Source organism: Chiloscyllium plagiosum, unplaced genomic scaffold (assembly GCF_037043375.1).
Source record: "Chiloscyllium plagiosum isolate Xiang-an unplaced genomic scaffold, Cpla_swu_hap1 HiC_scaffold_11, whole genome shotgun sequence".
NCBI lineage: Eukaryota > Metazoa > Chordata > Chondrichthyes > Orectolobiformes > Hemiscylliidae > Chiloscyllium > Chiloscyllium plagiosum.
The window spans coordinates 51,860,497-51,925,409 of NW_028270149.1; the positions used below are offsets into that span (position 1 = coordinate 51,860,497).

General features: G+C 42.2%; 1 long non-coding RNA gene across 1 annotated transcript; it reads right to left on the reverse strand.

Moving 5' to 3' along the window:
* Window positions 1-50,605: 50,605 nt before the first annotated feature.
* On the reverse strand, window positions 50,606-53,132 carry LOC148148797 (uncharacterized). Its single transcript, XR_015758580.1, has 3 exons — window positions 53,029-53,132; window positions 51,359-51,452; window positions 50,606-50,949 (listed from the first exon to the last, which is right to left on the reverse strand). It is a non-coding gene; the product is annotated as an uncharacterized LOC148148797 (long non-coding RNA).
* Between the last annotated feature and the right edge of the window lie 11,781 nt (window positions 53,133-64,913).

The window sequence follows — 64,913 nt, forward strand, 5'->3', positions numbered from 1 at the left end:
ACAGATGAATAATCAAGAATGTAATTAGACTGGAATAGGTTGAAACTTTACGAAAAGATAACAAGAAATTTTACAAATCCCGTATGAAGAATGAGTGAGGGTGAATAAATATAACTTCTGTGTTGTATTGTATACACACCATGTGTATCGGGTTGTGAAACATATAAATTGTATTTTACTCCTCAAGACAGGTGGCATGTAAGGACTACAGGAAATTTCAACTGCAATGGTGCAGAAAATGAATCACTTCTATTAAAAATTTAAGGAAAGTGTAACTTTGTGATGTTAATTTGCTGGAAATGGATTTGACCTTTTTTTTTAGGAGAAAGTGAGGACTGCAGATGCTGGAGGTCAGAGCTGAAAAATGTGTTGTTGGAAAAGCGCAGCAGGTCAGGCAGCATCCAAGGAGCAGGAGAATCGATGTTTCGGGCATGAGCCCTTCTTCAGGAAGGGCTTCCTGAAGAAGGGCTCATGCCCGAAACATTGATTCTCCTGCTCCTTGGATGCTGCCTGACCTACTGCGCTTGACCTTTTCTTTTAACCAAACCAGTCTTTGGAAATATAAAGTAAAAGGCAGGAACTTGACGCTGTACTCAGAGGAGAGAAAGCAGTTGGGTCACTGACCTCCAGAAAAATCTGTAGGCAAGCAGGATCCTTCTCTCATTCTCTTTCCCACTTTTTAACAAGAAAATAAACAACACTCAAAGACTTTGCCAGCAGACAGAGGCTCTCTAAATAAAGCCAAGATCTAGTTGCAACCAATCAGATTGAGATCACCACAGTCAACAACATTACATCATTGCCAAAAGTCAAAAGAAAAAACAGTTTTAAACTTCAGCTCAAATTCATAGAAAGGTTGCCTTTTTGCCTATATTTTTCACCCATGATATCACTAAAAATACCATCTCATCTGACTGTGCTATGTGCAAATGAGTGTGTTTCTTTACATTTAATGACAGTACAGTTTAAGTAAATGTACCCTGACTAACCTTGACCAGTACATTAGCATTTCATAACCTATTTTTGCCACATGTTTAGAGAATAAATTTGTTCTAATAAATACATTCACGATTTCCCGTTCTTTGATGAAACCTGGTGGGTATTCATTTTTTTATCAAGGTCATGACCACTCTCTTAAAATATGAAACATCCCAGTGTTTAAATCTGTCATATTTCACATTTATGGAAAATTATGGAATAGTCAGGCTTAACTTCCACCTGGGTCACAACATTAACTATTTTTCAGGATTGATTGATTGGCAAGACTTTGTTCAGCCACACTGGACTCAGTAATCAGAGAGCCGAAAATGATCTCAACAGCCACAGTTTCCTGGAAGTATTAGTATCAGAGAATGGGCCTTAAATCATGAACAGTGATCTCTGGAAGTTCAGTTTGAAGGCAGGCATCAACCATGTGTCAAGTCTTTCACTTCATCCTCAGTCAAACAAGATGGTGGAATGAGCAGTCAAGACTGTGAAGTCACTGATGCATAAGAATCCAGTCTGGGAATTAGTTCTGCTCAGTTACAGAGCAATACCATTGAATATGGGTACTTGCTAGTGATATTCACCACCAAAGATCAAAATGCAAAACAATTTGAATAAATCTTAATGTGAACTTGTATGCTCATGTACTCATTATTGATATCAGACAGTGAGATTTCAACTCTTTGATTTTGTTAACAGATTTTTTTTTACAAATGCATAAACTGAAGATAACATTTCAACATGATGTTAGCAACATAGTTGTGCACAGAAAAGGGTGCTCAGAGAAAAGAGAGGCAGTGAATCCTGTAGATTCTCAGGTCACTGTCTTCACCTATGGCAAATGGCTGCCTTGCCAGAATATTAAACACTAAGCAATTGATGGCTACAGCACAAACCATTAATCCACATGAATGAAGGTTGCAAAAGAAGTAGCCAAGACGGGGCCTTAAGATGAAATAAAAACATAAAATGCTGGGAATCTGTCTGGAAACATCAGTGGAAAAATAAACAGAGTTAAAATGTTTTGGTTTAATGACTTATTAGAAAGTGAAATATAAACAAGTTGAAGATTTCAAGCCAGCACAGGGACGGAATCACAGAATTGTTAAGGTGCAAAGGAGGGTATTCAGCCCATTGTAACTACATCACATGAGTGGGATTAGGGTAAAGGACAAAAGGGAACTTCGTCTTAGGGTAGAACATGGGAATGTTAAAGTAACAAAAGGGATGGTACTGCACAGTAAAAGAGGATGATACTGAAACATGTTGTAAAGTAAAAGTTAATGTACCTTGACTAACCTTGACCAGTTTGTAGTCAGCTTTTTCAACTCAGGTGCATTATACGGTGAGATAGGCAAAGCAGACAAGAGTCTGGGAAAGGTCCAATACAACTTTATTAAACACTTTATCAAAAAAGAACGAAATGCTTCAGATTCTACTATTGTACTTTAATTAAACTCTATCAAACTCTATCAATCTCTTCATAGGCCTCTTCAGTAAGCAGTCTTAAATCTTTCAGTAAACAACCTTAAATCCACACTAGCTATCTACTTCTGTCACACACTTCTGAGGATTTGCTATCCCCTATCTACACTTCCGTACCGCTATATTTGAATTGATTGTCTGAAAAGACTGAAAACAATAGTCATTCAATTCGGCAGGGGCAGGCTGTTCCTTAGTGTTTGAGGTTGGCTGATGTTTCAGCATCTGCAGGCATTGATTTGGGCTTCCCTTCTCATCCAGGGCTGGTTCTGGTCTTCGGGTCATCTCAGTGAGGTGGTCTCTCTGGGTCCGGTTAGTCTGATGATGCTCACCACGAGGTACAAGGAGCTGGAAATGCTGGCAGCTCGGCTGCCAGTTGAAAGTGCCCTCTGGAGACACCATTGAAGAATGTGCGCAAAGCAGAGCGGATTGGGACTCCAGATTACCCCTTTTATCCCCCTCTTTTCACCCTTCTCAAAGATTCTGTGATCTCAGTCTAATACTAGCATTGGGCGGGTCCAGGAAGATCCAACCACTTTCCATGCCATGCCTCTGGCCTCCTATGGAGCTGGCTGCCACCAAGTCTGTATAGCATGCTTCTTACAAAGCAAGTTCACTGGAGGTGGAAACAACGGCTCGTTCTGAAACAATGCGGCTGTTAGTACCTGGCCAGGCAGATCCAGGCCTGTCCGGTTTCAATGGCAAGTTGATTGTCAAAGGTCTGGCTGCGTGAATACAGTCTGTTCCAGCTCAGCAGTTTGCAAATTGCAGAGTCTGGCTTGGTTTAAACTTGGCATCCACATTTCCAGTTTTTATTCTTGCTTATGAAATATGTCAATATTTCTGTAACAATCCTAGTGGTCTTGGGTCAGCTGACCATAAATAAACATGCAAAATAAGGATTTCCAGATGTTCAAATGGAGAGGCAGAATTATCAACAACATCTGCCATCTGAAAAAATGGGGGCAAAGGTTATGTTCTGACATTGTTGCAGTCAAAGTTCAGTACAGAATGCGAGAAAATATATATTTGCAAAGTGTGATGCTATTTCTTGAGCCTATATTAAACTTCATTGGAATATTGGAGTAGGCCAGGAACAGGAAAGCCGAAGTGGGAATAGGTAGAGAATATAAAAGAAATGTATTCATCATATTTGTGGGTGTGGGCAACGCTGGATGGCCAACATTGCCCGTCCCTCATTGCCCTTGAGAAGTTGCCTTCTTGAACTGCTGCAGTCCACATGCTGTGGATTGACCCACAATGCCATTGAATTGAAAATATCAGGTGACTCAAGCTTGCAGAAGCAGATTTCCCCCTACATACTGCCAGCGTATGTCTGCAGTACACATCAGGGAATTTGTATACTCATTCCACCATTGTCTAACCATCCATTTTAATGAACAAAACATTTCAAAATGGAGATGTGCAATATCTTTATGTGTGGAGCAATGAAGTTGAAAATTGCTTCTCTGGAGTTTATTACAATCACAAGCTTGGTGCTGTTACTTCATACTTGCTATAAGAGGTTAAAAAAAATGCTCAAAATTTCTAAACTCCAAACACTTTCCAAATACAAACAGGAGATTTGACAGGAATAAGCTGCAAAGCACTACATTCAGCTAGTGACAGAAGCCTGTTAGAATAAGGCAGTGGGCTGAGTTGACTTCCAACTTAGGCAACCAGCCACTTTTGAGGGTGCAATGTCTGGCTAGGATGACTTTGCTTGAAAACAGTTTGCAGCTCCTAAAGACAAAGTTCACATTTCAAAATTGGTTAATGGCAATCAACTTTCTGAAGCTATTGACTAACTTGCTTAGTCCATGGGCCTTCAGTAGCCTGATAGTAGAGAGGAAATGCTCATCAAGCAGCTGAAAGAAAGTCTTTTTCTCATTTATTGGTTGACAGCCTAACAATCATGAAGAAACGTGACAAATCTCATTCATGCATTAAACAAATATTCAGGGCAGCAACGTGTTTAATGACCAGACCAGGATTGTCAATGTAAGGTTCCTTACTTTCCTCAGCTATGTACTACCCTTCTCATGTCCGAGAATCAGAAATATGTTCCTCCAATTTCAACCACCTGATGAAGGTGCAGCGCTCTGAAAGCTAGTGCTGCCAAATAAACCTGTTGGACTATAATACCTGGTTTTGTCTGATTTTTAACTTTGTACACCCCGTCCATTACCAGCACCTCCAACTCACGACTTCTCTTCTAATGACCACATTACATTTAGTTACATTTCCTCTATTTGGACATGCACACTTTTAACTTGCTACTCTCTGCAATTGTTTTGCTCTTTTGCCCGCATCTTATTTTTTTCAATCATCCATGTTATATTACATTTTATCAAGCAGCATCAGACTAGTTCACCAGAAGAGATGCATGTGTCCTAGCACAGCTGCAGAGGACAAAGGTACAAATTTCACTGGCTCAGCTATCAGATGTAATGTGTTTTTATAATTCTGCAAGTTGCTCAAAACATTCGACTTCCTGCCAGACATCTTTTGTAGTAGAGGAAACTCATTCACCATAAGTGGTAACTCCTGTTGGTTCAGAATGCTGTACAAGTTAGTTGAACTGCAATGCTTTATTTGTCAGAAATTTTGCAACTGGCCAACTATTGGCATCTTAAAATTTATATCATCTGCAGACCATTAGATTTGGATTTTATTGTCACATCTACCCGAGTACAGGAATATAAGAGTGCAGTGAAAAGATTACAAAGTTGCCATTCTCCAGCACCATCTTAGTAAACAAAAAGCAGGATTAAAAACAGAGGCACAGTGGCACAGTGGTTAGCACTGCTGCCCCAGAGACCTGGGTTCAATTCCCGCCTCAGGCAACTGTGTGGAGTTTGCACATTCTCCCCGTGTCTGTATGGCTTTCCTCCGGGTGCTCCGGTTTCCTCCCACAGTCCAAAGATGTGCAGGTTGGGTGAATTGGCCATGCTAAATTGCCCGTAGTGTTAGATGAAGGGGTAAATGCAGGGGAATGGGTCTAGGTGGGTTGCGCTTCGGCGGGTCGGTGTGGACTTGTTGGGCCGAAGGGCCTGTTTCCACACTGTAAGTAATCTAACCTAAAAAAAAGAAACAGCCAAAAGGAAAGGAAATATCCAGATCACTATCCCTCCTCTGCCAAGAGTCCCCACTGCCAGAAAAACAAAACCATCCCTCAGTCTGTGGACACTCAGATGTCATATATCCCTACACACTGCTGCAGTCAGAGTATCACCACCTCCGTTGTTATTAATCAGAAATATGTTATTCCAATTCTGTTTTGTATTTAGCGTTCCTTTGTTTTTTTTTAAGATTCATTCTGACATAGGGTTCAACCTGAACAAGTTTCCAGCCAATTCATTCACCCAACAGCAATATATATGTAGGTCAGGTATCATTGACCACTGAAGTTAAATATAGAGGAACAGTTGGCTCAGAGTTTGTACCAAGTCATTAGCACAATCTCAGGCTTCTGAAAAGTTTATGCAATCATTAGAGCCAGGAGATTGTGTTACAGCCATCATACACTCCTCACCATCTGTTCTTTTATACTACACCATTCTGGGCAGGTGGACTGTTCCCTGATCTCCAATAATGTTCCTCTTGAGCCAACCACAATGGTCCAAATTGCCTCTCACCATCTGTAACACAGCATAGAGGCGTACAACACCAGTTACCATCTCACCACTGATAATTCCAAAGCAAACTACTATGAGTTCAAAAAACATGAAATATAAACAGAAAGTCTCCGACATAATTGATGGGTGAAGCAGAATCTATAGAGAGAGAAAAACAAAGTCAATGTTTCAGACTGTGACCTTCCACCAGAATAGAACAAACTTAGCTGTGGAACAGGTGTTAAATAAGTATGGAGTGGGGGGTGGGGAGCGAGGCTTAAACAAAAGGGAAGGTCTCTGGTAGGGTGAAAGGCAGCAGAGATTAAATAACAAAAAGGATATGGCTGCAAGAAAGGAGGGAATGCACTGATGCCTCTTTCCCCTAGTCTTGTCCATTTCTGATAAAAAGGCGACCAACCTGAAACATTGGACTTGATTTTGCAATCGGGCTGCAGGTGCTGGTAGTCGTACCAGAAGCAGCTTCTCATGGTCACTGAGCAGTTGACTGAGGAGAGTCACTGTGAATATCCAATTGAACTGCAGAGACAGGAAGCAAAGCAGCGTTGGAGAATCTGTTGATTCTGCAGCAGAAGCTGGTGTCATATTTGAAGGACTGCCAGCCCTGCATTCACTGCTGACTGATCTGAACAACCCTTTACATGAGGGTTGCCTCAGAACCTAAAGCCTTCTGCCTTTCAACCAAGAGGCTTACTGAAAACATGAATAGCAGATGGGATATCCCAGACAGTTCCAGGGTTCATTAATGCCTCCTTGAAGATTTGCCTCCAGGCTGCAAGCACAATGTGGGAAGTCTTATTCCCAAAGGACATGAGGAGGGGATCGGCCTGGCTGACTAAGCAAGCTTGGATCAAGTTTGCAGGAAATTTGGCAGCTATGGGATCAGCCCCGGAACCTGGATCCAGTGCCGCAAAGCAATCAAAGATCCCGCCAAGATGAATACTCTGTACACCTTCTCCTTTTGGGACTTGGATATGACAATGCTCAGGGTCAGTTTAGTGAGGAAGGACCAGCCACCCAGTCAGTAACAATGGTGTCAGACTATATCATATTGAGTCAGAGTAATGGCTGCATTTCAGTGTCTGTTTTGGTCATCCTCACAAAGTTTGTCAAGAGTAGTCTTGTTCAGGAGGCATTCATGGGCCCATATGCTGGGTTGCTGAGCTCTCACCAGCATTGTGTTTGGCTCGGAAGGAAAATTGACAGTTTAGTATTTTTTTACTTGCAAGAGAAGATGGCACACAACAGGACTGGTTGTGTGCAGACCAGTAAAGTGGCACCATGCATACCCAATGGACGAGGAGGTTTTGGAAATGGCAGGAAACTGGGCAGCTAATGATCATAAAGCAAGACATGAGGGCAAGTGTACTAGTGCATTGCCACAAAGGTGAATCTGGCACACTCAAGCCATAGTGTACATGCATTCACAACTGGATTAAGAAAGTCCATAGCAAGCACAATTGGGATGAGGACATAGAAAGTCTTCAACCTTTCAATGTTTCAGCCCTCTCATGCAGGTCAGAGTAGTGTCAAAGGTTACAGGATTCGGAGACCGGAGGAGTGCAGCTGGACACTTCAGAGGAAGAGGGCAGACCTTCAGAGGGTGCGGAATCAATTTATTCCTTCATGATCACAGATGTTTTTATGACGGGGCTATCACAATAGGATTTGATGTCACAGATACTCCCAATTGGTTGACCCAAAGTGACAGACAAAGTTGCTGACAGTCAGAGGACTCTGGGATGACAGGCCTATGCCAAACTCCAAGCTGATGAAGTGCCTATGGAGTCATCAACAACACAATTGCTGCAGTTTCAGCAAGAAGTGAGGGAACCTCTGAAAGGACAGCAGAGATACCCACTCCAATATGAATGACTTGTTCTGTGGAATACAGAAGAGTTCCACTTGATCAATCTTGGCACAGGACTGGCATGTCCAGCGATCCAACAACCTGTTTAATGGTCACATGATTTACCCGTGACAATGTTCTACATCATATATAGGTTCCTCACAGCTGTAAGCAATCGTATTTTTATTGGGTAAACCCTGTCTTTGACTTTTCATCTCTGATGATGCACCTGAAGATAAACAATCTATGGCAGCTCAGACTGCCAAGGTATTTACGCACCATGCACACAACTGTACGGTCCATGTTTGATGGTGCCAGACTAGTTGCGCAATCTGTTGTACAATATAAAGTAAGTTCTGAAAGGGTTAATGTTCATATTACATTGGATCCACCCATTAAACTGATGTCACACACAGTCTGCCAGTAGATACAATGACTTCTACTTCAGCTTTCAGATGGAACAGGTGCATTTCCACTAACTCCCTAAGGTCTAAGTAATTAAGTCAAATCAAATGTGGTTATATTTATTGCTATCATACAATAAACCTCCTTGTTATCTAAGGACTATGCTCCTTCTGTAGAGACTCTCTAATGACATATTATCTACCACTGGTCACTAGAACAGCCCAAGATAAACCAAAGGCAAAGGAAGATTGGTGACAGCAAAACTATTTCAAGCAGCCGTGCTCCAGTCCCACAAACAGATAGAGGTGGCAATTGTGACAAGATAATAGGATATACAAGGTATCAGGGTGGACATTAGATGAGATTAGATTAGATTACTTACAGTGTGGAAACAGGCCCTTCGGCCCAACAAGTCCACACCGACCCGCCGAAGCGTAACCCACCCAGACCCATTCTCCTACATTTACCCCTTCACCTAACACTACGGGCAATTTAGCATGGCCAATTCACCTAACCCCTGCACATTTTTGGATTGTGGGAGGAAACCGGAGCACCCGGAGGAAACCCACGCAGACACGGGGAGAATGTGCAAACTCCACACAGAGAGTCGCCTGAGGCGGGAATTGAACCCGGGTCTCTGGCGCTGTGAAGCAGCAGTGCTAACCACTGTGCTACCGTGCCGCCCAGGACATCTGGGAGAATGCCATACATTGGTGACAATATTCCCCTTCTAAGCAGCCATTCCAGGGGTCCACATATAAAGATCGATTCCCGGTATCAACCTTTCCGGTTTCATTAGTTGCTGTTGTGCACGGACCTCAGAGGTCCGGTCCATGAAGAAGTAACCAAAATTCGAGGGAATGTAGATCAGTGGAATGGTAGCTATTCTTGTTGATGAGCTTGTTACTGTTAATCAGTGATAAACAAGCTGCTCATTCAAGGCATGATTGATTGGATGACGAGATGGAACTGGTTATTGTTCAGAAGGGACTGTCTTGCTGTAGAAGTATAGGAGGTTTTTGCTCACACAGGGTGGCCAACTTTATGAGTACAACTTCAACAAAGTTTTTTTAAACTCGGGGCACAGAGGTAAAATACTGCAGATGCTTGAAGTTTGAAATAAGATCAAAAAGAGAGAAAAAACAGGCCAACAGCATCTTTAAAAAGTTAAGGTTGCAGATTAATGATCTTTCAGCAGAACTGAGAGAAATAGAAATGTAAGAGGTTTTAATCCACTGAAGGGAAAGAGACTGAAAGAGTGAAGGATCTGTGATGGGGGGGGCACCAGGTGAGATTAAATAATCAAAGATTTCTTCATTTCCCAGTGAAAACAGAATGGCAATGGACATCTAAAAGAATCAAAGGTATAAAATGCTACATTAAAAAGCAGCTACGTACAACATGAATGGAAAAAAGAAAGAAAAATAAAACAAACCCAATAAAGCAATAAAAAAGTAAAAACATATAAAATAAGATAGAAGCGGATAAAAGCAAAGCACAGTTGTGTAGATGCTTGTGGTCTGAAAGAAAAACAAAACGTGCTGGAGAAGCCAACCATCCTGGTAGTATATGTGGAGAGAGAAACAGAGTTAATGTTTTAAATCCAATATGATTCTCATTCAGAATTGAAGGGGGATAGAAGATGTTAGTTGTTATACTGTAAACATAAGGGGGTGGGATGGGGTGGGGGTGCCAGAAGGGAAGGAACGGGAATGATGTAGGGAACCAATGATATTGGTGCCCAAAACAAAAGGCATCAAAAGGGAGTAGTAAATAATGCTAAAGTACTGTGGATGCTCGAGATCTGAAAGGGAGTAGTAAATAATGCTAAAGTACTGTGGATGCTCGAGATCTGAAAGGGAGTAGTAAATAGTGCTAAAGTACTGTGGATGCTCGAGATCTGAAAGGGAGTAGTAAATAGTGCTAAAGTACTGTGGATGCTCGAGATCTGAAAGGGAGTAGTAAATAATGCTAAAGTACTGTGGATGCTCGAGATCTGAAAGGGAGTAGTAAATAGTGCTAAAGTACTGTGGATGCTCGAGATCTGAAAGGGAGTAGTAAATAATGCTAAAGTACTGTGGATGCTCGAGATCTGAAAGGGAGTAGTAAATAGTGCTAAAGTACTGTGGATGCTCGAGATCTGAAAGGGAGTAGTAAATAGTGCTAAAGTACTGTGGATGCTCGAGATCTGAAAGGGAGTAGTAAATAATGCTAAAGTACTGTGGATGCTCGAGATCTGAAAGGGAGTAATAAATAGTGCTAAAGTACTGTGGATGCTCGAGATCTGAAATGATAACAAGAAAGTGCTGGAGAAAATTCAGCATGTCTGACTGCATAGAAAACAAATAGTGTTAAAAGTTTCAAGGCCAATATGACTGCTCTTTGGGAAAGAGAACTTAAAATGTTACTTTTGTTTCTCTCTTCTCAGGTGCTGCCGAACCTTTTTGAATTCCCCTATCCTTTTTTAATGGCAGTAAAGGAGGGGGAAAGAGACAAAAGAGGTGTTAATGGTAGATGCGAGTCATAAAAGAATGGGTCAACTTTGCTGAAAACAAATCTATACAAACAAGACACTAGGGAGTTGTAATCAAAATAGAGAACAGTGTTTATTCTCGAAAGTTGAATTCTGACAGCTGTAAGGTGTCTAAGCAGAAAATGACATGCTATTTTTCCAATTTGCATTGGGCATTGCTGGAGCACTACAGGAGGAGAAAAACATTAGGATAGTACTATATGATAGTAAGATATGATTTAAGGTTGTTGAACTTAATGTTAAAATCAACTAGGAGAAAGTGAGGACTGCAGATGCTGGAGATCAGAGTCGATAGTGTGGTGCTGGAAAAGCACAGCAGGTCAGGCAGCATCCGAGGAGCAGGAGAATCAACACTTCAGGCAAAAGCCCTTAATCAGGAATCAAACTCATTCCTGATGAAGGACTTTCACCTGAAACATCAATTCTCCTGCTCTCCAGATGCTGCCTGACCTGCTGAGATTTTCCAGCTTCCTTTTCTTACTTCGCTCAGAAATTTAATAGAATATAGAAATCTTTTACAAATAATGAATGGGCTGAAAAAGGAAAAGTGAAAGTGAGCAGGTAGGTGAGTGATTGATGAGTTTTGTATTTTATTCTCTCCAAACTAAGGTAGTAGTTTAAATTATATCTAAGAAAATGTAAGTATTGTGTTGAATTTATAGCTTGTGACACTGGCGAAGCATGTTGAAGTGATTAATGCTACAAATAATTGTTGAGTTTCAAATTTCAGAATTTGTAACATTTACTAATAAATGAAGTACAGGTATTGTAGGGCAGGTCATGTGTTGCAGCAGTAACGTGTATGAGGCAGTGGACATCTGTGTAATCTGCAACAGCCACATCTACAGTACTTCCTGAGAAGATACGTCCAAGTCAAGGGAGAAAGCACCGATGTGGTCGATCCTTTCAGGATGTGGACCAGCAAACGACAAGTCAGGGTAACCCTGAGGGTCGATGCCAGTGGGAACATCCTCCACCCACCCTCCAACTTTGCCATTGGAGGAAGCAGAGGTTACCTGACGTACGCAGGGCAGTCGAAAGTGTGCCAAACCTGCGGGAGGTCAGGCCATATAGCGGCGGATTGTGAGGCGACCGCCTGTCGAAACTGCAAGCAAGAAGGCCACCCAATCAAGGAGTGTAAAGAGGCCAAGAACTGTAATTTGTGCGGAGAGGCAGGCCACATGTACAAGGCCTGCCCAGGATGAGGGGCCGCCACCTACACACAGATGGCCGGAGGTGGCAACACGAGCCGTGGACCGCATAAGACCAGCAAGGTACCACAAAACAGCACGGGAACGGTGTCTGGAGGCACCCAGAAGGAAGGGCGGGCTGTAGCGGAGCAGACGGCAGACAGGGGGGAGATGCAGCAGCCGATCCAAGCTCCTTCAAGACAGGTGGAGGAAATGGAAGAGGAGGGATCAAAGGAGGCAGAGGATTGGATTACTGTCAAAAGCGGGAAGAGGAAACCTCACCAGGCCCCCAAAGCCACCCAGCGAAGGGGGAAGCGACACCTACACGACGAGGATACAGGCAGCTCTTCCGACGGTGAGGACGGGCGCAAGGAGGGTCGTCACCAGAGGAAGAGACAGAGCGCCGCGGGGAGAAAGGAGGGCAGCACCGCCCAAGCAGGAAAAGACGATCCCTCTGAAGGGATGGGTAAAGCCCTCCCCCCACCCGGTGAGAACCAAGAGGTACCCACCGGCCCACAGCTCCAGGTAACTGGGAGCAGCGGTCCTGTGACAGCCCCGCTGTCAGATGGAGAACTGGACTGTGCGGACCCTGGGTCCGACCCGAAGACACCAGAGCAGGGAAAATTGCCTCAGCGTGGAGCCGGACAGCTACCTCAGCCCTGGGAGGGTCCAGCAGTTTGCCGTCACCACGGGGATGCACACAGCTACCCCAGAGGGGCAAGACCAGCAGCAAATGGACACTGTTAACCTTGTAAACTGTTAAAATGGGGATAAGAGTTGCCAGCATCAATGTGCGTAGCATCAAATCGGCTACGCGATGTGTTTCTACGATGGCCTTCCTGGCTAACGTTAAAGCCGGCGTCCTGTTCCTGCAGGAGTGTGGGATACCGCACCTCAGCAGCTACAGGAGATGGTCGTGCCCATGGGCCATCAGTTTGGTCGGGGGGCAACGATAGCCACGCCTCCGGCCTGGGGTATCCTGTTGCGAGGAGGCAACTTCACCATCTCCGAGGTTAAGGAGATGGAGGGCGGGCGCCTTCTCGTCACCAACGTCATGTACAGGAATGCTCCCCTGAGACTGATTAATGTGTACGCCCCAGTGGGTCAGAGTGAACGGTTGGCCGTCCTGCAGCAGTTTCCACTTTGCTGGCTACGCCCTGGCTGGTCATTCTGGCCGGAGACTTCAACTGTATCATTGATGCAGATGGACGATCCGGCGGAGGGGACAGTAAACTGGACGCCTCGTCCAGAGCCCTGGTGGACACGGTAAAAGATGCCAAGCTGCGTGATGTCTTCAGCACCCTGCAGACGGAGCGCAGCGTAGATACACCTGGTCACGGGCAGACGGGTCTATCCGCTCAAGGATAGATTACTTGTTTGTGTCCCGAACGCTCTCGGTCAGATCCACCGACGTCAAGCCACTGCCTCCTGCTGGCCGACTGTCACCTACAGGACGAGCAGCGGGCTGGTAAGGGAACGTGGAAGCTGAACACAAAGCTGTTGACCCCGGGAAACATTGAGGAGCTCAAGAGGGACTACACAGGTTGGAGAACCGTGAAGCCCCTCTTTGTGTCCCCAGCGGACTGGTGGGAAACAGTAAAAGGGAACATCAAGAGGTTCTTCATCCTCAAAGGTGTTCAGGAGGTGAGAGAGAGGCGAGGAAAACTGTCCCAGCTCCAGGAAAGTATGCAGAACCTGCTCCTGCTGTAGACGATGGGGGTCGATGTCACGGAGGACCTCAAGGAAGTGAAGGGCCAGCAAGCCTCGCTCTTTGCCCTGGAGGCCTCCAAGATAATCTTCCGGTCCAGGGTCCGCTCGGTGGAGCAGGACGAGACGTGCTCACGTTTCTTATTCCAGAAGGTGCACAAAGAGAGCTCTGTGCTCAGCAGCCTGAAGGAAGGAGATGGCTCGATAACGTCATCTCAGGCAGACGTTATGAGGATCAGCAAATCCTTCTACACCAGTCTATATGACGCGAAGCCGACCGACAGCGCGGCCTCCCAGTCATTCCTGTCCTCTATCACGGAGGTCTTAGATGACATAACACGCGAGAGGCTGGACCAGCCGCTATCTCTGGACGATCTGACCAAGGCCCTCGTGTCCTTCGAAAAGAATAAAACTCCCGGAAGCGACGACTTACCGGTCGAGCTCTATTCCGCTCTGTGGGACTTGATTGGCCAGGACCTGCTGGAGGTGTATGTCAGTATGCTTCGGGCAGGTACCATGAGTGAAACCATGAGGAAAGGCATCATCACCCTCATCTACAAGTGGAAGGGGGAGAGGGAGGAACTCAAAAATTGGAGACCAATCTCTCTGTTGAATACGGATTACAAAATTCTGTCAAAGGTAATCGCCAACCGGGTCAGGTCTGCTCTGGGGTTGGTGATCTACCCTGACCAAACCTGTGCTGTGCCGGGCAGGAAGATCGCTGAGAGTCTCGCACCATCCTCAGGGATACAATCGCCTACGTGCAGGACAGAGGGTTGGACACCTGCCTGATCAGCCTGGACCAGGAGAAAGCCATTGACAGGATATCACACAGGTATATGAGAGATGTTCTCTCCAAAATGGGTTTTGGGGAGGGAATCTGCTATTGGATCAGCCTGCTCTACACCAACATTGTCAGTGCAGTTTCAATCAATGGGTGGGAATCAGATAGCTTCCCAGTCAGATCTGGAGTCAGGCAGGGCTGCCCTCTCTCTCCTGTCTTTTTTATGTGCTGCATAGAGCCATTTGCCGAGTCCATCAGGAAGAATGCGAGCCTGAGAGGGGTGACTATTCCTGGCAGCGGGGGTCTGCAGGTTAAGGCCTCCCTGTACATGGATGATGTCGCCGTTTTCTGCTCGGATCCGCTGTCCGTGCACAGACTCATGTGCATATGTGACCAGTTCGAACAGGCCTCGGGGGCCAAGGTAAACCGAGGCAAGAGCGAGGCCATGCTCTTCGGGAACTGAGCCGACCAATCCTTAATCCCCTTCACCGTCAGGACCGACCACCTGAAGATGTTGGGTATTGGTTCGCTGGGGGGGGGGGGCTGGGGCGTGCGCCAAGTCTTGGGAGGAGCGTATCAGCAAAGTGAGGCAGAAACTGGGCAGATGGAAGCTACGGTCACTCTCCATCGTGGGTAAAAACCTGGTCATCAGGTGTGAGGCACTCATTGCTGTTATACGTGGCACAGGTCTGGCCCATTCCCAGAACCTGTGCCGCTGCAGTCACCAGGGCCATCTTCCAGTTTATATGGAGATCAAAGATGGACCGGGTCCGAAGGGACTCACTGTATAAAGATCTGGGCAACGGGGGACAAATACACCCAATGCCACCCTCACCCTGATGGCCACCTTTGTGTGTGGCTGCATCAAGCTGTGCGTGGATCCCCGGTATGCAAACACCAAGTGTCACTACGTACTGAGGTTCTACCTGTTCCTGGTGTTGCGAAGGATGGGCCTGGCCTCGCTGCCGCGGAACGCTCCGAGTAGTTGGACCGTTCCATATCACCTGTCCTTCATGGAGAAGTTTATGAAGAAAAACACCTTTGACCACAAGTCCATCAGGAAGTGGTCAGCACATGGTGTCCTTGAGAACTTCGGGAAAAGGAGAGGGCAGATCTTATCGAGCGGTTCCCTGAGCAGACTGTCAAAGCCATTTGGCAGAATGCTCATCGCCAGAACCTTCCAACAAGCACCAAGACATGGCTTGGCTGGTGGTGAGAAGGGCTCTGCCTGTGAGATCCTTTATGCACGCCCGGACTCTCAGCCGCACCACACGCTGCCCTCGAAGCGGCTGCGGGGGGGACGAGACTGTCACACACCTCCTTCTGGAATGTGCCTATGCAGAGGAAGTCTGGAGAGGAATGCAGTGGTGTTTGTCGAGGTTCGTCCCGAGCAGCGCCGTGACGCGGGACTCCGTGCTCTACGGTCTGTTTCCCGGGACGCACACCGAGACGAACATCAACTGTGCCTGGAGGATCATCAACTCAGTGAAGGATACTCTCTGGGCGGTCCGAAACCTATTGATGTTCCAGCTGAAGGAGTTGACCCCGACTGAGTGTTATGGACAGACACATTCCAAGGTCCAGGACAATGTTTTGAGGGACGCGCTGAGGCTTGGGGCAGCTGCCGCCAAGGCGCGGTGGGGAAAGACCACCGTGTAACGTCTGCCTGCTTAAGCCCAGGGGGCCCATGCAGTAAGGGTGCTCCGCTGACCCCCAAGCTAAATATGTGGATAATAATCATACTGACCTGTATATATGAATGATTACTCTGTCTCTGTATGCAAAGAAATGGAATGTTTACGGATGTACGGCATGACCAATTGTACAGATCATTAAAATATTTTACGAATAAAGTATATTTTTGAAATAAAAAAAAGCAGCCACACCTGCAGTATGTGTCTGCAGCTCGAGGAACTTAGACTTAGAGTTCAGGGGCTGAAGTCCAAGCTTTGGACACGGTGATGCATCAGGGACGGCAGAAGTTATCTGCACATTTTATCTCAGGAAGCAGTCACACCCTTAGGTTAGACACACCAGCAATGGTGAGGGACAGAAGTTTGGGATGAAGGTGGTGTGGAATTTGAGAAGGGGCAATTAGACAGGATCACAGCATTATCCTCTGTGGTTTCTGCTGCTGGTCCTTACCACAGTGACAGGTATTCCAGTAAACAGGATCAGCATTTCCTCCACAAATTTATTGCTGCCTCTTTCTATTGTAGGCCATCTTGTCATTGAGTTTTTGCAAAGTGTTTGCATGATGTCATAGTTGAATAGTTGCTCGCATGTGGAAACTATGAGATCTGAGTATGCAGCTTCCAACAGCATTAATTCTGTGAGCGTGAAGTGAAGCATGTGAATATAAGGCTTGAGTCATGACTCATTTAGATCGTTAGTGGGCAAGGGAGGGGTTAGTGGTGACTGGAATAATGGGTGAGGCTGGTCCTGCTATTGGCATAATTTGGCATATCTGAAAACATTTCCTGTCCTTTGTCACTCGTGTGAGGTAATTAAGCTTCTTGCAACAGGGATCCATATCCTCAGCACCAGACTGGTGTCTGTTATTACTATCTGCAGGCTCCCAATTTCTTTGCAATTGCTGAAGGGTGTGCATTCTGACCCGCCAATGCGAGCAACTCCAGGGGAAACCGTGCTATTTGAGTTCATTGTAATGTCTTTCCAATGTTTCTGAGGCAGTTCTAGCATCCAGTAACAAGAATACTCTTCACCTTTAATTTATGTAGGTTTGCTTTAAGCAGTGCTAGCCTTGCACAAACTTGGGCCCTGACTGAAACATGCAGACACTCGACAGCACGTTCAGTACTTGGCTGCGTGCCATAATCATGGAAATGAGCAGGCAGCACTAAGTTTGCACAACTGCCTACATTACTTCAATCAGGCACTGGATTACTGTGGCATCAAATGACCTCGCAGTGCAACTTCGTGAATGAATAAAGGTAAAGAAGGATAGCTAGGAGTCTTGAAAACATAATCCAGAATATGTCAGTGTTTTTCAGACAGTTAAGGAGAAAACTGGCTGCAGAAAATGGAAAAAAGCAATAATGTTCAAGAAAATAAATGTCACATGGCTTGTTAACACTTTGGATAATTAAAACATCCATCATGTTGTTCACTTACAGCGATGACGTAGAGTTTCATGAGCGCTACACTTCTGCGTTTCTGGAATTTGATTGGTTTTGACTAACATCTATGCCATGTGAAAAACTAGCCCAAAAGCCAATAAGAACATTGCATTTATTTATAGTCAAAAAGACTTCATTAATAAAATTCTGACACATTCACAAGCTGACATTAAGTGTATTGCTTTAAGTAATGTTGGAATGAAACCTAATCCAAACTTGGATTTTTTGAACAATCATGTCCTACATGAATTCTGAGGTAAATATTGAATTAACCCACCTTCAAATAATTAGCTAGATTGAAGGATTTTGCTGATTACCATAATCACTTCCAGTTGTGTCAAAACTGTCATCAGAAAACGTGGAATAGTTCTAGACCCCAGAAATTATCTCCAAAAGCCATGCTGTAATATTCTGTTTGACAGTCGGTGGGCAGAAAAACATTGCAGCCTCTGTAAAATAATTTCACACTTCAAGGCGGTTTTATCTGGAGCAAGTCCAATGATCTGAAATTAAGAATGATTCCCCTTCTTCACGTGGAACAGCTCAATTTTGTGCCAGAAACAGCAGATGTTTTTGCAGTGGAAAGTACAGAGGCATCTTGCCAAGAACAGCAGTCATTAGCAATCCACAGACCGTAAAAAGATACATGTTATCTAGGGACCGAGGGAGATTATATATGTCAGCCTCCTGCCTGACCTTGATCACCTACCAACCACACTGCTCCCTCAGGTCCATTTGGTAATAATATTTTAATAGTCAAATGAGGGCAATGCTCAGACTGAGCCATGACCCATATCAGCATAAACAAGAGCAGATCCTTATCATCCAAACTAGTAGCAATGCACAGTCTTGCTAACATACAAAATAAAATACAGGGAGATTTCAAGTATGCAGGGAGTTGTGGTTGCATGCTTTGTTTTTCTCTCTGATGGTCTTTAACTCGTGATTTCTTTGTTCCAATGCCTAATAGTTCATTGTAAATATTTTGGCAAGCAAACTTTAATGATTATCATCTAGGTCTATTATGTAAAGGTAATCAAATTTAATGAAACTAAATGGAATTTATTGATTTTAAAAAAGACTGAATTTGAATTTGTGCAGTGCATTCTTTCATTAAAAACATGTATGCGACCATTTTTTGGACTGAATCTTACAGATTTTAGCAGTGTAGGAAGTGCCCCACAAATCAGTGGAAGTCGTGAGCCCCAGTGACAAATCAATGTGTTGTCATCTTTCAGGAAGTGTGTACATTGCTCCTTTTATACCTCCTCAAAAAAAAATCCGCAATGATGCCTGGCCAGACTGACTTGACAGAAGCGAAGTGCAGCAGTTTGAAGCTGGTCTCCTCACAGGTTTGAGCATCCAGAAGTCATTGACCACAAGCAACTCACAAGTAACAGCAGCCATCCAACAGCTTTGTTGATGCCACTGTGGGAACAGCTATAGGAGTAGCATTGTTAGAAAACATTCTTATGAAAATCTCCATGGGTTGAGCAGCTGAGTGTGAAATGAATAAAACACAACAAGTATATTTCTCATTAAATCAATCACCTTTATATCTCATTTGACATTTTGATCAACAATGTGGTTTGATTGCAGTTTCAGAATCTGCATTGATAGAACGTCACTGACGTGGAAGATGCTCAAACTACAGGAAGTAGGGAGTTGTGAAGGATGTGACAAGGGTGGTTGATATAGAAAGAATGTTGTGGAATTCATGATTATAAGGGTGTGATTAGATCAGCAGATTTGCTAAGCAATGAGTTGATCTCAGACTGAAAGATGTTAATGTGATTCTCTTTCAGCTATTGCTTTGTCTTTCCCCCATCTTCTTCACCTGATGAGGATTGCTCCTTTTGTATTTCATTGAAATTCAGTCCTCTCTGGAATACAGCTTGCAGCCAATTACATTGACATTGAACAACAGAAATGGATATTAACTCTTGGATCAATCAAGACCCCTGAATCTTTGCTTTCTACCTCTCAGTGGTGTACTAATTTATAAATCCTCAGATACTGAAGAAGTCTGCATCCATACATAGCAAAGTCAGGACATTATTCGGGCGTGGTTTGATAAGTAGCATGTAACATTTCCACCACATAAATGCGAGACAATAGCATCTCCAACAAAAGAAAATCTAAACATCTTCCTTGACATTCAATGGTATTACCATTGCTGAATTACCCATTAGCAATATTCTGGGCGTTACTGTTGACCAGAAACTGAAATGGACAAGCCATTTAAATATTGCAATTACAAAAACTGGTCAGAACTACATATTCTGTGATGAGCAACTCATCTCCTGGTTCCTCAATGCACATTTCTAATCTATAAAGCTTGTCAGGGATCTGATGGAAAACTCTCTATTTCCCGAGATGTCAATGGCTCCAACATGCTCAAGAAGCTCAACCTCATCCAGGACAAAGCTGCCAGGCTGAGTGTTAGCCCATCCACCGTCTTCTTTCACACCCTTCACCACTGATTTACAGAGGCAGCAGCGCGTATCATCAATAGTATGTACCGTATTAGCTCACCAAGATCCCTTCAGCTGTAGCTTCCAAAACTGCAAACTTCACTACCTATAACAGGATAACAGCAGCAGCTGCATTGAACACAACCTCCCAAGCCACATGCCATTCTGACTGAGAACTGCATTGATGTTCCTTGATTGCACCTGGGTCAAAATCATATAATTCCTCTTCTAACAGCATTGTGGGCACCCCTTCCCACGAAGGGCTAAAGTGGTTAAAATTGGCATCTTGTCAAGAACAATTATGTGGGGATAATAAATGCTTACCTAGCCAGCAATGCCAACATCCCATGATTGAATTTAAGAGAAACTCAATAATGATTTCTGCTGGTCCCTACCTTTGGATATCCCGGGTAACTTTGGTGCAGCAAGGTTGCTGATAGTTATCATGGATCACCTAATGTGGGTCTCCAGTTCTTTTAGAAACCGGACTTATACTGTGCTGGGATGGTTAAATATTAGAAAATTGAAAGAGAGTACATGCCCTTCCAAAAACAAAACATCAATATAATGTAAAAATTTACAAAATTAACTAAGCTAGCATCCTTTAATATTCACGCAATCTTCAATTGTTATCATTGACATGACAATGCATGATAACCTTGGACCACTTATGAACACATCAAACTTTAATTACAATTTTTCTTTAAATAAAGGATTATACAGCCAAAAATTGAATTAATATGTAAAACCAGTGACTACTTGCATAGGGAGACTCTGAAATACCACACCTGTCATTGAAACTCCAGTGGGAGAAAATCCAGACAAACTGAACTTGCAATCTCCTGGTAGTATCTCAGACTGTGGACATGATGGGAAAGAAAAGGTAAGAATCCATTGGATTCAAGGAAATTTGGAATTGTTTTTAGAATCCCTACAGTGTGGAAACAGGCCATTCGGCCCAACAAATCCACACTAACTCTCCAAAGAGCATCTCACCCAGACTCAGACCCCTACCCTATCCCTGGAACCCTTCATTTCCCACAGCTAATCCACCTAACCTGCACACCTTTGTACTGTGGAAGGAAACTGGAGCACCCAAAGGAAACCCACACAGGGAAAACATGCAAACTCTACACAGATAGTCACCCGAGGCTGGAATTGAACCAGGGATCCAATCACTGTGAAGGAACAGTGCTAACCATTGAGCCACTGTGGACTTAGATGAGTGGCAGGAAGCAGTTTGTTGACTGGGAGATGTTTTTGTGACTGGAAGCCTGTGTCCATTGGGGTTCCTCAAGGATCAGTGTTGGGTCTTTTGCTGTTTGTGATATATATAAACAATTTAGACTTGAATGTCGGAGGTTTGATCAGTAAGTTGGCAGATGATATGAAAATTAGTGTGGTGATAAATAGGGAGGAGGATAGTCTTAGATTTCAGGAGGATATAGGTGGGCTGGTCCAATGGCCTGATCAGTAGCAAACGAAATTAAATATGGATAAGTGTGTGGTGATGTATTAGGCTGGAAAAACAAAGCAAGGGAAGATGTGATGAACACATGAACCCTAAGGAGCACTGAGGATCAGAGGGCCCTTGGGGTGCATGCACAGAAGCCCATTGGTTCTGAAGAAGGATCACGGGATCTGAAACATTAACTCTGTTATCTTTCCACAGATACTGCCAGACCTGCTGTGTTTTTTTCCAACAATTTCTGTTTTTCTTTCTGATTTTCAGCATCCGCAGCCTTCACCATTTCTTTGGGCAGCTCATTCCATACACGCACCACCCTCTGCATGAAAAAGTTGCCCCTTAGGTCCCTTTTAAATCTTTCCCCTCTCACCCTAAACCTATGTGCTCTAGTTCTGCACTCCCCCACCCCAGGGAAAATTGTCTATTTATCCTATCCATGACCCTCGTAATTTTGTAAACCTCTATAAGATCACCCCTCAGCCTCCAACACTCCAGGGAAAACAGCCCCAGCCTGTTCAGCCTCTCCCTATAGCTCAAATCCTCCAACCATGGCAACATCCTTGTAAATCTTTTCTGAATCCTTTCAAGTTTCACAATGTCTTTCTGATCTGAGGGAGACCAGAATTGCACACAGTATTCCAAAAGTGGCCTACCCAATGTCCTGTACAGCCACAACATGACCTCCCAACTCTTGTACTCAAGGGTCTGTCCAATAAAGGAAAGCATACCAAACGCCTTCTTCACTATTCCATCTTCCTGTGACACTACTTTCAAGGAACTATGAACCTGCACTCCAAGGTCTCTTTGTTCAGCAACATTCCCCAGAACCTTCCCCTTAAGTGTATAAATCCTGCTAAGGTTTGCTTCCCCAAAATACAGCACCTCGCATTTTTCTAAATTAAATTCCATCTACTACTCCTCAACCCATTGGCCATCTGATCAAGATCCTGTTGTGCTCTGAGGTAACCTTCATCACTGTCCACTACACCTCCAATGTTGGTGTCATCTGCAAATTTACTAACCATACCCCTTATGTTCACATCCAAATTATTTCTATAAATGATAAAAAATCAGTGGACCCAGCACCAATCCTTGTGGCATGCCACTGATCACAGGCCTCCAGTCTGAAAACCTTCACCACCACCATCTGTCCTCTACTTGCAACCCAGTTCTGTATCCAAATGGCTAGTTCTCCCTGTATTCCATGAAATCCAACCTTGCTAACCAGTCTACCATGAAGAACCTTGTTGAACACCTTACTGAAGTCCATATAGATCATGTCCACCATTCTGTCCTCATCAATCCTTTTCATTACTTCTTCAAAAAATTCAATCAAGTTCATGAGACATGATTTCCCACACACAAAGCCATGTTGACTATCCTAATCAGTCCTTGGCTGATCAAATCCATGTAAATCCTGTCCCTCAAAATTTCCTCCGACAACTTGCTCACCACCAATGTCAGGCTCACCAGTCTGTAGTGCCCTGACATTTCCTTGCCACTTTTCTTAAACAGTGGCACCACGTTAGCCAACCTCCAGTTTTCTGGCACCTCACCTATGACTATCAATGATAAAAATATCTCAGCAAGTGGCCCAGCAATCACTTCCCTTGATTCCCACAGAGTTCTAGAGTACTCTTGATCAGGTTCAGGGGTTTAGCCACTTTTGTGCATTTTAAGACATCCAGCACCTCCTCCTCTGTAATATGGACATTTTTCAAGATATCACAATCTATTTCCCCACATTCTATATCTTCCATGTCCTTCTCCACAGTAAACACTGATGCAAAATACTCATTTAGTATCTGCCCCATCTCCTGCAGCTCCACACAAAGGCTGCCTTGCTGAACTTTGAGGGGCCCTATTCTCTCCCTAGTTACCCTTTTGTCCTTAATGTATTTGTAAAAAGCCTTTGGATTCTACTTAATTCTATTTGCCAAAGCCATCTCATGTCCACTTTTTTCCCTCCTGATTTCCCTCTTAAGTATACTCCTACTGCCTTTATACTCTTCTAAGGATTCACTCAACCTCTGCTGTCTATACCTGACATATGCTTCCTTCTTTTTCTTAACCAAATTCTCAAGTTCTCCAGTCATCCAGCAATCCCTACACCTAATAGCCTTGCCTTTCAGCCGAGCAGGAATATACTGTCTCTGGACTGCCGTTATCTCATTTTTGAAGGCTTCCCATTTCCCACCAGTCCCTTTATCTGCAATCATCTGTCCCCAATCAACTTTTGAAAGTTCCTGCCTACTACCATCAAATTGGTCTTCCTCCAATTTATCTCTCCCATCTCCTGTGGTTCCACACAAAGGCTGTCTTGCTGATCTCTGAGGGACCTATTCTTTCCCTGGTTATCCTGTTGTCCTTAATGTATTTACAAAATCCCTTTGGAGTTCATCTGCCTTCCCTGTTAGGCCTCTTACATTGAAATATATGCAGTTTTGTTTATCAGTCCTACCTATTTCTCTGCTTTGTTCCTGCCTGTCCTGACTGTTTGACTCGCTCCCTTTCCCAACTCTACCAGTCATAGAATGAACTCTTTCCTCACTATTGGCCTGGATACCACCAACCTCCCCCCTATCCCCCCCACCCCCAACCTTACTAGTTTAAATCCTCCTGAGCAGTTCTAGCAAATCTCCCTGCCAGTATATTAGTCCCCTTCCAACTCAGATGCAATCTGTCCTTCTTGTACAGGTCACTTCTATCCCAGAAAAGATTCCAATGATCCAAAAATGTGAATCCTTCTCCATGCACAGCTCCTCAGCCATGCATTCATCTGCTCTATCCTCCTATTCTTACCCTTACTAGCACCAGGAGTAATCCAGATATTACAAACCTTGAGGACCTTCTTTTTAAATTACTGCCTAACTTTCTATATTCTCCCTTCAGAATCACATCCTTTCCCTTCCTATGTTGTTAGTTCCAATGTGTACAATGATTTCCTGCTGGTTCCTCTCCCTTTTGAGAACATTCTGCACCCTCTCCGAGATATCCTTGATCCTGGCACCAGGGAGGTAACACACCATTCTGATTTCTTGCTACCGCTCACAGAAACATCTGTCTGTGCTTCTGATTAGAGAGTCCCCTTACATAATCGATCGTTTGGAACCTGGTTTACCCCTCATTACATTAGAGCCATTCTCAGTACCAGAAATCTGGCTATTCGTGCTACATTGCCCTGAAAATCCAGCACCCCCTACATTTTCCAAAACAGCGTACTTGTTGGAGATGGGGATAGACACAGAAGACTCCTGCGCTACCTGCCTTCCTCTCCTACCTTTCCTGGAGTTAACCCATCTACCTGACTGTATCTGCAGCTTTTCTTCCTTCCTTTAATTGCCATCAATCATACCCCCTAGCTCTTGTAAATTCCTTATTGGTTATAACAGCCATTCCAACCAATCCATACAATCTGATAGGATTTACCACCAAAGACACTTCCTGCAGACATAATCATCAAAACATGGAAACTCTCCCTAAACTCCCACATCCATCAGGAAGAGCACATCACTCGACTAAAGGCCATCTTTGCTCTTTCACAATCTGCAGATCCAGAAAATAGCAGACCTATTGTTCTAAAAATCACAGGAGAGATATAATAGTGCTGGAGAGTGAGCAGAGGAGATTTACCAGGATGTTGCCTGGGCTGAAGAATATAATTATGAAGAGAGATTAGATAGACTGGGATTGTTTCCCTAGGAACAGAGGAGATTGAGGATCATAGTCAGGGTAAACAGGAAGAAACTTAGACTTAAGGTAAGAAGCAGGAGTTTTCTAGGGGACATGAGCAAAGGTTTTCTCACTCAGGGGGTGGTGGGAAACTGGAAGTCACTGCCTGTATGGGTGGTTGAGGCAGAAACCCTCATAACATTTATGAAATATTTAGGTGAGCATATATAATGCCAAGGTACACAAGGCTACAGGCGAAGTGCTATAAAATGGGATTAGAATAGTTAGCTGGTCAGTTCTGACTGGTGAAGGGTCTTTTCTGTGCTGTATGACTCGATGACTCTTTGACTATGCCAGTGACCGGGGTTGAAAGCAAGCTTCATCCCTGATCTGTGAGTACTAATGACTGATGTTCTCATGTGTTACAAAGATCACAATTTGAGAACAACAACTGAACAGCTTACTTTGAGTGCTGCCAGTCAGCTACTGCTGAAAGGAATCAGGACAATAGAGTTTCAATCAACCTATAAAACCAAGAATCTCAAAAATGGACTGTTCAACTACCATTGAGTCATAGAGTCACAGAGATGTACAGCACGGAAACAGACCCTTAAATCCATCTCATTCATGTCGACCAGATATCACAACCTAATTTAGTCCCATTTGCCAGCATTTGGCCCATATCCCTCTAAACCTTTCCTATTCATATAACCATCCAGATGCCTTTTAAATGTTGTAATTGGATCAGCTTCCACTATTTCCTCTGGCAGCTCATTCAATACATGTACCACCCTCTGCATGAAAATGCTGTGCCTTATGTCCCTTTTAAATTTTTTCCCTCTCCCCTAAACCTACGCCTTCTATTTCTGCACTCCCCCACCCCAGGGAAAAAGACCTTGTCTATTTATTCTATCCATGCCCCTCATAATTTTATAAACCTCTATAAGGTCACCCCTCAGCCTCCGATGTTCCAGGGAAAACAGCCCCAGCCTGTTCAGCCTCTCCCTATAGCTCAAATCCTCCAATCCTGGAAACATTCTTGTAAATTTTTTCTGAACCTTTTCAAGTTTCACAACATCCCTCTGATAGGAGGGAGACCAGAATTGCATGCAATATTCCAACAGTGGCCTAACCAATATCCTGTACAGCCACAACATGACCTCCCAACTCCGGTACTCAATACTCTGACCAATAAAGGAAAGCGTACCAAACGCTTCTTCACTATCGTATCTACCTGTGACTCCACTTTCAAGGAGCTATGAACCTGCACTCCAAGATTTCTTTGTTCAGCAACACTCCCTAGGACCTTACCATTAAGTGTATAAGTCCTGCTATGATTTGCTTTTCCAAAATGCAGACCTCTCATTTATCTAAATTAAACTCTACTTGCCACTCCTCAGCCCATTGGCCCATCTGATCAAGATCTCAGAATACTCTGAGGTAACCGTCTTCGCTGTCCAATACACCTCCAATTTTGGTGTCATCTGGATACTTACTAACTATACCTCCTATGTTCACATCCAAATCATTTATGAATATGATGAAAAACGATGGACCCAGCACCATCCATGTGGCAAACCACTGGTCACAGGCCTTCAATCTGAATAGCAACCCTCCACCACCACCCTCTATCTTCTACATTCAAGCCAGGTTTGTATCCAAATGGCTAGTTGTCCCTGTATTTCATGAGATCTAACCTTGTTAACCAGCCTAATCTTGCTTACCAATGTCAACACTAGCAGTAAAGCCCACTGTGACACTGTAATGGACAGCTGTCCACTCTTTACAAACCAATTAAGAGACTGATCCAAATATCATTTTACTTTTATCTTTTTGGATGAATCTCTTATTTAATTCAAGAAAACCTGGTTAAATTGGCTCCTTTTAAAACAAAAGTTCATTTGGATCAGGAAAAAGATATCCAGATGGGAAAGTATCCTTTTAAAATTAACCATGTTGCAGTCAGTCCGGGGGGTGGGTGAATAACCAATAACTCTGCTTACCTGAGAGCTTAACATGTTGGAGTATCACATCCGAAACCATAACAAACCTTGCCCTAGGACTGGTCATAAAGTATTGGAGTCCAGTCTGTGATCTACGCAAAGAGTAATGTAAAAACATGTTATTAATTCATTTGACAGATTTCTCCCTATTTATTAAATGTTAATATATCACTCAATCATCTTTTTTGCAGCATAGGCACTGTTGAATTATTGAGATCGGCCTTGTTAATTTGAAAGAATAGTAATGTTTAATACTAATCAACATTGTAAAGAACATTCCAAAAAAGCATCATACTGGACTCAAAGTGTTAACCCTGTTTCTTTCTCCACAAGTGCTGCCAGATATCCTGCATTTTTCCAGGACTTCGTTTTTTTATGAAAAAGACTTTTTTATTTATTTTCTTGCATTTTTGATTGCGGACTGAAATGGTAAAGGGACAATTTTAAGAAATGAAGGATTGTGAAAGGAATTACTGCATTCTCTCTCTCTGTCTCTCTCTCATTACAAATACCTAAAGCAGAAAGAAAGTTGATCTTTCCTTACCAGTTGCTGTAAGCTGTAGTTTTTTAACCAATAGCTAACAGACTTTACAATTTGTAAACTTCGTAACTTCTGCAAGAAAGTGAAAAGAATGTGGTAAATAAAGGTTGAAGAACAGCAGTTCTGACAAGTAAAAGGATCATCTCGGCAAACCCCATGGAGAGCGACCATTCAAGTGCCTTCTTAGATTTCCTTCCACCCATAACACCATGATTTTAGTTTCTTTCTCTTTGTCTGAGCATTTGCATAGCTGGAGTTTTATACGTTGATTAGAGTTTTAGCCAATAGAGTTATATGCTGATAAATATGTGAATATTTGTAATAAATAGCCATTTTTGTTCCATACAGAAACTTGGTTTTACTCAGATCACCTGGATCCAAAAAGGCAGGTAAATTGGGGATTATAGCAATTTATGTTCATCGGTATATGCTGCTGTAATTCAACTAGTCATGAAACATTTGCATTGAATTCCACATCCGGCATCTTATCGACCAGTTTTGGGAAATGTCAACTGTTCTCATCACAAGCAGGATTGACCATCTTTTTGAGGAGTCCTTTAATAATTATGACCGCAAATATAATTTGAAGGATTACACAAATCAAGGAGCTCTAATGTGGAGGCAATGGAAATCGGAGTAAAACATTCCACTGATTGGAGTCATACTGAACATAAAGGAATGTAGTTGTGGTTGTTAGACATCAATCAACTCTGCCCCAGGAGATCGCTGCACAAATTCCTCAGGGTAGTGTCCTCGACACAAACATCTTCAGCTGCTTCATCTTTCTTTCTATCATAGGTTCAGAAGAGATGTTCACTGATGATGCACAATGTTCAGCATCATTCGTGATCCTTCAGATCCTGAAGCAGCAGTGTCCAAAAGCAGAAAGATCTAGTCTATATTCAAGGAGCATTCACGCCATACAAATGTTCGGCAATTGCCAACTCCAGCATGAGAGAATCTGACTGTTCTCCTCTTGGCAATCAATGTAATTACCGCCCTGGAAGTAAAAGAGACCAGCCATAAAAATACGGTGGCTACAACAGTAGATCAGAGTCTAGGAATCCTGTGATGAGTAACTCTTCTTCAGACTCCACATATCCTGTCCAATATCTACAAGTCAGAAATGTAATGGAACACTTTCTACCTCCCTGGTTGAATGCAGCTAAAACAATATTGAAGCTTGACACCAACTAAGGCAAAACACCCTGCTTAATTGGTTCCTGGTCCAACATATTTAATATTCATGCTTGTACTGTTACAACTGAGGGATAGGTAGTGCATTCTACCCATAATTAAACTATTCCATGGGGCACAACATAAAATAAAATTAATCTTTCCAGTTGCTGAGATCACCACTTAAATATCTATATCATATTTAAAGAAAATTATCTATCAACCAGACCTCTTTAACAAAATTTGTATGAATGGATGATGTACTAACTGGTTAATATTAAATCAGTAATATGGAACAATGAATGTTCATCTATCTATGTAGTCCAAAACACACACACCCTTTGGGAAAGGTTTTTCATTGCAGAGATTTATGTTCAAAATAAAAAAAATTGGCCATTAGCGTTATTCTGGCAGATGGGTTCAAGTCACTCGATGTCACTGGAGTCTTTGCAGACACAGCTTGTTCAGGAAGTACCGTATGGAGATGTTTCTTCAATCACTCTTCGAATAGAATGAGTAGGTTTCACCATGAACTCAAAATCTAGGGTTTTGGTTTCAGGAATGAGTGATTAGCTGGGTAGCCCTTGCTTACAGCCCCAACAGGGTGAACAACAAAACATGTAGTTATCACCAGTCATACGATTTCTAGGAAGCCTTATTCAGAAAAACTACATTGTCCACAATGGCCTTTCAATGACATCCTTTAAAGTAGGCACTTCATGCATCATCACAAAACAGGAAACAAATGCATTTTTCCACAATCCTACAAGATATAAGTCTTTGAATAAATATTAAATACAAGGCACTTTTGTAACCAATGGCACTGAACAGTGGCAGCAGTGTCCACAATCTAAAAGATGCTGCTGCAACTCACTGTTTCCTTTAAGATCCACCTTCTCGTGTACAAAACATGAGAGCATTAAACATTTAAAAGTGAGTGCACTAATGTTATTCTACTTGAAGAATTTCAAAAAAATAACAACATGCCAGAAAAAATAAGGGAACTACCAAGGTAACTGCATCAGTTCCACAACATTACAATGAAAGCAGTTGCTCAGTGGGCAATGGATTAACAAAGCTTTGACCATATTGAAAAGGATTAACAATTGCCATCCCGCTGTTTGAAACTGTAATTTACTCCTATAAAGTATTTTATTGTTGAACTGTTATGTGGCAGATATTTGACACATCTTGTAACTATTTGATTCAAGGTACCTAATGTGAACACAGGTAAACATGTTGTGGCATATTACACACCACATGTTCGATTACGCAAATAGTTTTATTCTAATGGTTTCTGTACCATTGACATTATTTTTATCTAAAACCTCAGCCTCCTACAGGATTCACTTTACAAAACATTAACAAAATCAAATGTTGAGATTCTTGGAGAAGACAGAGTGATAAGTACAATACCTGAAACTTAAAACCTGTGATACTGAGAGACTTTTTTCCCTGGCCTAGGAATCTAGAATACAATGACACATTCTGAGGTTAAGTGGATGATCATTTAGCACTGAGGTGAGAAAAAATTCATTTCCCTAAAGGAATCTTTGAAATTCTCTACCCTAGAGGGTTGTGGATGCTCCATAATTTTAAGGCCGACATATTTAGTCTCTCCGGGATTGATGGGGTGTACTAGGGAGCGATAGGAAAGTGGGATTAAAGATGAAGATCAATAATGATCATATTAAGTAGTGCAGCAGGAGAGTATGCATTTACTATAAAGGGCAATGGTGGTGCTGCATTTGATCTATTGCATTGCGTCTTATTTAAAGAATGATGAAAATGTATTGGAAGCAGTTCAGAGAAGGATGACTAGACAAACACCTGGAATGAGTCTGTTACTTTGTGATAAATGGTTGGACAGGCTAAGCTCATATCTAATCAAGCATAGAAGAGTAAGAAGCAACTTGATTGAAACATAAAATCCTGAGGCATCTTGAAGGGTAGATAGAGAAAGAACATTTCTTCTATGGGAGAATCTAGAACTAGGGATCACTGTTTAAATATCAGGGGTTGTCCATTTAAAACATAGACTAGATAGTTCTTTTTTTCTCAGAGGACCATGAGCTTTTGGAACTCTCTTCCTGGAAAATTGGTGGAAACGAGGTCCTTGAATATTCTTAAGGCAAGGATAGACGGATTCCTCCTTATTAAGCAAGGCGAGGAACCTGGGAATGTGGAACTGAGATTAGGATCAGATCAGCCATGATCTTATTGACTGAAGTAGTAGCTCAAGGGGTTGAATGGCGTATTCCTGCGCCTGATTCGTAGGTTTTAATGTTTATATCTTCTCTTCACTTCTCAGTCTCAGTCTCTCCTATCCATCTTCATAATCGCCGTTCCAGACAGCACAAAGGTAATTGAGCCTATTAAGGCAATTAATTCTGATTTTATGAGCTGTATCAGATTTTATAACAAATAATTAGCCATGAGACATCAGCACTTTGATGTGAAGCATTATACAGGACAGTCACTGGCTGTAGGAATTTGTGCCCAGACACACTTGGCTGGCTAGGCAAGAACATTCTGGTTGAGTGCCCTCAGTAATTGGCACTTGTATACACAGTAGAGAGTAGAGCTGGGATTGTGTAGGGGTAGATGGCTCTGAAAGGTTTGTTCAGCTGCTTGTAATGGGCCTCAATCAATCAGGCTTTGAGAGCTCCAATGAGGAGGGGCATCATAGAGGGAGAGAATAGCAGCCACCAGGACCAAACTTTAAACATTCAAAGATGCAGGCAAAGGGTGGATCAAGATCCCAAGATCCCAAAGATCCTCTGCCATTGCAATAAAAGGGAAAATTAAGCTTGCTGAACATATGACAGGTATCACCTTTTGGACATCACACGCTTGACCTCAGACTTTGTTAAGTTATGATGAATGGTCATAATATAACTGGAGGCATCCGAACTGGAGCTGAAAACAGACAGGGATATTCCAGTGTACTAATTTTCTTTAGTTCAAGTCAATGAGCAATTTTTGAGTATTAAATGTTGTGATCTTAAAAGGACAAGTAAGCATTATGTCTTAGTTTTTACATTTCAGGCACTAATTTTAATATAAAAATTATTCATATATTTACATAACTTGATAAATTGAATATGTAATATATAGAAGTTACAAACAAATCATGCAAGTTCAAAGTATGTATGCATTGATAATTGCCAATAAAACCTCTGTCAAAGTAACCTTGATGAAATTATTAAATAAGCATGAATAGAAAGTTAACAATAAAATGAACAAATTGTGACCACTGTGTGTACGTTTTCACTATAGTTCACCAGGGTGAATCAGCAAAACTTCCCTCTCATATAACCAATATCACCCAGCAATGAAATGAAAATATCATCTCCAAGTTTCCTTCCTAGTCACATGCTGTCATTTCCTTCCTAGTCATTTTGACATATTCCTTCACTATTGCCAGAAAATGATTGCCATTACCTATCTGCAAACATGATGGAAGTACTAGAAGCAAAATGATTAGAGTTTTGATTAAAAAAATCTACCACCATCATGAGGGCAATCAGATACAGACAGCAAATGTAGCCTTGACTTGATTGCTCATTTCTTGACAGCAATAATTTCTTTAAAACCTATTTAAAATATATTTTGATTTATGCTTTCCTCCAAAGATGGAAATGCTTCTGTTTATTCTGCCCTAATTCAGACTTAGCAATGTGTAATATATGATATCTATCCTTGCATCTGAGCTATATATAAACATATATAGTAGTCCCCGGTTTTCATACAGAGCAAAAGACAATATAGCAATTCCTCATTTAATGGTGATGGATAACAGATGCAAGATATGTTGTAGTCAAGATAGTGTATTTTAATGCTATGAAGCATTCATTGGTTAACATCATTAATGGCTATAATGATGAGCTAGGGGAGTTAACTACTTTGAGGAATGCGTTGCTGTTAGCGCAGCATCATCCTTGATGAGATGAAACAGGTTATTGATGCAGAAAGGAAATAAACTGGAGTAAGGTATTCTTCCCTACGGAGCTCTTGGAAAGGTATGATTCACAATGAAAACATATTTATTGTTCCCTTGTGTTAATAATAATTAAGGAAATTTCCTCACTCAAAGTCAACTTACTCCTTCTGCAGGAGGCCAAATTCTCATTGAGGAGAAAATGAGGACTGCAGATGCTGGAGATCAGAGTCGAGAATGTTGTGCTGGAGAAGTACAGCAGGTCAGGCAGCATTCGAGGAACAGGAGAATCCATGTTTCAGAAACAAGCAATTCTCATTGAGGTTGATTTCAGCTTTATCGGTGGCTGCTCACTGAAATAAGTTGGATGGCACCAGAAGTGAAGAGGGTAAAGGCAATTTTGAGGTTCCAGCTAGTATACTGCAATGTAGGGACAGATGAGTGACAAAATGCAGCATGCTGGACTGAAGCCAGCCAGCATTAAGCTATCACTATAATAGACTGTGGGGCATTGCAGTCAATATAAAGGCACTACACTAAGTATCAACATAATTGCCCCTTTTGTACTGAAACTGGGGGTACTTCAAAGGAACCAGTTTACAGTTTGATTGGAAATTAATTAGTAGTTTCTTGTGACTTTATATTTTTGTTATGCTGTGAATAAGCTTCGATAAGATTGGTATAAGAGGTATTTATCTGAAATTATTGAGATGCATTTTAAATTCCAAAGGACACACAGTATTTTTTGTTATTTAATGAATTGAGCAACAATGCCCTGATAAAGACACATAGAACCAAATTAATCAGAGGAGCAGTTATTTCATTTACTTTCCTTTTTGCTTAACTTCTGAAAGTATGATGCCAAAGTAAAAATGTGCATTGCTGCTACAGTATACAATGGCAACTCATCAAGTTTATTTTGACAGCACCTACATCCAGTAAGACCTCAAGTTGCTGGAGATTTGGCACTTTCAAAGCCAACAAGCAGGGGAAGTGTGTCTAAGGTGCAAGAATTTGCTGCCACTCATGTTATTGTAATATAATTCAACAAAACAGAAACAAAAATGGACATTTTAACATTCTTTATGACTGTCCTTCCACCTCAACTTCACTTCCCATTTACCTTAATTTCCTGAGGGATCAAAAATCTGTGTGTCTTAACCTAAATATATTCATATTGTGTTTGATATGACAGAACATGAGTGTTGTCGAAAAGGAGGTGTGCTTTCAAAACTTTTCAGCTTGCATGCATCAGGACAGAATCACAGGATTACAATGCCTACAAAAAGCAACAATTTATGAGAGGAGGGTGCTGACTAGTTGGCAATCAGACCCTGATTAGGAGAAGCTCTGCCAATGGAGAATGTACCAGTGACATTCAACTGCCAAGCTTTTCTTTATCAAACTAGGCAAGGCAACTTTGACTCTGGTGAAGGCATTGCCATTGAGAATGCATGACAAAATAAATGTTCCCCAACTTTGTTTAGTTGAACATGGGCATGTTCTTTCTGTTTGTAAAGGACAGGGTTTTACACCACTCTGCGAGTCTTGCATTCATCAAGACAATTCGCAAGAAATACCAAAATAAAGCAAATTTATGCTGCATGACAGGACAATATTGATTTGTTGCCAAGTGCATTCTGATTGATGTAGGCCATGGATTACAGTATAGATAATATTTCCCCCTAACTTTGGTATTTCTTCCAAATTATCCTGATGAGTGCAAGCCAAAAGATTTCAACAAAATGCATCGCTTTCAAAAATACTCAAATTCTATATAACTAAATAACTAGTTGACTTTAAGATATATTAAAAAAAAGGGAGATCCATACCCATCTGATATAGAACATCAAAGATTCACAACCCTGACTTTGAGTGAAGAAATGTCTCTTCATTTGAGCCTGATAGACCCTTGTCCTCAGACTATCGCCTCACATCTAGGTTCCATAGTAAAGGCACACAACCTCTTAGAGTAACTTCTTGAACAGTAAAAGGACCAATTTATACAATTCATCCATACCATATGGATGACTAAATTTTAGGATGCAAGGTTAGGAAGTAATTAGGAAGACAAATGGAATGGAGTGCAGATAATAAACTGTGAGTTAATATGAGTTTGATGATTGGAAAGTTCAGGGACAAGGAAGGAGGAGCTCCTTTTATTTTACCTTTCAGTCTTTGGTTCTTAATTCGTTGCAAAAGAAAGAACTGGTTGGTGAGTGACCAGTAAATTGTTCTACTTATAATAAATAGTCTGTAAAGTTAAGGTGACGTGGTGCAGCTCTCCTGAGTGGACTGTGCAGCATTTGTTATGTGGAAAGTTTCAGATACACCATGTGTGCCACATAAACCCAGAAAGTGCCATCAGCTGCACATGCTTGATATCTGTGTTTTGGAAGTCAAGTAGCTGTTGGACTCACTGTGGTGTATCCATGAAGCAAAGAATTATGTAGGTAACACATTTAGTAAAGGTGGTCACATGCAAGTTAGGTGAAACATGCTGGCAGATAGAGAAAAAGGTGACAGTCAGTCATTTTAAATGAAGCAAGCAAGTTGTGCAAGGCTCCCTAGGATGATTAAGCATGCCCCTCCCCCACTGTCCCTACTATCTGGGCATGTTCAGTACACACTTATTCTGCACATTCTCCTGCAGAAGGAGAGAAGCATTAAGGAATAATTTCAAGGGTGCATTAGCACTACTTTTATTCACACAGAGTATATCACTGGCGGGACCAGCATCTCTTACCTATCCCTAATTGCATTTGAGAAGGTGGTGGGAAGCTGCTTGTCTGAACTGCAGCTGTCCTTTGTCTGCATTGATAGAAACAGATAGAGGGGTGTGATCGCATGTGCGTGTGCATGTGTGAGAATACTTGTTGTTTGGGAAAGTTGAAAGTTAATGAGTTCTGAATGAAAAGTGGCTCAATGTATCAAAATGCTACAGTTGGTGAAAAACAAGAAAGAATGATATGATATGTTAGTCTGAGATACCTGTGAGATGTTCCTCCTAAAGTTGTCTTTGGACCACACTGGGCCAAATGAAGCCCCCCCCAACCCTCTCACAACACGGCTGGTGGGTCATGCAGAAACCAACCATTTTTCCAAACTATTAAGGAGGCAGGTAAATGTGCTCATTGAGAGTTGAGACCTGTAAATGGCTGTTAATTGACTACTTAAAGGCCTTAATTGTAACAAGCTCAGAAAGTGCTCAATGGACCTTCTCACCCTGCACCTAATTGCTGAGGTGGTGAGAAAGGGAGCAAGTATGTCTCCAGGGCCAACTCGCCCCAATTATTTGCCTTCTTGCCACTTCCAGAGCAAGGAAAAATGTGTCCATAATGTTTTAAAGATTTCAAGAGAACTATTAGAGTAAGGAGTGCACGGTGGCACAGTGGTTAGCACTGCTGCCTCACAGCACCAGAGACCCAGGTTCAATTCCTGCCTCAGGTGACTGACTGTGTGGACTTTGCACATTCTCCCTGTGTCGCATGGGTTTCCTCCCACAGTCCAAAAATATGCAGGTTAGGTGAATTGGCCATGCTAAATTGCCTGTAGTGTTAGGTGTAGGGGAATGGGTCTGGGTGGATTGCGCTTCAGCGGGTCGGTGTGGATTTGTTGGGCTGAAGGGCCTGTTTCCACACTATAAGTAATATGTATAAGTAATGTCTTTTGTCATTAACAGATAATAATTAACAATGCTCAACCAATAATAGATCATTTACAGATGGAAACAGTCTGATTGAAACCAATTAGGAAATAATTGATATCTGTGGAGTGAATCATACCAGAAATTGCCTGTGCCATTTTCATGGAGGAGAAAGTGAGGTCTGCAGATGCTGGAGATCAGAGCTGGAAATGTGTTGCTGGAAAAGCGCAGCAGGTCAGGCAGCATCCAGGGAACAGGAGAATCGACGTTTCGGGCATAAGCCCTTCTTCAGGAAGTTGCCCAGTGTAGCCAAGCATTTTATTATTGTTCAATGTAGAACCATTGCATGCAGGAAATTCTTCAAACACTTCAAAGCATATTCACCTTTATTCACCAACACCAAAAGCTAACAGAAAACAAGCAAATGCATTTACTTCTCAGAACATGGCATGGTGGCTCAGTGGTTAGCACTGCTACCTCAGAGTGCAGGGAATTGGGTTCAATTTCATCTTTGGATGACTGTCTATGTGCTCTTTGTACATCCTCTCAAGGTGTGTGTAGGTTTCCTCTGGGTGCTCTGGTTTCCTCCCATAGCCCAAAGATATGCAGGTTAGGTGGATTGGCTGTGCTAAATTGCCCATAGTGCCAAGGGATGTTTAGACTAGTTGGATTAGCCACAGCAGATGCAGGGATGGGGTTGGTCTGCGTGGGATGCTTTTCGGCGGGTCAGTGTGGACTCAATGGGCTGAGTCACTTGTTTCCACATTGTAAGGATTTTATTAAAGAGATTGTTTTCCTGTTGACCATCAACAATTTTACGCTCAATGAATAATCACAGCACCCAGCTCTCATCTACTGGAACTGGATGTCAATTAAGTCCTGTCTGACTTGGAGGACCCAGTCCTCCAGAGCTCTGATATGCATTTTTCAAAATTACAAGCCATTAGTATCATTTCACAAAATAACTCATTTCTAAATTTATTTTAGTTTATGCCAACAAAGTACCACACACAAAGAAGAGAGATGAATCATGTCAGCAAATTTGGAAAAATATTAATGTTTAATCACTGCTAGAACATTGGATAGTGCCCTGTATGTTAGAATTTCAAAACATGCGTAGTGTTTGGACCCAATGAATTTACTAGGATAATTAAAAACTTCTCAGTGCCTTTACATAACTGATTATGAGTGGAATTATTCATTACAAACAATACAGATTGACTCACATTCCAAACACTTTTCAAGGAGAATTAGATGAAATAGAGGAGTAGGCTTGAAAGAGAGGAAAATTGATCAATGGATTTAAAAATATTGTTAATATTTCCAAAATCATTACTGTTTATTACAGAAAGGATGTTATTAAATTGGAAAGGGTGCAGAAAAGACTTACAAGGATGTTACTGAGATTGGAAGGTTTGAGTTATAAGGAAAGGCTGGATAGGCTGGGAATTTTTTTTCCCTGGAGTGTAGGATGCTGAGGGGTGACCTTTTAGAGGTTTATAAAATCATGAGGACCTTGGACTGGGTGAATAGCCAAGGTCTTTTACCCAGGGTAAGGGAGCCCAGGTTTAAGATGAGAGGGGAAAGATTTAAAAGGGATGTGAGAGGCAACAGGTGGTGCATATATTGGAATAAGCTGTCAAAGGCAGTGGTAGAGGCAGGTACAATGACAACATTTAAAAGATATTTGGACAGGTACATGAATAGGAAAGACTTAGAGGGATATGGGCCAAATGCAGGCAAATGTTCAGTTCAGGAAACCTGGTCAGCATGGACGTGTTGGGCTGAAGAACCTTTTTCATTACTATATGACTCTGCAACAAGGATTTCTTTATGGAGATGAGTAGTTCTGTAAAGGCAAGGGAAAGAGAGATGTGGTTACAACAACTCATCACAGAATCATCTCCAAGTAAGCTTATGTTCTATGGTTTACTATAGAGTAGCAACAATATTATATGTTTCTTCTTCAGTCAATGTGATACCAGTGGTGGGTAAACTCTCATATTGAAAATACTTGTATCTTAAAATAAAAGGAAGGCCTTCACTTATAAATTACATTTACAAACTCAAGAACATCATTGAGTGCTTTACAGGCAATGACTGAAGGAAATGTAGCAGCAAAATTACACACAACTATCAATGTAATAATGAGCTGATAAATATTTTATAATTGAGTTGGTTGAGTTATAAATAATGACCCAGGCTACCAGAGAGAAGCCCACTATTCTTTAAAGTATTACCATAGAAGCTTTTAAACTCAACTGACCAGACAGAGTGAGGGTTTCCTTCAGGTCTCATCCAAAAGCAAGTAGCTCCTGATATGCAATTTTCCTGCAGTGCTACGCTGGAATTTCAATCAAGATTTTATGCTTAATTCTCAGTAGTGAGACATGAATCTATGATCTACAGACTCAAAAGCAAAAATTCTAAAACTGAATAATTAATAGATATATTTAGAAATTAAAACTTTTTTCAGTTAATCATAAATAGTCAGCATAGATTTGTTACTAAATCATGTTTGTCTAGTTTAGTTGCCCATTATTTTTGGCAGATTATCAATTTGATAGACAACAGAATTGCAATAATTGCATATGGATTATCTAATATATGATAAAATACCTCACAAGATTCTCATTAGCAAGAATAACTCCATTAGAAATTTTCAGATTGATAGTATCTGAAGAAATGGATAGAAAATTGACCAATAGACAGAAAATACAGAATGAGGGAAAATTAGTTGCATTTATGTTGGGGAGGAGTTTCAAAGAATGTACCCAAGAAATTAATATTTGATTCACTTACGTGCTCAATATATAAACTGGGCTTCTGAAGAGGGAACTACATCTTCACATTTGCTGAGGACACCAAAATAGTAAGATAGGCAAACAGTAAAAAGAACTAAAATATTTCAGAAATCATAGATAATTTAGTGGATTGGGCAAACATATTAACGCAGATAAATTTGGGATGATATATTTTGGGATAAAAAAAGATAAGGTGCAGAAGTATGTATGTTTATTGGAAAGATACTGATGCTGTGAATACAGGTACCCAAGGGTTCCATTTCATAATTTCACATTCTATGAGAAAACATAGGGAAATGTTAGATAGCTTTATCATTGCCAATATGCAAATTTTTCTGGGCACTGCTGTAGGTCCTCACCATGTGGATTATCTTTTAATTCTTTGGGTCATTCCCAGTTTGAATGGCTGTCCTATAAGATGGATATCCCTTAGCAGTTCGATCTTGACTTTTACTGGTGGTTATAATTGATTTAAAAGGTATGGCATATTATACTTTAAAGAACCACCCTCTATTCATTGAGGTCAAAGTGGCAGATCCGATGACTCAAAACACATATATAATTATATATGCATATATAATTAGGCTAACCTCAGAGGATTGGGTGAAGCCAAAGCATGGGAACTGGAAAATGCTTACTGATGTGTTTACCATTATAAAAATTATACTTATGCAGAGAAATAGCATCTAATGTCTAAACAAAGCATGATTTCTTGTGAGTTTCAGTGGCAGATTTTAGGACTTACTTAACAATTTGAGACTGAGTCAAGTTTTATGATGATTTAAAAGTTTCTTATTTTCCCTTGTGTAATAACGCGGCTGTTATCAGATGCTGAAATATGTGCAAAAAGGTAGTCCAGTACATTTCGAAGGAATGTATTTTAAAAAAAATGGCAATGACATGTTTCCTTAAAAATAATTATAGCCAGCCTATGACAACTGCCAACATATTTGCAAATATCTAATTTAATCCTGATTTGAAATATTGGAAAGAAATTGCTAGGGATATACAGAATTTGCAGGAAGTGATACCACATCCTCAGTGACTTCCAGGAAGGTGGTGCAGCAGATTGGAGAGCCAGCTATTTCCAGATGTCATAAACAGAGTTTGGTCCTTGACAGACAGACTTTTCCGATTTTAATTTGCACGTGCTGTGTCAGAAGCTGTTGAAGCCCTCAAAGGAAATCCTTAAGGAAATGCTTGAGCACAAGCTTCAATGTTTCCAAAAATGTCACTGATCAAGAATGTCATCCTGTGATGTACAAGACAGCAGATGTTGGCACTGTCAGCACGCTCTGGGAGTTTGCACCTTCCTTAAAACCAAAGCTCCTTTTCTGTCCTTATATTTGTTTTCAAATCATTGGCTATTTATCCAACAAATAAAATAAATGTAAAGAATATTTATTTAAATGTTTGGTTATTCTATTCACTCCAGCATAATACCCGGTAAAACTATGACATCAAGAGAAAGTGAGGACTGCAGATACTGGAGTCGGCATTCCTGATGAATGGCTTATGCCCAAAATGTCGATTCTCCTGCTTCTCAGATGCTGCCTGACCTGCTGTCCTTTTCCAGCAATACACTCCCGACATACTATGACATCAGGAGCAGTTGATTTTCCAATCAAAACTTACATTAATCTACTTTCATTTTTAGGTAGATTTTAATGCATTTACATGGATTAAAAACAGCCTCAAAATAGAACACTAAGCAATCTGGTATAATTACGTTGATCATTCATGCCTGAATTTCATCCATTGGAAGATGTACTGATATTATTGGTACTGATCACATTCAGTATCCCATTCAGTGTCCCACTGCCTCTCCTGGGCCTGGATTATCTTGTTTTTTGAGATAAATTGGAAAGCACAAGAGTTTGAAGAAGAGAAGCCTATGTTCCATAACAATGGGAAAGCCCACTGGATCTTTAGGCAAGGAGACTAATAGGCCAGTGAGCTCTTGAACAAATTACAACCTGGGAAAAAGTAGACACAGCCACCAAGAGCTGCTCGCTAATCAGAGGCTGGCATTCCAGAATCTGGCAGTACGGTGGTAAAGACCATGGTTGTTGCCAGTGAAGTATTCCCTGACTCCCAGTGTGAAGGATTACTCACAAGAAATGTAAGTGCACCTAGGAAATGGGTAAGATTTAACTGCTTTTGGGAGTTGCATGAGCAGGGACAGGGGCTGGGGGTGAGGTAGGGTGGGGTGGAGTGTGGTGGGTTAGGGTAGGGTAGGGTGGGAGGGTGGGCTGCTGAAGACTGAGTATTCAGAAACAAGGGCAAGCAATGGTTCTCAGGGACCACCCTTCTGTGTTTAGTGCCTCAGTTGTTCATAAATTAGTGCAGATCAAGCCACCGCTCCACACCTGACAGCTTTCGTGCACCAACTAACCAGTTAGTTCAGCTAATTCTTTCTTGTTCCTCCTGAAACTAAAATAATTGCTGCCCAGGTGGGAAGACGCCCTTCACTGGTCACTAATTCATGACTTAAGGGCTTCAAATGGTGGCCGAGTGGGAGAACTTCAGACAAAGGTGGGGAAGGCAGTGGGCTTCTTGTTGCCTGTTATCCTGTAAAAATTTAATTCATATTTTGCTTCCAGACCTGTAAGATACGGTCCTTCATCTTTTCTCCCCAGTCCATGGATGAAGTATATGAGCTGCACGGCCTTTGTCAAGGAGCTCGGCTGCTGTTTTACATGAGTTTAACAACAAACTCCATCAATCAGAATGGAACTTAGTAGACCCAGGAAACTGATGCAACACATCCTGTAGATTATCAGCAGGAACGTACTTTTCTGAAGGGGAGAAACAGCAGTCTAACCCATTTTCAGGGAATTCCAGATATTTTAGCAAGGAATTCTGGCTATTTCAAATGACCACATAACCTTAAACCCATAAAGTATCAGAGCATAGTGGGGTAGAATCTCTGCTAAACTGCATTAATTTATTTTCTCATGTGAACATAAAACACGCAAATCAGGGGCAGAGGTAAACACTCAGCTCCTCCAGCCTGCCCTGCCATTCAGTTCAGATCATAGCTGACTTCATTAAGCCATATTCCTATTTACTTTCTTTCACCCATTGGCTAAACAAGAATTGACCTATCTCTGCCTCAAAATAATCCAAAGACATTACTTTTATCACGTTTGAGGCTGAGAATTCCCAAAGATCCATTATCATGTGTGACAAAAAAACCCTCTTCATTTCTGTCTTAAATTTATAGTCCCATATTTTGAAATACTGAAATCTAATTCAAGATTTTCCAACAAGAGGAAATATCCTTTCCACACCCACCCTGATCTTAAATGTTTCAATTGAGTTGTTGTTTACCCTAAGTAAGTTGTGCATGGTCAGGAGGGAGAGATCACATCGGGAGTGAGATAGCCTGAGTGAGGGTATACAGTTCAGGGAATTGGGAGGCAGCGTAGGAATTCAGAGGGGAGTGAGGTGCTTTTGCTGGTTTTTCTTTGGTTCATAGACTTTTTTTTAACAGGATAAGTTGAAGCTCAGGAGCGGGAGCCCAGCACATAAAGAATGACATCATAGGAAAATCATAAGCTCATTGATTGGTAATAGCTATTAACTTGTCTATTATAGGTTACTTTCATATTGAAGGTAAATAGGAGAAATGTTTGCAGATTAGAAACTGAAAGACCAGTAGGAAATTTTTAAGAAAGCAATCATACAGAGATGTAGGTTCAGGTAATGTGCAGTACCTGCATGATGTGGAGCTGGTGGACCCCAGCTATGATCATAACCACCACATCTGGTAGCTTGAAGAATTCTGGCTCAGAGTTTCAGTTAATAAGCTGGAGGCTGAGCTTTTAACACTGTGACACATCAGGGAGGGGGAATGTTATCTGGATGTTGTGTTTCAACAGGCAGTCACACCCATGAGGTTAACAACCTCAAATTTGATCAGTGGTCAGGGACAAGAAGGTGTGACTGTGAGCGAGGCAGGTAGAGGGATCCAGGAGGTAGTGCTGGAGGAGCCTCAGCCCTTAAGCATGTCCAACAGGTTTGAGATTCTTGCTCCCTGTGTGGATGAGAGCAAACTGTCCATACCACCATGGTACAAACTGAAATTGACAAGTATGATGTTGTGGGTATCACAGAGGTGAGGCTGCAAGGGAATCAGGGTTGGGCACTAAATATTAAATGATACACATCCTATTGATATGACACACAGATGAGCAAAGGGGGTGGGATTGCCTTGTTTATAAGAAATTAAATTAAATGAATAGCAAAAATTAATATAGAGTCAGAATGCGCAGAATCTGTTTGGGTAGATTGCAGAACCACAAAGGGAAAAAGACCCTGATGGGAGTTATGTACAGGCCTTTTCCGAGCAGTAGTCAGGATGCGGGGCAGGAAATAAAATGTGGGAATCTGTAGGTTGTGCACTCTGGTAGGAAGAATAGAGCAGAGACTGTTTTCTAAACAGGGTAAGGCTTCAGAAATCTGAAGCACAAAGGGACTTAGATATCCTATTTCTGGATTCTCTTAAGGTTAACATGCAGGACCAGTTAAGAAGGAAATGCAATGTTGGCATTTGTTTCAAGAAGACTAGTATACAAAAGCAGGAATGTAAAGTTGAGGCTGTATAAGGCTCTGGTCAGACTGTATTTGGAATATTGTGAATAGTTTTGGGCCCCATATCTAAGGAAGGATATGCTGAGTTGGAAGGGGTCCAGATGATGTTAATATGAATGATCCCAGTAATGAAGGACTTGTCATATGAGGAGCAGTTGAGGACACTGCATCTGTGCTCAATGGAATTTAGAAGGATCACTTCTGTTGTGGGCAAAGTCTCAGAGAGAATTGTAAGGGATAGGATTTATGAACATCTGGATAGGAATAATGTGATCAAGGATAGTCAGCATGGTTTTGTGATGGGCAGGTCGTGCCTCACAAACCTTATTGAATTCTTTGAGAAGGTGACTAAGGAGGTGGACGAGGGTAAAGCGGTAGATGTGGTGTATATGGATTTTAGTAAGGCGTTTGATAAGGTTCCCCATGGTAGGCTACTGCAATAAATACGGAGATATGGCATTGAGGGTGAGTTGGAGGTTTGGATTAGGAATTGGGTGGCTGGAAGAAGACAGCGGGTAGTAGTTGATGATAAAGGTTCATCTTGGAGTGCAGTTACTAGCGGTGTTCCGCAAGGATTTGTTTTGGGACCATTGCTGTTTGTCATTTTTATAAATGACCTGGAGGAGGGGCTAGAAGGTTTGCGGATGATACGAAAGTCGGTGGAGTTGTTGACAGTGAGGAAGGATGTGTCAGGTTACAGCGGGATATAGATAAGCTGCAGAGCTGGGCAGAAAGGTGGCAAATGGAGTTCAATGTAGGTAAATGTGAGGTGATTCACTTTGGTAAGAGTAACAAGAAGATGGGGTACTGGGCTAATGGTCGGATACTTGGTAGTGTGGATAAGAGAGGGATCTTGGTGTCCATGTACACAGATCTCTGAAAGTTGCCACCCAGGTAAATAGTGCGGTGAAGAAGGCATATGGCGTACTGGCTTTTATTGGTAGAGGAATTGAATTCCGGAGTCCTGAGGTCATGTTGCAGTTGTATAAGACTCTAGTGTGGCCGCATCTGGAGTATTGTGTGCAGTTTTAGTCGCCATACTATAGGAAGGATGTGGAGGCACTGGAACGGGTGCAGAAGAAGTTTACCAGGATGTTGCCTGGTATGGTAGGAAGATCGTATGAGGAAAGGCTGAGGCACTTGGGGCTGTTTTCATTGGAGAAAAGAAGGTTTAGGGATGATTTGATAGAGGTGTACAAGATGATTAGGGGTTTAGATAGAGTTGACCGTGAGAACCTTTTTCCACGTATGGAGTCAGCTATTACGAGAGGGCATAGCTTTAACTTAAGGGGTGGTAGGTATAGGACAGATGTTAGGGGAAGATTCTTTACTCAGCGAGTCGTGAGTTCATGGAATGCCCTGCCAGTAGCAGTGGTGGACTCTCCCTCTTTATGGGCATTTAAACGGGCATTGGATAGGCATATGGAGGATAGTGGGCTAGTGTAGGTTAGGTGGGCTTGGATCGGTGCAACATCGAGGGCCAAAGGGCCTGTACTGCGCTGTATTCTTCTATGTTCTATGTTCTATGAGGGGGTTCTCATTGAAACTTACAGAATACTGAGAGGCCTGGGTAGACTGATTATGGAGAAGATGTTTTCACGAGTAGGAGAGACTAGGACATGAGGGCAGAGGCTCAGAATGAAGGGATGACCTTTCAGAACTGAGCTGAAGATCAATTTCTTCAGCCAGAAGGTGGTCAATCTGAGGAACTCATAGCCACAGAGTTCTTGTCTAAGACGGAGATAGGTTCTTGATTAGTAAGGGGTTCAAGGGTTATCGGAGAAGGCAGGAGAATTGTGTTGAGAGACATATCAGCCATGATCTAATGACAGAGCAGACTTGATACGCCAAATGACCAAATTCTACTCCAAAATCTATGGTCTTATAGTCTTCTAAGTTTCAGTCTATTCTATGTTTTCTCACAACCCCCTATTTGAACTATTAATCTGGTAAACTTCCCCATCGACCTACTTCCAATGCATTTACATTCTTCACTAAATCAGGAGACCAATACTGTACATAATACTCCAATGTCCTATATAATTAATGCATAATCTTCCCTTCTTTTGCATTCAGTTCCTTTCCATATGAACAATAATATTCAATTAGCTCCCTTCATTACTTGCTGTACCTGCATAGAGTCATACAGCTCAGAAAAACACCCTTTGGCCTAACTCACCTATGTTGACCACGTTTCCCAAAATAAACTAGTCCCACTTGCCTGTGCTTGGCCCATATCCCTCTAAACTTTTCCTATTCAAGTACATGTCTAAATATCTTTTAAATGTTGTAATTGTATTTGCCATTGACCACTTCCCCGGCAGTTCATTCCACACATGAACTACCCTCCGTTCAAAAACGTTGCCCATGAGGTCCCTTTAAAATCCTTCCCCTCTCACCTGAAAAATATGCTCACAGTTTTGAACTTTCTCACTCTAGAGAAAAGATCTTAGCTATTAACTTTATCTGTGCCTTTCATGATTTTACAAACCTTCAAAAGATCACTCCTCAGCCTCCTACACTCCAGTGAAAAAGCTCCGAGCCTATTCTGCCTCTCCTTATAACTCAAATCCTTTCCAGTACCAACAACATCCTGGGAAATCTTTATTAGCCTTCTCCAATTAAATAATATCCTTCCTATAGCAGGGCAACCAGACTGTACACAGTAGTCCAAAAGTGGCCTCACTGATGTCCTGTACAACCTCAACATGGCATCCCAGCTCCTATACTTAATGTTTTGAGCAATGAAGGCAAGCATGCTAAATGCCTTTTTAATCACCCTGTTTCAAAGAACTATGTACCTGAACCCCTAGGTCTCTCTGTTCGATAACACTATCCAGGGCCCTATTATTAACTGTATAGGTCCTGCCTTTGTTTGTTTTGCAAAAATGCAATACTTCGCATCTATCCAAATTAAACTCCATCTGCTACTCCTTAGCCCATTGACTCAATTGATCAAGATCCCTTTGTAATCTTAGATAACCTTCTTCACTGTTGATTGTATCACCAATTTTGGTGTCATCTGCAAACTTAATAACCATGCCTCCTAAATTCTCATCCAAATTGTTTATATAAATGACAATCAGCTGTAATCCCAGCACTGAACACTATGGAACACTGCTAGTCACAGGCCTCCAGTCTGAAAAACAACCTTTTACCACAACCCTGTGTCTCCTACTGTCAAGCCAATTTTGTATCCAATTGGCAAGGTCTCCCTGGATCCCATGTGATCTAATTTAACTATAAGTCTAACATGCAGAACCTTGTCAAAGGCTTTATTAAAACCCATGTAGACAATGTCGACCACCCTGCCTCATCAATCTTTTTGATTATGTCCTCAAAAGCTTAATCAAGTTTCAGACATGATTTCCCACACATGAAGCCATGCTGACTATCCCTAATCATTCCTTGCCTCTCCAAATGCATATAAATCCTATATTTCAGAATCCCCTCTAATAACTTACACACCACTGATGTCAGACTCACTGGTCTATAGTTCCTAGGCTTCTTCTTAGATCTTTCTCAAATAAAGGCAAACATTAGCCATCCACCAGTTCTCTGGCACCTCACCCCTGGCTGTAGATGATACAAAAATATCTGCTAGCACCCTTGCAATTTCCTTCCTAACTTCCTATAACATCCTGGGATACACTTGATAAGGTCCTGAAGATTTATCCAAATTCATGTTTTTTTTTAAAGACCTCTAGTACCTCCTCCTCTGTAATGGGGACTGTTGACACACTGATTCCACTGTGGCTCAGAGCTCTGCAATCTCTCACCATTTAGATAAGAAGCCTTTTTTATTATTTTCCTCGGCCATAATGAATGATTTCACATTTTCCCACATTAGACCCCATTTGCCAGATCTTTGGCCATTCACAGAATCCAACGTTATCACTTTGTAGTTTCCTTTTGTCATTTGTAACGTCTTATTTTAATACCAGCTTTTGTGTCATCAGCAAATTTAGCATCCATACCTTGTATCCCTTCATTCAGGTCATATGTATAAATTGTAAAATGTTGAGTTGTTGGCCCTGATCTCAGACCACTCATACATGTTGCTAATTCATTTATGATTATTTTTTGTTTCCAGCTAGCTAGCCAATCTCCAAACCACACCAATATGCTACCCCTACAGGAGGAGCTCTTACTTTCAGTAATAACCTTGGCTGGGATACCTGATCAAATGATTTCTGGAGTTCAATGTACATCAGTTTCCCTTCATCAAAGAATTTTCTTCTTCAAAGACTTCCAATGAATTTGTTAAAATGATTTGTTTTTCATACAAACATGTTGATTCCAACTGATTATTTTGATTTTTTTTTAAATGCTCTGCTGTGATGCTTTCCAACATCATCCCCATGATAAATAGCTGGCTAAATTATCAGTTGTTTCCTGCATTCTGCCTCCCCTTTTTTGAATGAAGGAGTTAAATTTTGAAAAGACAAAGAATGACAAAGAAGGAGAAGACTTCCTGATCATAAAGGGTGGCATTAGACCATCAGTGAGGAAGAACCTTGGCACAGAAGATCATGAAGTAGAATTGCTATGAGTGGATCAGTAATACCCTGAAAATGCAGATAAAAACAATTTAAAATCATGAGGGGTCTGGACACAATTAAACAGGGAAAAAACAAGAGGGACAGATATCAGGCATTGGCAAAAAGCACAAATATGATATGAAGGAACCTTCCTCACAGTGAGTGGTTAGAGTCTGGCACAAAACAGAAAGAATTTTGGAAGCATGTTGAATTGAAGCATTTAAGAGTGCATTAGATCATTATTTAAATAATAATATTCAGGACTATGATGGAAAAGCAGAAGAATGGTATTGAGTCACAATGCTCAATCATTGAGCCAATCAAAATGTGATGGGTTGAACTGCTTCCTTTTGCACAATAACAATTCTGTGAGTCTGCCATCAAATAATATAAAAATCTAAGATCAATAGAGTTGAAATAGAAATCATCCATGATCTGATTCAAAAGCAGGGGTTAAATGACAATTTCATGTTGCTGGAAAACTGGGAATACTTCCCGCTCTCTTTTGAAAAGGTACTGTGCAATCTTCTACTTCACCCAAGATGGGTCTTGCTTTAGTGACTCATCCCAGAAATACTGCCTTTGACAATCACCACGGTGGGAGTACTTTCTGAAATATTAGGCTCGACTTCATCTAGCTCATAGAATGGGGATTGAATTGATTCAGTGCTACCACTAAACCAAGCTGTCAGTTAAGTAAAAAGAAAGAATGATAAAAGAGAAAGCAATGTGAGTAAAGCATAGAAAATTACATTAAGTAAAAGACTGAAGGATGCTATTTGAGTGGAGACTAAAGAGCAGATAATCTGAATCACAGCCTGCAGGTGCCATTTGTTATTGACATTTTAAACAGAAACCCAACTTTTAGGAACAATTAATAATGTTTCCCAGCACAGGAATGGAATGCATAAGCAAATGGAAAGCAGGAAATTAAAGGGGGCTTTATGAAGCTTCAATGTATTAGACTGATTTAAATCTTTAGCAAACTGACACATCTGTTGAAAGAATGAACTTGGACACAGAGCTGTCAGAAATGCACCTTTAATAGTAAAATATCAAATACTTTAATACCCGAATATAAAGCCGTATTTTTATCTTCATAGTTTTAATGCCCTCACCTCCCAATTAATCATTCATCTCCCCTTTAAATTGTACATTTAATTCTGCATCTGTCATCTGCTGGCTCAGGAAATTCCAGTGGGGAGGATCACACATTCCTAATGTAGGCAGCCCAACTTTCTGCGCATTTTAATTAATGGAATATTGGGTTTTAAGCATGTGTGAGCCTCACTAGCCAACCGTCTTTTGTATGCTCCAATCACAAACACTAAAATGCTAAGAAGTAACATCTGGCCTCATTTGATTTGGTTTGAAAACTGAAAGGGTTCAACTTGCTGTAGATATCTGAGTTACCAAAAAGCACTAATTGAAATTAAAGTAGTAACTTTATGATTTTGTATTGGGTTTTGAGTGGATATTAACTTTTATCCTCATTTCTAAGTTACCTAGTGTATATAAGCATTTCAAATGAACAGTAACAGAGATCTGACATTTTGGAGCGGCACGGTGGCTCAGTGGTTAGCACTGCTGTCTCACAGCTCCAGGGATCCAGGTTTGATTCCAACCTTGGGTGACTGTCTGTGTGGAGTTTGCACATTCTTCCTGTGGCTGCGTGGGTTTCCTCCCACAATCCAAAGATGTGCAGGTCAGGTGAATTGGCCATGCTAAATTGCCCATAGTGTTAGGTGCATTAGTCAGGGGTACATATCGGGAATGGGTCTGGGTGGGTTACTCTTCGGAGGGTCAGTATGGACTTGTTGGGCCAAAGGGCATGTTTTCATACTGTAGGTAATCTAATCTAAAAAAAATGTCTTTCATGATTAACTGGCAGTTGACAGCAATTATAAAAATTAAATCGGGGTATAAATAATGTAACTAAGTGTTAATCTATTGCGTTTCTAACAATAGTTAATGTAATAAATGTATGCCCGAGAACAGCAGTTACTATGTAAATGATTCAGTCTTCTAGAAAGTTCTTAAGAATCTTATTGCATAAATAGACAATAGGTGCAGGAGTAGGCCATTCTGCCCTTCGAGCCTGCACCATCATTCAATATGATCATGGCTGATCATCCTTAATCAGTATCCTAGATGTTACGGATAGATGTTAGATAGATGGATAGATGTCACGGTATCAGACTTGATGCAGAACTGCTTAACATACATCAGAGGAGTACTGAGAAATGCATAAACTGCTATTGCCACAAACATGCCCAAAGGTCTCCACTGCAGATGCTGCATGCAATTTAAGGATAGTCCACAGAGCAATCAGTGTTTGCTGCAATACGTTTCCAAAATTTCTCTCAACTATTCTTCCTGTCAAATAAAATAGAGAGGGAAATATTATTTGCTTTATCATGGTATTGACACATTTTGACTGCTAATTATTTCTGAAGTGCAGAGACTTGTGGTTTGGATAAAGCACTGCAGTCATTCTGCACCAGTGAAATCTCACACACAATGAGATGAATGACCGATTACATTAATTTTGGTGGTGTTGACTGAGGAAAGAATGCCGCAAAGGTACCAAGAAGACGCCTCTCCTCATTTTCAGCTGACCAAGCAAAACTTTCAAAACTATTGCAGATCTTCAGCTCTTTAATTCCATTCCTGCTTTTACTCATCATTTCACTTCGCAACTAAGCATCTTTCCCTTTTTTTTATGCCTTATATGATTCTATACTAGCATTCTTATGGAGCTGGAGAGGGTTCAGAAGAGATTTACCAGGATGTTGCCGAGCATGGAAGGCTTGAGTTCTGAAGAAAGGCTGGATAAGCTGGGACCTTTTTCACTGCAGCATCGGAGGTTTAGAAGTGACCTGAAAGAATTTTATAAAATAATGAGATGTATAGATAGACTTAATGATAATTGCCTTATTGCTAGGATTGGGGACTTCAAGACGAGGGGGCACATTTTTGACATGGGAGGAGAGAGATTGAAAAAGACATACGAGGCAAATTTTCACACAGAGTGTAGTTTGCATGTGGAATGACCTGGAGAGGTCTAGGAAGGGGAGGGAGGAGTCTGAGACGGTCCAGGTAAATTTGAGTTCGGGGTGGAAGGGGGCCCCAGCTATGCCTGCCTCTTCGTTGGATATGTGGAATAGTCCATCTTCTGCAGCTACACTGGCACCACCCCCCACCTTTTCCTCCGCTACATCGGTGACTGTATCGGCGCTACCTCGTGCTCCCACGAGAAGGTTGAACAGTTCATCCACTTTACCAACACCTTTCACCCCGACCTCAAATTCACCTGGACCGTCTCAGACTCCTCCCTCCCCTTCCTAGACCTCTCCATTTCTATCTCGAATGACCGACTCAACACAGACGTATACTATAAACCGACTGACTCCCACAGCTACCTAGACTACACCTCCTCCCACCCTACCCCCTGTAAAAACGTCATCCCATATTCCCAATTCCTTCGCCTTCGCCGCATCTGCTCCCAGGAGGACCAATTCCAATACCAAACAACCCAGATGGCCTCCTTCTTCAAAGACCGCAATTTCCGCTCAGACGTGATCGACGATGCTCTCCACCGCATCTCCTCCACTTCCCACTCCTCCGCCCTGGAGCCCCGCCCCTCCAATCGCCACCAGGACAGAACCCCACTGGTCCTCACCTTCCACCCCATCAACCTCCATATATATCGTATCATCCTCTGTCATTTCCGCCACCTCCAAACAGACCCTACCACCAAGGATATATTTTCCTCCCCAACCCTATCAGCGTTCCGGAAAGACCACTCCCTCCGCGACTCCCTCGTCAGATCCACACCCTCCACCAACCCAACCTCTACTCCCGGCACCTTCCCCTGCAAATGTAAGAAATGCAAATCTTGCGCCCACACCTCCCCCCTCACTTCCCTCCAAGGCTCCAAGGGATCCTTCCATATTCGTCGCAAATTCACCTTCACCTCCACACACATCATTTACTGCATCCGCTGCACCCGATGTGGCCTCCTCTATATTGGGGAGACAGGCCACCTACTTGCGGAACGTTTCAGAGAACACCTCTGGGACACCCGCACCAACCAACCCAACCACCCCGTGGCTGAACACTTTAACTCCCCCTCCCACTCAGCCAAGGACATGTAGGTCCTTGGTTCCTCCATTGCCAGACCATGGCAAGATGACGCCTGGAGGAAGAGCCCCTCATCTTCCGCCGAGGAACCCTCCAACTACAAGGGATGAATGCAGATTTCTCCAGCTTTCTCATTTCCCCTCCCCCCACCTTTTCTAAGTCCCAACCCTCAGACTCAGCACCGCCTTCTTGACCTGCAATCTTCTTCCCGACATCTCCGCCCCCACCCCCTCTCCAGCCTATCACCCTCACCTTAACCTCGTTCCACCTATCGCATTCCCAACGCCCCTCCCCCAAGTCCCTCCTCCCTACCTTTTATCTTAGCCTGCTTGGCACACCCTCCTCATTCCTGAAGAAGGGCTTATGCCCGAAACATCGATTCTCCTGCTCCTTTGATGCTGCCTGACCTGCTGCGCTTTTCCAGCAATACATTTTTAAGCTCTGATCTCCAGCATCTGCAGTCCTCACTTTCTCCTGGGTCTGGCAGGAGGCCAGTTTCAAATCTTACCCAGTCAAAACATGAAACTCCATGCTGTTGAAACTGATTTAATCAACATGAATTATCGGCCAATTGGAATACCACCACAATGAGTCAGAGTTGGTAACAGACACCTTTACATGCATGTTGCAACCTACATTATGAATAGTGATGGTAAAGGTTCGAATTTCGTTCCGTCATATGGCTGACTAGGAATTACTTCTGTTCTTACTAGATGCCCTTGGTGTATGTTAGAAGGATTTAAAAGTTGACTCTCAACCTGTTTTGGCCACCGTATAAATGCACCTTCCTTCAACATCAAGTTTTAGAGTGAGAATTGAGATTCTGGGACTCGGAGGCAGGTTCAGCACCCCTTGCATCACAAAATCTGCAATAACAAAATGTTTAATAGCAATTTAGCTGAAGAAGTGAAAGCAGAATTAAAATATTGTGTCATCAGTTCTGTCTATTCATGGGAATGGCAGCTAGGAGATAGTTCCAAAGTATTCTTGTTGCCTTCTTGATTTTGATTAACTTTAGTTAACAAAACTGGTGTGAAATATGATTGATGCTTGGAACCTTCTTGAATGTACATTTTTTTTGGATTCCCTACAGTGTGGAAACAGGCCGTTCAGCCCAACAAGTCCACACCTACCCTCTGAAGAGTAACCCACCCAGACCCAATTCCCTCTGACTCATGCACCTAACACTATGGGCAATTTAGCACAGCCAATTCACCTAACCTGCACATCTTTGGACTATGGGAGAAAACCAGAGTACCCTGAGGAAGCCCACACAGATATGGGGAGAATGTGCAGACTCCACACATATAGTCACCCAAGGCTGGAATCAAACCTGGGACCCTGGTGCTGTGAGGCAGCAGTGCTAACCACTGAGCCACCATGCTGCCCAAATCAACATAAAGTAACTAGTACTCATTCGATGAGAGCCATCAGACAAAACTTGGCAGCACTTCTCTTAACATAGCATTCTCCTTCAAACTGTTGTTCTTCCATATTTTCCCCTCGTCACTTCAGGTTGTAGAATCTGACATCCTGTGTACAAGTTTCCCAGTTCTTTGATTATCCCATTTAAATGTAGATCACTGTTCCAATTTATTAAGCTTTTCTTCATTTTCAGATAATAATACAAAAATAATTCATCAACCAAAGCAACATGCCTTTCTCTCATCAGCACACTTTACTAAATTGGTTGCTCAGCAGTATGATTCATGTCTTTTGCGAGGTGACCATTATGTGAATTTGTCCCATTATTGCAAATGTTAGTTCACTGCAGTTTTGATTGGTCAACCAAAAAAGCAAGGAAAGCAAATAGCAATTGTTCTATAGGGTTGCCATGAGCTATTAAGACAATAACTATATGAATATAACTTCTTATTGGCATTCTTTCTAACTAGCTCACTTAGGGTTTACAATTGTATTTACTGAGCCCGATCCATTGACTTTTGTTGCCTTGTACTGTCATCTACTGTCCATTGGATGGAACTGACACAGTGCTCAGATTGAAAGTACTGGAGAAACTCAGTGAGGTTAGCAGAATCTGTGGAAAGAGAAACAAATAAATGGTTTGAGGCTGAAACGACTCTTCTGCACATATTGGACTCAATCTGTTAACTTTTTGTCTCTCTACACAGATGCTGCCAGGCCAGCTGAGTTTCTCCATCACTTTCATATTTTGTATATATTTCAGAGCTCCAGTGCAGGTACATTAAATTAGAATCCCTACAGTGTGGAAACAGGCCCTTCAGCCCAACAAGTCCACACTTACTCTCCGAAGAGTAACCCATCCAGACCCATTCCCCTACCCTACATTTACCCCTGACTAATGCACCTAACCTACACATTCCTGAACACTGTGGGCAATTTAAAATAACCAATTTGTCTAACCTGCCCATCTTTGGATTGTGGAAGGAAACCAGAGGAAACCCACACAGACACGGGGAGAACGGGCAAACTCCACACAGACAATCACCCGAGGCTGGAATCAAACCTGGGTACCTGGTACTGTAAGGCATCAGTATTAACAACTGAGCCACTGTGCTTTTACTTGCGTGTCCAGAGTTTTTGGGCTACAGCATTAGTAAAGCAGCACTAAAAGCATCAATGCTTTCAACAAATCATCAGAACCACGGTATAAAAAGTGTCTGTCTTTTTGCCTAGATTTTAACTTCATTCATAGTGGAAAATTTTAGAAATAAATTGAATTTTTGATCCGGGAAGGAAAGTTTGCAGACAGAGAAAAGATACTTGAATGATCCTAACTCTACTTGTTGTAGTTAGAGTCAAAAATGAAGTGGCAACATACAACTGCGTCTCTTTCTGTTTCTGTCTCATAACCTCGATGTTTCTTCCATTTTTCATCTATATACTCTACCTTGATGACATCATCCAAGGACATAGACTCCATATGGACATTGACAACGCCCAGCTCCAGCTCACTACCACATATGCTGAGCCTTCACTATCTCAAAATTATCGGACAGCTTGTCCACATCCACTAATAAACAGGCAAAGATTTCCTCCAATTAAATATTGAAGAGATTGTGTCATTGTCATTGTGCCGCACCAATGCATGGAAAGTGCTCAATGTGTTCCAGAATCTCTCCATTAAGGTAGAGATTTAGGGAGTCAATCACCAATCTCTCAGGTCTGCCTCACCATAGTAGATCATAGCTGATCATCTAATTGAATGCTGGGAAGAAGTTCCTCCGCATCTATGATCTAAATGGTCTCTCATTTACTCTGATTCAAGACACCCCTTCCTCCCACTCCTACCACCAACCCTCCAACTAATGGAAATATCCTTCCTGTATCAACTCTGTCCATCCCTTTTAAAATTCTATAAGTCTCTGTCAGATGACTTCTGATTTGTGTAAACTCCAGAGAACCCGTGCAAAATCTCTTCAACCTCTCCTCATAGCACAATCCAACAATCCCAGAAATTAGTCCAGTGACCACTCACTGCACTCCTTCTTCTGCAAGCATGTGTTTTCTTAGACAGAACTGCACACAGTATATAAGGTGCTGCCTCATTAGTGGTCGGTAAAATTGAAGCAGAACTTCTTTACTGCTCAAATTTATCCCATCTGCACGAGCTGTACGATAAAGAAAAGCATTCTATTAGCCTTCATAATTGCTTGACACATCCTTCTCTTCTTCATTCATGGACTATTGGCATTGCTGACTAGGCCAGTATTTATCCTTAATTGCTCTAGAGAATGTGGTGGTGAGCTATCTTCTTGAACCACAACAACCCATGTGGTGTAGGTAGGCCCATGGGTGCAGTTATGGAAGGGTGCCAGGATATTAAGCCAGCAACAGTGAAGTTACAGTGTTATAATTGGACATCAGGATGATCCGTAGCTTGGCAGGAATCTTGGAAATAGCAACACTCTTACGCATCTGCAACTCTCCTCCTTTTAGATGGTGGCAGTCACATGTTTAATTGTGCTGTTCAAAGCCTCAGTCATAACTCAAATGCATTGGTAAGTGGTACACACTGCTGCAACTCTATGAAAAAGTGAAGGGAGTGAATAGAGTATCAAACAAACAGGATGCTTTGACCTGATAGTGTTTAGCTTCTTGAATGTTATTAGAGCTGCACCCATCCACACAACTGGAGAGTATTTCATCACACGCTTGCCTTGCCCATTTTAGATGATTAATGAGCACTGGGCAGTCAGGAAGTGAGTTGCTTTCTGCAAAGGTCTTGTCAAGCTTTCATATGGCTCATCTAGATTGGCTTCTGTTTAATGGTAACCCCAAGGTGAGCATTGCTGCCTCACAGCGCCAAGGACTTATGTTCAAATCCAGCCTTGGGTGACTGTCAGTGTGGAGTCTGCACATTCTCCCCATGCCTGCAGGAGTTTCCTTTGGGTGCTCCGGTTTCCTCCCACAGTCCAAAGTTGCGCAAGTTTGGTGGTTTGGCCATGCTAAATCACCCAATAGTGCCTAGGGATGTGCAGGCTAGGTAGGTCAATCAAGATAAATGCAAGATAATGGGGATAGTTTAGTACAGATTCTGTGATTCTATTCTATGAATATCATGTAGAGTTAAATGAGTTAGTTGAAGATGGCTGTGATGTTGGGATCTCAGGAAGAAGATGAATCATCCATTCGGCATTTCTTGCTGAAGATGGATGGATGCTAGTTTTTTTAAGTGCGTTATAAATTCACTAAGGTCCCTTTCGAAATGGAGGGTGAGTTTTTGGCAGGCCAGATGTGGATTAGTATATAAGCTTCACTTTGCCGATGTTCCATGATAAGCCAAGTCTCTTGTATGCGGAATTGAGAGATCAAGAGTGATCTGCAAATCAATTGCAGAATGGGTAATGGACACTGCAGACTTCTGCAAGCTGTGGATCATGTATATTAACAGCAGTAAATTTAGTTTTGGCTCATAGGTGACAGTAGTTAAGGTATATCCATTTAGATAGACCAGATTGCAGATGATCTTTGATGAGGTGAGATTGTAAATAATGCATACATTATCACACAGCCTTACTTCATACCAGATTGGAATTTGAAGAAATTTATTTGCATGAACGTGCAGGGAATAGAGGGATATGGATCATCTGTCTGTCTAAATGCCTCTTAAACATTGCAATCGTATCTGCTTCTATTCCAACCCTGTCAGTGCGTTCCAGGCACCTACCACCTCTGTGTAAAGAAACTTGTGACACAAGTGTATCCAACTTACCATCTCACCATGGATCACATCTGACTTAATCTGCTAGATCAGCCTGAAATGAGAGGTTTTGTCAAATGCTTTCGGAAAGTTCATGTAGGCAACATCCACTGCCCTGCCCTTATCACTTCCTATATCTTCATCACTTCCTCAAAAAACTCAATTAAATTTGTGAGACAAAACCTCCTCCGCACAAAGCCATGTTGATTGCCTGTAATAAGTCCATTTTTTTCCAAATCCTGTCCCTAAGAATCTTCTCCAATAATTTCCTACCATTGATGTGCATGTGTAGAAAGGGCTGCCACAGGAACAACTGCAACACTTATAAGGCATTTGGATGGGTGTGTGAATAGGAAGGGTTTGGAAAGATGTGGGCCGGGTGCTGGGCAGGTGGGACTAGATTGGGTTGGGATATCCGGTCGGCATGAACGAGTTGGACTGAAGGGTCTGTTTCTGTGCTGTACATCTCTATGACTCTCTATAAGGCTAACAGGCCTATAATTTCCTGGATTATCTCTCTTGTCTTTCTTAAACAAAGGAACAATATTGGCTTCTGGAGAACAATCTTCTCCAGAAGATCCATGCAATCTCCTCCATTGCCTCCCTCAGTATCCAGGGATAGATTCCATCAGGCCCTGGAGACTTTCTACCTTAATGTTTTTCAAGATACCAACACTCCCCCCTTCTTAATATCGACATGCCACAGAATATGAAGATTCACCCCTCCCTAAACTTACTATCATCCAGGTCTTTCTCCTTGATGAATATCAATGCAAAGTACTCACTAAGGACCTCATATACTTCCTCTGGCATCAATGTATAAATTCCCTCCTTTTTCTTTGAAAGGACCAACCCTTTCTCTGGTAGCCCACTTGCTCCTAATATACATATAAAATGCTTTGGGGTTCTCCTATTGGCCAAGGACATTTCATGGTCCCTTTCAACCTTCCTAATTCCTGGTTTAAATTCTTTCCTGCTTCTTTTATATTCTTCATGGGCCTTGCCTGTTTTCAATTTCCTAAATCTTATACATGCTTCCTTTCGCTTTGGCTCAACTTTCAATATCTTTCGTCATCCAGGATTCCTGAATTTTGCCAATGCCCCAGAAAGCTCCCTCACTACAACTTCAATCACCTGGCAGGATCATTCCCTAATACAAGGTCTAGCTTGGCCCCTGCCCTAGTTGGATTATCTACATATAGTTCCAAGAAACCTTCCTGGATGCACCTAACAAATTCTATCCTATCTAAACTCCTGGAACTAATGGAATCCTATCCAATTTTAACTTCCCAGTTAAAATCACCCACTACAGCAATCCTGTCATTTTTACATCTTTCAATGATCTGCTTACTTTCAGTTTCTCTTTCTCCTGCTGGCTGTTGGGAGGTATATAGTATAATCCCACTTTAGTGATTGCACCTTTCTTATTCCTGAATTCTACCCATAAGGCCTTGCTGAAAGACCCCTACAAAATGTCTTCCATCAGTACAGCTGGGACATACTTCTTAATAAATAATGCAACTCTCCCAACCACTTATACATCCCTCTCTATCACGCCTGAAATATCTGAACCCTGAAACATTGAGCTGCAGTCAGGCCCTTCTCTCAATAGGCTACAACATTGTAGTTCCATGTACTAATCCAGGCTCTCAGCTCATCTACCTTACATGTTATACTCCTTGTATTGAAATTAATACACTTCAGGCTGCTAGTCCCCCCATGTTCATTAATCTGGTCTGACTTGTGCTTCCTATCAGACTTACTCGACTTGACCTCTACCCTCCCCTCAATCATGCCACATGCTGATCTATTACTTTCATTCCAACATAGTGGGCGGCACGGTGGCACAGTGGTTAGCACTGCTGCCTCACAGCGCCAGAGACCTGGGTTCAATTCCCGCCTCAGGCGACTGACTGTGTGGAGTTTGCACGTTCTCCCCGTGTCTGCGTGGGTTTCCTCCGGGTGCTCCGGTTTCCTCCCACAGTCCAAAGATGTGCAGGGTCAGGTGAATTGGCCATACTAAATTGCCCATAGTGTTAGGTAAGGGGTAAACGTAGGGGTATGGGTGGGTTTCGCTTCGGCGGGTCGGTGTGGACTTGTTGGGCCGAAGGGCCTGTTTCCACACTGTAATCTAATCTAATCTCTGCTGGGAAGGTGAGTAAAACCATTTTAAAGACTTACCTCAGGCATCGGGGCCTCCATTTGTCAAAAGGTGAGAGTGAAGAGCAGAGGACTGCTGGGAAGGTGAGTAAAACCTTTTAAAAACTTACCTCAGGTGTCGGGGCCTCCATTTATCGAGATGTGAGTGAGGAGCACTCTCTCTTTTTAAAGGAGTAGCAGAGGGAGAGGCACAACAAGGAGCAGAGGACTGCTGGGTATATACTTGGGCAGCAGCTGAATCGCGAGACACTATACTTGTAGTGTCTCCCATCCATCCTCCTCCTCTAACCAAAAAAAAGGGACTCACTAAGGTAAGGTGTTTCAATTTATATTTCTTGTGTATCATGTGATAAATTAAAAGTGTACTATTAGTTGTTTAGTTGAATAAGACCATAGAGATGTACCAGAAATTATCTAACTCATAAATTTGTATAAATTAATGAAATAAGTAGAGATGGCTGGACGGGTGATATGCTGTAGCTGTATGATGTGGGAGCTGGCTGATCCCATTGTGAACGGCAGTGACCACATCTGCAGCAAGTGTTGGTTGTTGGAAGAACTCGGGATCAGAATTGATGATCTGGAATCTGAGCTTAAAACACTGCGGCATATCCAGGAGGGGGAGAGTTACCTGGACACTTTGTTTCAGGAGGCAGTCACACCCGCTAGATTAAGTAATTCAAATTCGGTTAGTGTTCAGGGATAATAGAGTGTGACTGTAAGTGAGGCAGGTAGGGGGATTCTGAGTTGAAACTTTATTGCTGGAACAGCACAGCAGGTCAGGCAGCATCCAGGGAACAGGAGATTCGACGTTTCGGGCACAGGCCCTTCTTCAGGAATGAGGATTCTGAGTTCAGGGGTGGAGGAGACTTATCCCTTGACCGGGTCCAACAGGTATGAGATTCTTGCTCCCTGTGTGGATGATGAAAAAGGCTGTGGACAGGATGAGCTATCTGACCACGGCACCATGGTGCAGAAGGCCATTCAAGAGAGGGGAGTAATTAGACAAGTAGTTGTTATAGGGAATTCTATAATTAGGGGGACAGATAGTATCCTTTGCGAGCTGGATCAGGAGTCCCACATGGTGTGTTTTCTGCCTGTTGCCAGGGTGTAGGACGTCTCCGACCGGTTTAAAAGGATATTGGAGCGGGAGGGAGAGGATCCAGTTGTTGTAGTCCACGTTGGCACAAAAACACAGGCAAGGCCAGGAAGGAGGACCTGTTTGGGGATTATCAAGCACTGGGAAGGAAATTGAAGAACAGGTCCTCAAGGGTCATAATCTCTGGATTACTGCCTGAGGCATGTGGTAATTGGCATAGGGATAAGAAAATTAGGGAAGTAAACATGTGGCCAAGAGATTGGTGTGGGAAAGAGAGATTCCATTTCATGGGATATTGGCATCAGTTTTGGAACCAATTTTGGAGGGATCTGTACTGATGGGACGGTCTCCACCTGAATCGATCTGGATCCAGTGTTTTGGTGAAAAAGATAACTAGGACTTTAAACTTGTGAGTCAGGGTGATGGGAAAGGGAAAGCAACAGGGAGTATGGAGTCAAGTAGAAAGATAAGCAGCAGGTTAACATGTGTGCCGTGTTAAAGTTCAAGGCAGACTAGGAATGAAGCAAAAAGAAAGAATAAATGGCGACATACTATGAGAGATGTTGGAAATCATGAGGATAAGAAAATTAGCATTAAGGTGCTTTACCTGAATGCTCATAGTATTCGTTACAAAGTAAATGAATTAACAGCACAAATCATGCACTTTGGAAAAAAGAATACAGGCATGAACTATTTTTTAAACGGTGAGAAAATTCATAAAGCCAAAATACAGAGGGATCTGGGAGTGCTAGTCCAGGATTCTCTAAAGGTTGACTTGCAGGTTGAGTCTGTGATTAAGAAAGCAAATGTAATGTTGTCACTTATCTCAAGAGAGCTGGAATATAAAAGCAGCGACATGCTTCTGAGATTTTATAAAGCTCCAAACCTCAGGAAGGACATACTGACAATGGAGCATGTCCAGCGGAGATTCACACAGATGATCCCTGGAATGGTAGGCCTAACATATGATGATCAGCTAAGGATGCTGGGATTGTATTCATTAGAGTTTAGAAGGTTGGGGGAGATCTAATAGAAACTTACAAGATAATGCATGGCTTAGAAAGGGTGGATGCTGGGAAGTTGTTTCCATTAGGCGGGAAGACTAGGATCCATGGGCACAGCCTTAAATTTAGTGGGTGTCAATTTTGAATGGAAATGAGGAGACATTTCTTCAGCCAGAGAGTGGAGGACCTGTGGAATTCATTGCCATGGAGTGCAGTGGAGGCCTGGACGTTGGGTGTCTTCAAGGCAGAGATTGACAAATTCTTGATCTCGCAAGGAATTAAGGGCTACGGGGAGAGTGCGGGTGAGTGGAATTGAAATGCTTTTCAGGCATGCTTACATGGCAGAGTGGACTTGATGGGCCAAATAGCCTTGCTTCCACTCCTAAGTCTTATGGTCTTATGGTCCTGCCACACCAGTTTAAACCCTCCCAAGTGGCATTCGCAAACCTCCCTGCAAAGATGTTGGTGTCCTTCCATTTTAGGTGTTACCCATCTTTCATGTACATGTCCCTCCTGCCCTGGAAGAGATCCCCCCTGCACCAGCTTTATAGCCATGTATTATCATCCTTTCTCTGACCTCACTAGCACATGACACAGAAAGTAATCCCATGATTACAACCCAAAAGATACTGGTTTTCAACATTCTACCGAGCTCACTTTCTACCTAACTTTCTACCTAACCCTATTCCCTTTGTAGGACCTCAACTCTCTTCCTGCCTGTGTCGATTGTACCAATATGGGCCACAACATCTGGTTACTCACTCTCAACTTTAAGAATATACTGTGCTCATTCAGAGACATTCTTGACCCTGGCACCAAAGAGGCAACACACTATCTTCCAGTAGGAAGGAAAAATTCAATCTCTTATCTGGCCTCTAACTTTTTAAACAGTTGCTGCTGCTTCTGTTTCTCGTCCTCTTCTGCTGAGCATGCTGGCAGGTAAAACTCCCGACACTCACCAAAGCCGGCACTTTGATCTCAATAGCAGCACTTCAAATTCACAGCCCCACTCCAAAATGTCTGCCCCCACTAGACCTTGCCACCCTGTAATTGAAAATGGTTCCATTGTCATATTTTGATGCCCAAATCTTTACTGAATTCAAATTCCACAATCTGCCATAGTCAGATTCAAGCTTAGCTCCCCAAAATATTATGTGGGTCTCTGGTTTGCTAGCAGCAATACCATTAGACTGTCACTTCCCTTGGTTGCCAGCTTTTGTCAAAGCTTCCTGTGTTTAAATGAGTCAGGTTGATCCTGCTCAGGGAGAGAAAGTTAGGCATTCCATAGTGGGCAGCTTTAAAATTTAGTGCTTTAGTTTGGGCTCATGCCCGAAACATTGATTCTCATGCTCCTTGGATGCTGCCTGACTTGCTGCGCTTTTCCAGCAACACATTTTCAGCTTTGGAATGTCTTAAACATGTTGATTGATGTGATATTACTTTACTGGGTGTAGCACAATATTCTGAATATGTAAATAGAATACACTATCACCACAGTGATGCAAGACAGCAAGTCGAGCATGACACAGCAAGAACAGCAGTGTTGTTCCCCCAAAAGCATGAATACATGGAGCTCTCTCATAATCCTGTATATAGAATAATACAATCATACAGTGCAGAAAAGGCCCTTCAGCCTATCGAGCCTGCACCAACAATGACTACCACTGGGCGGCACGGTGGCACAGTGGTTAGCACTGCTGCCTCGCAGCGCCAGAGACCCGGGTTCAATTCCCGCCTCAGGCGACTGACTGTGTGGAGTTTGCACATTCTCCCCGTGTCTGTGTGGGTTTCCTCCGGGTGCTCCGGTTTCCTCCCACAGTCCAAAGATGTGCAAGTCAGGTGAATTGGCCATGTTAAATTGTCCATTAGGTAAGGGGTAAATGTAGGGGTATGGGTGGTTTGCGCTTTGGCGGGTCGGTGTGGACTTGTTGGGCCGAAGGGCCTGTTTCCACACTGTAAAGTAATCTAATCTAATCTAAAAATGCACTAATCCAAATTTCATGCATTTGTTCCATAGCTCTGAATGTTATGATATTTCAAGTACTCATCCAAATATTTTATAAAGGCTATAAGATTTCCAGCCTCCACAACCTTCTTTAGGCAGTTCATTCCAGACTTCCTCTGAGTGAAAAAGGTTTGTTTTTCTCAAATCCCCTCTGAATTTCCTGTCTCTTACCCTAAAACTATGCCCCATCATGATGGACCACTCAGCCAAGGGGAACAGCTAGCTGCTCCATACGTATCCTGTCCATAAGCCTCATGATGTTTTAAGACTTCAATCACATCCACCCTCAGCCTTCTCTGTTCTAAAGAAAACAATCTAAGCCAATCAAATCTCTCTTTATAGCAACATCCTGGTGAATCTCCTCTGTACCCTGTCTAGTGTTATCACAGACTTCCTGTAGTGAGGTGACCAGAACTACACATGCTACTTCAGCTGTGGCCTGACCAGAGCTCTGTACAACTTCAACATTACCTCCTTACTCTTATAATCTTAGGCCACGGCAAGTGTCCCAAATATCTTCTTAACTATCTTATTCACATGCTCTGTTCACTTCAGAGATTTGTGAATAATTACCAAAAGATCCTGTTCTTCCCCTGAGCTATCTAGTGTCCTGCCATTTGTTAAATACTCCCTCATCTTATTTCTTCTTCCAGAGTGCATCACCTATCATTTATGAAAGTTGAATGTCATCTGTCACTCCTCTATCTATCTGACCAAACCATCTATATCATCCTGTAACCTACA